A 72,089-nucleotide genomic window follows, 5' to 3' on the forward strand; every position below is an offset into this window, starting at 1 on the left:
TTTTGGAAGTTCATTGCAAATACTTGGCTTGATGTAAAGGTACTACCATCATAGTTTCTCGTTCTTCAACATAATTAATTTGTTGTTTTCATTTTTTATAGGGTAATGTTACATTTAATCATATTTTTCTACCATATTTGTACTATCTTTCTAATAGAGTTAGACCACCAACATAACGTGGGTCACATCTCTTTAGAAAGATAGTACAAATATGGTATGAAAAATGTGATAAGATTCGCATTTTTTTTTTTGTAAGAATACCTATATAAAGCTTTGTAAATGAGGAACTTATGGCAAGTCGATTAGTTTCATGATCTAGAAAATAATTTGGGTGGAGAAATGCTAAGAGGATTATCTAAAAAGTGAAGCTCTCTATAGACTTTCTGCAATTTCATATTTTTAGCACAGTGATTTATAATATTGACATAATGTTAAACTGTGAGGTGATAGAAAGTTTTTAGAGTCACTTTTGAGAGAATTCCCTTAGTATTTGTCATTTGGGATTGAGACAAAATTTTCATTCAATTGATTGTTGTGCATATATTTCAGGTTTCGTAAAGCGATGTATCATGCTCGTGCTCCATTTCATATGACTCTAAAGCGATGTGTCATGCTGCATTTCAAATGGAAAGAGACTCTCAAGATCCTTTAGGTCATTATAACACTTTGTAAACTTTGTTTATGTTTTGGCATACATATCAGTTTCTTATGTATGAAATTCAACTTTGTTTCATTTGTCAATTAAATGATCTAGTTTTTTTTGTTTCAATCATGGATTTTTTTTAATTTTTTTTTTAGATCCCAGAAATTTTCCTGGCGAATTTAATTTCGTCCGCTAATTTTCCTTTAGCGACAAATCGATTTGTCAAGACCTAGACGACAAAATTGAACTGTCGCACGTGATGGCTGACATGCCCAACCCTGATATTCTCCCAAACATCAGGGTAGGCATATGCTGGCTGACACCCGAAGGTGACAAAGCCATATTTGGATGCATGAGAACTAGAAAGAAATAAGACTTATAAATTTAAATATAATTAATATGCAAATGAGGAACGTGTTTAGAGCATACAACTAATCTAGAACACTAAAAAGAAATAATATAAAATTGAATGAACAAAGGAGTGGGTCCTACACCGAGATGACTCGAAGATGCCGATGCGAGAGTGGCTTGACACTGGGATTATGCGCCTCAATTTTAAGTCATGATGGGGTGCAAAACAAACATGAGTGAACCAAGTTGATATGTATAGAGATAGGATCAAGGGACAAACATTTTGACAAATATTTTTACACTCTTTTTAAGCCTTTAGATCACATGACATCCAAGAGCTCTTATTTATTCATTAAATGATATGGATGCTTATGTAGATTTTAACTAACATTAAAGAAAAAATAAAATGAAAAACCATAAAATCTGAAAGGAATTGAAAATAAAATTAAATGGGAAGAAACCCTATGAGCGTGCAAAGAGAAAGAAGTAGAACTCCATCACTTGAAGCTTTGTCGTAATTTGTAATTTGGTTTTTTATTACTCCTTCAGATTTGTCTATATATACTAACTTGCATCGGGATAGGCTATAGATGTTTCCAGACGCCAGGCCAAAGTACGGGATTCTGCAGGTAATGTTGATATTATCATGAAACTAGAAGCTGCTGAAGCCAAGCTTCAGGAGCTGCAGTCTAGCGTTGCAATATTGGGAAAGGAAGCTGGTGCAGCTATGGCTGCTGTTGAAGGTCAACAACAAAGATTGACTCTTCAGCGGCTTCTTGCGATGGTAAAGGATTGCAGAGGTTGCAGACCCATCGGCAAAGAGAAGATGCAATGGAGTTCTACTCCTTTCTTGTTTGCACGCTCATAGGGTTTCTTCTCATTTAATTTTAGTTTTAATTCCTTTCAGATTTTATGGCTTTTCATTTTATTTGCACGCTCATGGGGTTTCTTCCTAGTTAATTTTATTTTTAATTCATTTCAGATTTTATGACTTTTCATTTTATTTTTTCTTTAATGTTAGTTAAAATTCACATAAGCATCCATGTCATTTAATGAATAATAAGAGCCCTTGGATGTCATTTGATCTAAAGGCTTAAAAAGAGTGTAAAAATATTTGTCAAAATGGTTGTCCATTGATCCTATCCCATATATATATATATAATACTGAAACAGTTATCAACATACTATCCCCCAAAGTTTTATGAAAACTCATAGCATAATAGGTGATAGATTTGCCGAAAACCCTAGCATGCCATAAAACCTTTCGTAAGACACATCTCGTATATAATGTGCTAACTAGCGGTACCAGCATCGCCCATATGCACAGAACAGTGCCTACACACGCTTGCCTGAAGGCAATATAAGTATCATCTCCCATACACACAGAACAGTGCCCTACACACGCCCGCCCGAAGGCAATATAAGTATCATCGCCCGAAGGTGGAATGGTGACCACTAGATAATCACAAAACGTTGAATATAATCTTTCCAACAGAAATACATATATCTCAAAAGCATCTGCATAGAATAGTGACCACTAGATAATCACAAAACGTTGAATATAATCTTTCCAACATAAATACATATATCTCACAAGCATCTTCATAGCATATAGTCATCTATTATATATACTACAAAGAACATAAGTTTGATAAAGTATGGTATTCCAAAATATTCTCAGCAAAGCATGATAATCATAAAGTGTAAATCTAATTTACTCATAAAACGTTTCATGAAACGTAACCATTAAATCATGTTTTTCATGTATGCATTCCTACTATTAAAATATACATTTTGGAAGGGGTCCACTCACAGATACTTCACCGCTGAAGAGCCACGCAAACTAGCGAAGATGGAAAAGCCACAAATAATTGCCCCTAAGCACATAAAGGGTCCAATTAATAAAATTCTATTAAAACGATTGAATTTGGGAACAAAAACTCTATTAAAAGTCAACAAAAGTCAACGTTAACGGTCAAAGTCAATGGTCAGCGTTGACTAAGTCAATCGTCAGATCGGGTTAATGGGTCCGGCTGAGGGTTAGTGGGCCGGTTCTATGGCCCAAAGGCCTAGGGTCTAATAAGGTTTTGGGTTTGAGGTTATTGGGCCGGAGGCCCAAGTTAGATGCCCCAATGGCCTGTCTCTCTCTGGGTTTGGGTTCAACAAGCCTGAGCTGGATAGCCCGGCCTAGGGTAAAAGGGTTATGGGTTGGGATTTTAATGGGTTTAGGCTCGGATGCAACGGCTTGAAGACCCAATTCTATACAACCCTAAGGGCTTGGTTCCGAAAGGGTTTAGTGGACTAAGGGTTTAAACATGGGTTGGGCTTGAAGGCCCACCCCAAAGCTCTAGGCTTAATGGGCTTGAGCTCCGGGTGTGGGTCGAAGACCCATTTCTCTTCGGGAACTAAGGTCGAAGCCTCCCGAGCTCTAGTCAACGACGATTGACCAAACTAACCTACGATCTAACACCCAAAATAAAGGTAGAGATGAAAGGGAGTGTTTGTTACTTGAGATTCGCCGTGAAACGGCCAGAGGTGGCCGAACTTGAGCTCGCACACCCACGGCTCACTAGACCTGGGTTGGGTGTCCTCTGGGTGCCCTGGAGCTTCCTGGAGGTGATGGAGAGAGAGAGAGAGAGAGAGAGAGAGAGAGAGAGAAGAGAGGAGGTCCTAGGTTTAAGGGTTGGTGTCTGTGGGGTGTGGGTTCGAAGGTTGGTGTGCGTGTGTGTCGATCAGGGGGAGTGAGAGAGTTCGTCCAAGAGAGGGAGAGAGTGAATGGGTGAACTCAGGGAAGGTGAGGGAGAGAGAGGTGTTGGGCCTGGGGGACCAAAATTCAGGGGTGGGCCCCTTGGCACACCTATTAGGACCCAAAAACAAAACCAACAATAAAAAATCCCACCCAAAGTGAAATTACGAAGTTACCCTTTTTTGATTTGTCAAAACCGGGACGGGTTGTTACAACGACGAAGCTTTTCGTTGACAAAAGCCTACTCTAACGACTAAATACTCGCAATCTAAATCCTTAGGGAGGCACTTTTTGCACAAATCTCGCAATGTAATTTTTTGTCACTGTATATACACCCCGACAAATTCTGAGCGTAGCCAACCAAAATAGTTTGTCGGCGAATTGTTTTTTTTTTTTTTAAATTTTATTTATTTATTTTGAGAAATGCTATGGAGACTCTCTATGGACTGTCTCTCATCTCATGTTTATGACATAAAGTTTTATAATGTTGACACAAAAATTAATATTAAACTGTAAAGTGGTAGAGAGTCTATGGAGAGTTCTACTTAGAGATAGTCTCCTTAACATTTCTCCCTTTTTTTTCCTTTTTTTTTTTGGTAGCAAATTAGACAATAAGAGAGAGTGTTAAATTAATGTCCTAGTTGTTATAAAAAATTAAGGGTAATGCTAGGAGACCAAATTTGAAAACTAAATTGTGTAAACCAAATGATGTACATATTGACAATTGAATTATTACTTAAATGTTGGTTAACATGCTTATTTTCTATTGATGACACATTATTTGGTTTAAAAATTTGATCTCCCTAACATTATCCAAAATTTAATATGTAATATTTGGTTAATATGTTGGGTACTCACCAGTGGGCAACAGTATCCCAATGTAAACGAAAGTTAGGACTCACAATGAGAAAGTTAACCTCTGAGTTCTTAAGCATCGATGTAGGAGAATAATAGATCTCCTCCAATGTAGAAGTGGTTAGGACTTCCCAAAATGGAGCCGATCATTGAGTCAAGAGAGAGCTCCAATATATGTACAGAAGAAGGGTGCTGATGCACAATGCGCAACCTTGTTTATTGGTGTAAAGAGAGAGGAGTTGTACCTCCAATATCAATATCATTTCATTTAACAGAGGGGAATTCTTGGGTGAGACTAGCTCGAGTTAGTTTTTCAGGCGCATATTTTCTTCTTCTCATTCTTGTCAAACTCCAACAGTACATTCGATCTAGCCGGTGTGGCATGGTTACACCCACTACTGTTTTATTTATTTTCTTATTTTGGACTCGGTGGACATTTTTATAATTTCAAGTTGGAAGAAGAAATTTTGTAGTGCTCTATTATGATGAGTACTGGGTGTTTGGAAGAGTTGTTTCGCCCATGGGCAGAGGAGTACTGTGTACGAGTGACACTGGTTGTAGAGAGATTTTACAATGTGTTCGGAATACGGGGCAATACGCCATATGTCATTATGCATATTGTATGTGCTCGTGTTACGGGTACACTGAAATATTCTCGTGGTTGTAGGGTCAAGGATTAGGGGTTTGAAGGATTTAAGGTATACTCATATTATATTATCCTTAATATTATCAAGGAATATCCTTAATCAAGAATGCAAACTAATCAATGGTATCAATGGTATAATTAACAACTCATGCAAAAGCCTTGACAGTACGTTATCAAAGTATATACGCTATAATTAATTTAATTCTTGATTTTTCGATTACAATGCTATAATTGATTTATTACATATAAGAATAGTACAATTTTTTTGTCTTTATTTAAAAATATAAGATTAATCTCTAACGGCTCTATATATCTACACTTACGGCATCATGCCAGCGACATAGGGCACACCGCTAGGCTGAATCCATCTATCACCGAACACGAACCTCCCAGCGGTGAAGTCCGCGGCGTGCTGAGCGGTAAGCTTCTTAATTCCACGCCATGTCGCCCTCTTGGTCTGGTCGGCACCGAGTCCCCTGTTGCCAAACTCACCGAACCAGCAAGATTGGTGATTGTTTGATCCAATCCATTCCATCCACCCTTCTGGAGCGATCACGTCATCGATCTGGGACTGCATGACGATTGCTCTTGCGTAGTTCTTCCATGGCCTGCCCAAGTATGCCTTGTTCAGGTCCTTCTCGTAGCCTGGTTCGCCAGAGATGGTGCAGTTTTGGAGGATGATACCCGAGGGAGAACGTCTGTCCAGTCTACCGTGGGCAGTCACCATGCAGGCCTGGTTCTCGAGTGGCTTCCTGACGATCATCTTGCAGTTTTGGAACACAGCGGCAGCATCACCAAAGATGAAGTCGATGGTTCCACTGATGGTGCAGTCGCGGTAGAATTGCCTGTGAGTTTGGGTGTATAGGGTGTCTTGGTACCCATCCATCTTGCAGTTGTAGAAGATGGACAAGTCTGACTGTACACGTAGAGCCACGGCTTGGTGTCCGACAGCTCCGGCTGTGTTCTCAAATCCAATGTCCTTGGCAATGAAGTAGTCTCCCACAACACCTACATATATAACGTACATACGAACCAGACTCTGAATCTAAACTATTGATAAAAGTAGAATCATGTTTGAATGACCTCGTACAAAATATGGCAATATAGCATGCACGTCAGATTGAATGTCTTAATTTATAGTTTGATAATAACATTATGTCTGATTAGAGAGATAAAAATTTGACTTACCGACTGTGGCAGTCTGCATTGTCTTGGTACCCTCTGCAAAGTTCTTTCTACCGGTAATAATGGTCTTAGTGGGGCCATCTCCTATAAGCATGACATTGGTCATGTGCTTATCAAACAGGACATGCTCCTCATACACTCCCTCCTTAACATAAATCACAAAGACCTTCACTGCGTTGTCCTTGGGGATATCCTTCAAGGCTTCGTTGACAGTCGTGTACTTACCACCCCCTTTTTTGGCCACCACCACATCGGGTTTCAGCGTCTGAGGAGTGGCGGTAGCGAGGTCGAGCCTTCGATTATCAATCCAAGCAGGAATGACCTTAGCCTTCTGGAACTTCTTCGCACCAGTTCCAGCTGTAGCCTCAAGGAGTCTGCGGCCGGATTTGACATTAAGAGCCCCGAACATCGTGGAAACTTGGTCGACCATGGCGAGGCCGTTGTTGGTGAGCTCCTGCGATGTCTTCAAGAACTCCCTCATCTTCTCACCGGCATCACCAGTGGTATTCTCGAACCCATCCAAGCAAGTCTGCTCGTATGTCATGGCAGCGCTGAGCCACACTTTGAGATCCTCCACGTAAAGATCGAGCTTGCTCATGTCGAAGGCCCCAATCCTGTCAAACGAGTCACCTAAGTCATCGATGGCGTACTCCAGGAGCTCCTTGCAGTTTTGGAGTGCATCTCCGGTGCTTGGGTCCTTAGCCAAATCCTTCAACGTGGTGGACTTCTCGATGACGCCGCGGAGCATGTCCATGGTGACTTGGAACCCTACTTTGATCAACTCTTTGGGATCGGTGACGTTACCGGCCGCGCCTGACAGGCTTTCCTCGCATGTCTTCTTATAGTCGGTGGGCTGGCAAATGGCCTGGATCGCCTTTGTGGACGTGGAGGTGTGGCCGTCGGATGACCCTCCGCCGCGGCGTGATACTGTGACCCCAACAGTTACAGCAACTACCATTGCCACCAGAATCAGGGCAGAGGCGCCGATGATGGCGAACTTTTTCTTCTTGTTAGATCCATCTGCTCCGCCCATGTTTGAATTAATATATATAAATAACTAAAAATCTAACTAATATTTTTTTTTTTTTTTTTTTAATATGTAGATTCTGGTGGCGAAAAAGAAACAAGGAAGATTTCTTTTTCAGGTGAGTTGCTGTAGAGCTGTTGGGGTCACTTATTGGGGCACTGAATAATACTACTTTTTGTGTCCCCTGCTTTCCAAAGTGTGGAGTCATGAGGTATTTATAAGGGTAGTAGCTCTGAATGACGGTTGCTTCTGTTAGGGAATGTGAGGTGGAGAGATCATTAGTCTCAAAGGTCGTTCATTTTCTTTTTTATTTTCAAATTTGGGGCGTACAAATGATTGGTAATGCTTAACAATGACTCCTTCAAAAGTGGATTACCAATTGATACATGGCTAAAAAAAGCTAACTTTTGTTAAAAAAAACATATGTTTGGTAAATAGTTTTTTTTTTTTTTTTCATTTTTTCCGTGTGAGCTCCATCACCGGGTCTAAAACTAGATATGCAAACGGGTCGGTTTTATTGGGTTTAGATTGGTTTTAACCCGACTCGTTCAGCTAATGGGTCACCCAAACTCAACCCGTTAAGCTAACGGGTCGTCCAAATTCAACCTGTTAAACTTAACAGGTCACCCTTTTAACCCGTTAACATCCATTAACATTTTTTATTTTTTTATTTTTATTTTATATTTTTTTGCAGAAGTAACTCAAATACAATTCGTACGACAATTTCCCGCTTTTCTGCATATTGTTTCTAAGTAACAGATTAACGGGTAGAAGTTAGAAGTTAGAGCGTAACACTGGTTCGAGAATATTTTGCATATGAATCAATCACATCTTGTAGAAATTATTTAGCAGCGGTTCAATGATGCTTCTCTTTGAACCCTTGGGATCACACTTGCTAAACCATCGAGCTCATATCCCTTGGACCAAGGAGGTGCATGTCATAATAAATTATAATGATCAGACTAAACGTCAACTGCTGCCAACCATATTGTTGATTGTGGTTTCCACCCCTTATGTTTGAGCCCCGTCTTGCTGCAGAGCCAAGATAGGGACCAGTTGAGCACCTACTCCATAACCTATTGGAATCCCACATCGGTGGGTGCAAAAGAAAATAATAGATTTAAATATAATTATCTCACTTTAATTAATATCGAGACTTTTTATAATAAAATCTCACACCTGACGAATTGGGTAGGTGATAAAGTTGGGAATAGTATCGGTGTTGTTAGAGTGGGGTCCCCCAGGCCCGTCGATCTAAAAAAATTCCAACATGGTATCAGAGCCAAGGTTCGGGCCCATGCAAGCCAATGATCTTGTCACCAAGAAGGAAACAAGCCATGACTCTTAACATAGAGCCAACCTTTGAGTTCCATAGAAAACAAGTTTGCACTCTTAACATAGAGCCGACCTCTAAGTTTCAATTGCCGATGTGTGGATCTCCACATGTGAAGGTTACACGTGACAAGGAATGTTGGAATCCCACATCGGTGGGTGCAATAGAAAATAATGGGTTTAAATATGATTACCTCACTCTAACTAATATCGAGGCATTTTATGATAAAAGCTCACACTTGACAAATTGGGCATGTGATAAAGTTGGGGATATTATCGGTGTTTTTAGAGTGGGCCCCCCATGGGCTCGTCGATCCAAAAATCCAACATAACCACTCTCTTCATCCATGTGAATGTACATAATAAAAAATGGATTAGGATTCTCTCCTCTCCTCTTTCCATCCTCTCCTCTCACATTCTCTATTTTGTCTTTCCCTTTCTATAAAAAATTAATATAAGAGAGAGGAGAGAATCCTACTCTATAAAAAAAACCTCCAAACATCAAATAACTCATAAATTTCAATTTTTATATAATTGAAAAGGAAATATGATATAAATGGATGAAAATGAAAAATGGGAGTTCTACCGACTTGAGAATGGCATGGATGCTTTCTCTTGGTGTTCAACAGGTGCTTCCTGGCCATCGGTCGAACTGTGACGCTTCAGCTGCTAGGAGAACACGACTGTGGAACTGTGTGGTACAAAACCACGAAGGATGAGAATGATGGTTGGGGGTCCTGAGCTAGGTTTTTGCAGAACTGCACGGATGTTGTAGTTTGCTCAGAGAAGGACGGGAGGAGAACATATTTGAGAAGGAAATAGGGATTAGTTTTTCTTTAATGAAATTACATAAACATCCTCAATTAACAGGTGTTAATGGGTTCGCGGGTGAACCCAAAATAACCTATAAAATAACGGATGATTAGCGAGTTCATCCATTAATAGCCCGACCTGTTAAGCTTCCACCCAAATATTGACTTTACCGGGTCGGGTTGGGTCAGTTAACTGGTTGGGTCCAAAATGCCACCTCTATCTAAAATTGTTTTTAATTATACTATCTCTCAATTGAATTGAGTTTTGGTTATTTGATGATGGTTTTTATTTTGAAGTTCTTTTGGTTGTTATTTATAGGGGTGTTAGGTTAATGAGTCATACAATAAAGCTTTGTGGGAGAGTAATTGGGCATAGATTGAGCCAAGAAACACGGGTCTCAGATCAATTCGGGTTTATGTCAGGGCGCTCGACTATGAAGGCAATCTATCTCTTATAGAGATCAATGGAGTGATTTAGCGATATGCAAAAGGACTTTCGCGTGGTTGTTCTAGATTTGGAAAAAGCGGATGGTAGGGTCCTAAAAGATATCCTTTAGCGGATTCTAGAGAAGAAATGAGTACGATGTGAGTAACATATACACATGCAATAAATGACATGTATGATGGAGCAAGGATTGCGATAAGAACTCAAAAAGGACAAACTGAAAGCTTTCTCATAACCATAGGATTACACCAAGGCTCACCTTTAAGTCTTACCCTTTTGCGTTGGTAATAGATGAGTTAACGAGCCATATTCAAGATGATATTCCTTGGTGTATACTTTTCGCAGATGATATAGTGTTGATAGACGAGACGTAGCAATCTTTGACGGAAAGTATTGGAATCTAAAGGTTTTCACCTAAGTAGGTCAAAGACAGACTATATGGAGTGCAAGTTCAGTAGAATGGGGGTCCAAATGAGATAGGGTTGAGGATTGGAGACTAGAAAGTACTGAAAAGTGAACACTTTCGTTATCATGTATCTATCTTGCACAAAAAAAAAAAAAAAAGGAATTGGATTTAGATCTCAACCATAAAATACAAGCTTGATGGATGAAGTGGAAGAGTGCATTAGGTGTGTTGTACGATCATCGCATGCCACTAAGCTCAAGGAGAAATTTTATAAGACGATAATAAGACTAGAAATGCTTTATAACACGAAATGTTGGGCAGTCTAATATCAAAGCGTGCAAAAAATGAGTGTAGCAGAGATTAAAATGTTTTGTTGGATGTGTAGACACAAGGGAAAAGACAAGATTAAGAACGAGGATATCTGAGGTCAATTATGAATGGCTGCAATTGAAGATAAGATGAGAGAAAATCAGTTAAAGTGGTTTGGACACGAGCAACCAAGACCTACATATGGTATAGTTACAAAATGCGATTATGAGACAGAGACTCAGCGCAAAAGGGTTAGAGGAAAACCTAGGAAGACTTAGACAAAGACTTTAAGAAAAGATATGGAGTACTTGGAGCTCATGAAAGACTTGGAGCAAAACCGAGCGCGGTGACGTTTTAGGATTCATACGGCTGATCTCACTTAGTGAAATAAAATTTGTTGTTGTTTTGGTTGTTATTTAATGATATATTGTAAAAGTGATGAAGATTTTTGTTGATTGACAATGAGTGTGTTTTAAAGTTTGCTTGAATTGTTGCTGTAGGTTTCGCTTTATGACATCAATACTTGTCCAAAAATAATTTTTTTGCTTTCTTTTTTGGAAGACTACGTGAAAGAGGGTCTCATATACTTGTCACAGGATCTCTATAAAATAGAAAAAGGCCATATCCATCCCCTTTGTAAAAAAAAATTATTTCATAACTCAGATTCGTATGTGAAGACAAACGAATTGGAATGAGATTAAAAGGTGTTCCACAAAATCACAAGACGATATACTCTATGATGTAAATTTGTTTTTTGTTTTATATATGAAAAATTGGTCTTGTAAGATTTTCATATGAAAAAATTGGCGTCCCAAGCTTTTCACATGGGAATTACACGGGCATCATGCCAGGAACATATGGAACCCCACTGGGCTTTACCCACTTATCACCCTCAAACACCCTAGCAGGGGTGAAAGCCGCAGCTTGATCAGGAGTGAGCCTCTTGACAGTTGACCATTTGACCCTTTGGGTCACGTCCGCCCTAGGACCCCTGTTTCCGTACTCACCAAAGAAGCAGTTTTGGTGGTATTCTTCACCAGTCCATTCTGTCCACCCTTCAGGTGCAATGGCTTCGTCAATCGATGACTGCATCACAACTACCCTTGCAAAGTTCTTCCATGGCCTCCCCAAGTATGCCTTGTTCTTATCCTTCACAGCCATGTAATCTGGCTCACCGGTGATGGTGCAGTTTTGGAGGAAAATGCCGGTGATCTCGTTGTGGTCGGTCCTGCCTTGTGCTGTCACCATGCAAGCCTGTGTTTCCCCTGGCTTTCTCACCACCATATTGCAGTTTTGGAACAAAGCCACCCCATCACCGAAGATGAAGTCTACTGTACCAGTGATGGTGCAGTCGCGGTAGAATTGGCGGTAGGTTTGGGTGTAGAGGGTGTCTTGGTATGCGTCCATGTGGCAGTTGAAGAAGATGGAGAAGTCGGATTGCACACGCAGTGCCACGGCTTGGTGCTTTACGTGTCCTGCTGTGTTCTCGAACCCAATTCCCTTGGCAACGAAATAGTTTCCAAGTGCGGCTGCACGAACGAAGTGTAGACGAGGGTGAGAAAATGAGGTAGAGTTAGAATGCATAGTTAATCGTAATTCAACCCCATCCAGTAACCAATATAAACCGACCACTAGGGTTACTAATATGTTCGTAATTTTATCCCACCTCTGTGACGTGTTAATGGCTATTGTCAGATTTTTTCTGTAGTGTAACATCCGTTAATAATTTGGTGAATGAATAGGTTAAGTGTTACGTACCAAAGGTTGCGGTCTTCATGGTTGTGATACCATCCGCGTGGCTCTTGCTTCCGCTGATCCTGGTCATGGTTGGACCGTCACCAATCATCACAACATTGGTCATTTGCTTGTCAACGATGACAGTCTCTTCGTACACTCCCTTCTTAATATAAATCACAAAGGCCTCCTTGCTCTTCTGTGGGACCTCCTTCAAGGCCTCGTTGATGGTCTTGTACTTGCCAGTCCCATCCTTAGCCACAACCACGTTGGGCTTCAAGCTCTCCGGAGTGGCAGTCAAGAGATCCAGATCGCGATCACTCATCCACCCTGGCACTGGCTTATAATTCCTATTTCTCTGCCCGCCTTTCGACGAGGACATGAGGCGACGGTGAGAGTTCAATTTAGGAGAACCGACGAGACGAGAGATTTCCGAGACCATGGCAAGTCCATTGCTGGTGAGTTCTTGCGCTGTCTTCAAAAAGCCCTTCATTTTCTCGCCGGCCTCGCCCTTCGTGTCTTTAAACGCGTCAAGGCAGGTTGCCTGGTGATTGACGGCGGCGCTCAGCCACACCTTGAGATCTGCAAGGTAGTCATCGATCTTGCTAGCATCGAATGGCCCCATCTTATCAACCGCGCCGAGGAGATCTTCAACTGCGGTTTCCAACAATTCCTTGCACACGCCGAGAGCCTGGCTGGTCATTGGATCCTTGGCATGCTCTTTCAAGGTGTTCGAATTCTTGATCACCTCGTTAACTTTGTCCGCCGCCACCTTGAACCCGGCCTTGATCAGGTCCTTTGGGTCGGTGGTGTCACCTGCCTCCTTTTCGAGGCTGCTTTGGCAGGTTTCTTTGTAGGTGGTGGGCTGGCATATGGTCTCGATGGCCTTTTTCTTCGCACCAACCTTGGCAGGCTTCTTGTTGCCCTTTTTGGCCATTTTGACACCCACCGTCACCGCCACTATCATCGCCACCAGAAGTACAACCAATACGGCGATGATGGCTATCTTCTTCTTCTTTGCTTCACTAGCTGCCATCTTGAGTGATGTAAATTAAAGTAATACCAAAAAAGAAAAAAAAAACAGTGCTAGAAACGCCCGTATGATCGAGAAAGAAAAAAAATTAATTGAAGAAGAAAGGTCTTTCTTTTTTTATAATTATTTTTTCTTTTTCTAGTGAGCTACAGAGCGCTGTCGGGGCTTTTCTTGTTCGAGGGAAGCGTTTTCGGTGCCCCTGTGGCTCTGGTTTTGTTTGGAATGGTAGGATGGTGGTGGAATTTATAAGGAACCCTAAACCACAAATATCTGAGTGTCAGTTAATTCTGTTAAAAATGGTAAGGTAGGAGATTACTCAATCTCTGAATCCGGACAACATAGATGCATGGTCGTCAATCATGCTTCCAAGTATGGATATTGTCCAAAATAGGGCACACTTAATAACACTTGGTAATGGCTAATTAGCGCCTAATTATATTGTCCGAGTACGTTATCCACTTTTTCTCTGGTTAATGGTAATATTTAACTCTTTATCTCCTTTAATCGTGGACTGCCATAGAGCTACAAAAATTTACATTTGGCTAGCTAGTTACAGACAAGAATGGGATATGTAATTGGATAACATTAACATGCATGTGTACGCGCTTTCTTCAGACATTTGAGATTTTGATTAGCTTGCATAACTAAGTTTAGCAGATACCCTAGTTTCTTGATATACGTATAATTTATTTGCCAAAGATGAGTAGCGATCTGATATTAGAGTTGTTTATAGTAAATTTGTTTGTCTTTTTATCAAATTGAAGTACATTAAAAGATCTTCTAACAAGACATCTAATGAAATCAAGGTTAAACTTAATAGATTAATTGTTTGATATGTTGCTATTGTTGGAAATTTATGGGAACTGCTAAAAAAAATGCTATAAATAAACTTTGTTAACCATAAGATGAGACGGATTCCTCTTTCCTCTTAGTGTATAGAATGATAATCGCCAATGATGCAAAATAAGAAAAAAAAAAAATGAAGAAAGTCGAGGTTCTATCATAAAACCAATAGACAATGTGAAAAGTAGCCCAATGTGGGATTCATTTTATGTGAAAACTTAACCGCATCCAATCTCTAGAGCTCTCCAATTCTGACGTGATTAGTTGTGCAGAGCAGGTTACGCAAATAGTATCAAGCTGCCAGCATGCATACAAAATTACAAACTTAAGCTGTATTGTCCAACCGCAGGATTACCGAAAGAGCTCTACAACTACCCAAACCTCACCAGTCACCAAGGTATCATTGAGGAATTGTCATCTCGAGGGCGACCAATGAAATACTAGAGAAGCTGCCAAGCCTTACAACTTTAAGGCTTAATAACACTTTCAAGGAGAACACAGAACCTTAAGGCTTACAACTTTAAGGCTTAATAACACTGCCAAGCCTTACAACTTTAAGGCTTAATAACACTGCCAAGCCTTACAACGTTAAGGCTTAATGACACTTCCAGATGGGCTGAGACATTTTACCACCCTCAGGGGATTAACCATTGCATGCATGCCAAGTAGTCTTTAGTAAGATTCAGGAACAAGGAGAGGATTTCTATCAATTCCAACATGTAGCTTCCCTGATCATCGTACGACCGAGCACTGGCGTATATGCAACGAATACTTTGGTATTTCTTTAGTTTCTGAGAGTTGAGGTTAATTTGTTTTGTTCATTTGACATATTTCATCATGTCACAATTTATTTGTTTGTCCTGTTACATTTTATTCAGCATTTGGTGGTTCTCTTGCTTGCTATCCCACTCTGCCTTCTCAAAGCTTTACTCACAGAGGAGGACAAGAGCTCAGTGGAGATTATTTTAGGTACTCCATGTTACATATGTGGGTTTTGATTTTCTGAACAAACGATCCATGGGTGAAAAATGCTTTGCTTTCTGTTTGTGCATGGATTTTTATTTTATTTTTGCACCATTACGTTTTGCACCTATCAGATATCTAGTTTTCTTTGTTCACAAATTAATATAGTTCTTCTAAATTATAATACAGAATGAATGGTTCCACTCCTGATTGTACCGAAGCCCTTTAAGATAAAAATCGAACACCTACCATGTTGTCTATGCGGTAAGATAGGGACAACGTCGGTTTAATTAGTAGTGAAATGCCGACTCTCATTTTGAAATCTTGACACTATAATCATCACCTGAAATTTGAAATGATAATTATAAAGATGGTGAAAAATACTAATATCACTTGGTCTGGGAGAAAGGAAAATGGAATGTACTCCAAATAAATCTTTACGAAGGGGAAATGCAAACAAGACGTGTAGTTTCACAATTGATTTATGAGCTCTTGAGGAAGCAATTTTATGCATCACACTTGGGCAAAAATGGATAGCCAACTGGAACCTGGTTTTTTGTTGTACTCTGTCCCACATCGACCCCAATAAAAACAAAGGGATAATTCATTAACCTTGTTATGTGGGTTTAAGTTCGCCGAGCTAAGTAGCGTTAGCCTGTGACTCACGTGAGGGCATTAGATTGGTGGAACAATGGCTCGACTCACTTGGTAGGGTTGGCCATGTGCATGTTGCTGGCTTGCCCGTTTCAAGTTGGGAGTTGGGTCATGTGACTTGGGCGAAGGCTCGAGTCATTTAACCCCTATAGTGGAGGGCAGCGCGTAAGGCTGGCTTCACAGAGCAACGACAACCTCCCGCTCTCAATGGTGGAAGGATAACGAGCTGGTGCACTGTCAGCCCATCAATGCCTGGTGGGTTGAGATCAATTGAACCACCAATTTTTTTTTTTTTTTTTTCCTGATTGTGTGTAATAATCATCATATTTTTCTTTCAAACCATTCCCATCCTCTTAATCTAACTTTTACCAATAATATCGCTTGTAATCTTAACCATAAAGGTGAAATGAAGCTGTTTTATTAACTGGTAAAAGTAAATTGGTAGGATTTACTGAATAGGAGAAACAGTACTGGTAATTGGACAACATACGACAGAAGAATCAAGATTGAATGGTTTTTCTTTGTATTCAATGTTTTTGGTTTATTTTGTCATCTACAAGATTATTACTCCTGCACATGTAAAAAGGAGTACATTATTGATCCTATATATCAACTATATGTTTGAAACAGTGTCTATTGGGAAAAAGTGCTTTCGGGCGAAGCACACAACTTGCACGCACTCGACTATGAAAGACGAAAAGATCTTGTTTAGTTGAAAGTTTGCTCTGAAAAATTCAGAGTTTGGCTCTCCGTAGTTCTAACTTGGCAATGGTACCCAAGTGGACTTCATCTGGACCATCTGCGATTCTCAACGTTCTTGCTGTGGCCCAAAGATGCGCCAGACAAGTGTCGGAAGACAAGCCAGCGCCACCGTGCACTTGCATTGCCATGTCAAGTACCTTAAGCGCCATGTTTGGGGCTGCCACCTGCTCCAGGTGACACAAAATTAGAAACAAATACACATTGGTTTACATACATGCATTTTGCTTGACAGTTAAAAGAACAGAACAGAACACTACACCAAACCAATGCGCCCCACCCCCCACCCCCCAAGTTCAAATTTTACAGCCCGTACGTACCTTTGCCATTGCTATAGTTCCTCGGGCCTTTTTGTTTCCAAGTCTATCAAGCTGGTCAGCTGCCTCCAGAACCAACAATCTGGCTTTCTCTAGCTCAATTCGACACTGAAACACAGAATGCCGATTAGGAAAGAGTGCCGACATTCTTATAACAAGTGTCTAAGAGATGAATCTAAAAATTCATCTCGGATCACTTCTTAAATCATTTAAATGGCTGGAAAGGCTTGAAGTCTGATTTATCTCAGTTGCATAATTAGTCTCTATTAATAGAAACGAAAGTTTTCTCAGTTACGCTATTAAAGGGTGCAAAATCATCATACCTTTGCAATGTCTGAACGAAATGAGCCTTGTTCAGCAATCAACTTTCCGAACACTTTTCTACTAAGAGCCCTTTGAGCCATTAGCTGCATCCCACGCTCAGCAGCTCCTATCAGTCTCATGCAATGGTGTAACCTTCCTGGGCCTAGTCTACCCTGCAAGAATTTTTAAGTTATCGTTAATAACTAAAGCAATTCAAAGATACTACACAGTGAACCTATGATACGTTCAGTCACAAAACCAATATCTGGCCACCTATTATCTGAAGCTAAGAATCATCTCTTAATTCAAGAAAGGCATCTCAGAAATGAAACTAATTCATGGTTACAAATCAGCATGTGGTGTTACAAATGCCATAAGCCCCAAAAGGACACTGTATCTGATCAAACAGCAATGAAGAACAATACCTGTGCGATTTCAAACCCGCGTCCTTCTCCCAGTAGAATATTTTTTTCTGGGACACGTACATTCTCAAATAATACTTCTGCATGCCCATGAGGTGCATCATCAAAGCCAAAAACCGTAAGTGGTCTCTTTATGTGTACACCTGGAGTTCGAATATCCACTAAGATCATAGATTGCTGCTTATGCATGGAAGCATTGAAGTCGGTTTTTCCCTACATAGTATTCAGATAACCTTCATTAATAAAATTAACAATGAAAACGAATAATTAAATGGCATACAAGAACTAACCATGACTATAAGAACTCTACACCTCGGATCCATAGCCCCACTTGTCCACCATTTCTTTCCATTGATGATGCATGAATCTCCTTGTCTGTACATAAAACTCAGAGCCAAACGAAAATATTAAATATATATCCGGCAGAAACTTAAAGGAAATGGAATATATTACATCCAGTGATTGCAAGTAACTGTGAAGAAGCTTGGATGAAAATGTTGTGATTTGAGATGCATTTCCTGTATAATTTCATAAAAGCTGCTATGTTGATTTCAATGATTTTGAGAAAGAGGACACTGCCATCACCGTAGATGCTGCTTAAACTCACCTTTTAATAGAACACTCAATATTGGTTGCATCAGAGGATGCAACTTGGGGTTCCGTCATTGCAAATCCTGACCGGATTTTCCCCTCAAGCAATGGAACAAGCCATTCAAGTAGCTGCTCCTTGCTGCCATAGCGCAACAATACCTAATGCAAAAGTTAAGTGTAGAACAGATCATTAAATAAATCATGCAAAAAGCCAGACATGTTTCACAAGAGAGTATATAAAGTTTAACCGTTGCACTATTCAAATATGTTCATCTGCATATCATTAAACTAAGCAATCCCGAAAAAGAAAGCACTTATTAATCTTTCCCCAAATCATCCTCTAGACAATGACCTCATTAGGATCAAGAGATGCTTTTCCAGATGGAAAAACGGTGGTAACACTTGTCCGTCACTTGTAAGCAGTTGGTAATCTAAAAGCTTTCATACCTCCATATTTCCCGTGTCAGGTGCACCACAATTGAACACTTGCGGAGCCCAAACTGAACGACCCATGATCTCACAAAGATATCCATATTCAAGGTTTGTAAGACCTGCGCCCAATAAGCGATTGGAGGAATTCTCTGATAGAAGATGATTGCTTCCATCAAAAATTAATTTTCTGGCCCTGGCAGCACTATCAAACTTCACAAGTACAAAGGTAGAAACCAATTATGTCCATTGGAAAGATAATTATTCTGCATTATACAATAAACTAGTTGCCAAACTTGGAAAAGTGAACAGCAAACACGTACAGGTATAAATAAGTTCCAGAGACCTTCTTTCTTTGCTAGCTCCTTTAACCTCTCCTCCCCTGGATGAACCGTCCAACGTGAGCTAGACTCAGCAAGTTTGTAGAATTCTTGTTCCATGGGATAAATGTGATCTTCCATGAACTTTATCAACCTGTTTCTCAATTCCATAACCCTTTTACTAGGGACAAACCTCCCTCCCCCTTTTGAAAATCCTTGATCATCACTCTCTTGTCCAAATCTTTTCAAGTAGTCTTGAGCAACGAAAGCACCTTAGGCCACAATTTGGTATGTCAATACTTTTGCAAGTCATTATGTTTGAAAACTGATAAAAAAATTGATCCATATACAGAAAACATATATTTCAAGCAATGTTTTAAAAGGCTCGCCTCAGGGCGCGCCTAGGCACCCTGTGAGGCTGGGCTTGAGGGTTGCCGCCTCTGTTTTGAGGGAGTGGGCGGAAGGCGCCGGAGCCGCCTAGGCGCACCTCAAGGGATTTTTTTTTTTTTTTTTTTTTAACTCTCAAACCCAAATTTTGGGTAGGCTTTTAACTGCCTCATACCTCTTCCTTGCACTATCGTCTCTCTACCTTTTATTCTGATTTTAATTTTTTTTATATAATGGATGTGTGTGCTGTCTGCGTGCTTTGTTATATGTGTGCTCATTGTACTTTTCATCCTCTATTATATATATATATATATAATATAATATATGTATATACATGTGTATATGTATTTATAATATATGTGTGTGCTCAGGGTGATTATTGATTAATAATTTTTTTTTTTAATATAATATATGTGTATGCTTAGTGTAGGCTTCGCCTCACGCCTAGGTTGGGCTATCCCTCGGACGCCTCGCCCACACCTCACACTTTTAATACATTGATTTCAAGGAACACAAAATTGTTAGATGGCATAGCTACCTGATGAAGGATTTTTGGGAAGCACAGATTCTCGTCCAATAAATTTCCATGCATAGTCTATCATAAAATTTGCTCCGTCCCCAGCATACTGGGCACTCTCTCCTCCAGAAGCATTACCCTGCATTGGAATGCACCTATCACTTAACTCCTTTTTTTCAACATCCCTTGACAAAAGTGTTTTGCACTGAACTAAAAATTCAATGTCAAACAATTGCTTTAGAAGTTACCATAATCCATCTACTATATATCCCTGCAAAAATTGATGCCCCGCGAAATAAAGAAAAGGCAACATAGAACTTCCACTCAGCAAAAGGCCATGGCTTTCCCTGCATTGCCACATTTCCATTGTAAGTCTCACTACATAGAATTAATTAAAAACAGAAAATAAACTACCCAAAGAACAATCTATTGCGCAAGTATCAGCATTAACACCTATCTATATTATTCTTAACGCCTTTGACAACCACTTATGCATGCTATAATTCTCATAAATACATAAATTACCAAAAACAAAGAAAATGTAAGTTAGCTAGAGTACGAAAAAGAGCACATGCGTTACTGTCTTCCATGCTATTGTACTGTTTACTTACCGATGAAGAACAGTATTCTGCTACATACTCTGCCTGAGAAGGAATCCCTTCTGGAACCCCAGTATGTTCCAAACCTTCACCAACTTCAGCCACAATGTCCACGATGTAAGGCTGCAAAGGATTGAAAGTAGTAATTAAATCATTAAAAAGGAAAATGCCCATGATAATACAATTATTCTACTATCCGCAAGCCAAAGGGTTAAGTTTGAAAATTGGTCAAGTACCAAACAGCTATGAGCAACATCACACATTTGATTTCCAAGAGTAGATAATTCCCAGTCGAGAATGCCAATCACTCGATCCTGCACAGTAAGAGTTAATTAGAGAGAGTTTGTCTTTTGTCACTGGACATAACTTTTGATGATTGAAATGCATCATCCTCAAAAGATTTAGAGTCTAGAAAAGAAGTAGATTGATAAGGAAATGGTCTCTATATTTGACTTCAAGAACACAAACAAGCATGTGTATTTGTATCTCCATGTAAGCACACAAATGAATAAGGCTCTCGAAGTACCAAACCTCAATAGGATGAAACACGAGATTATCAATGCGAAAGTCCCCATGAACTAAGCCCGCTGCTGCCCCAGAAGAATCTTCAAGAGGAATATTCTGCTGTAACCAATCAATCAGCTCAAACATCTTCGGATTTCTCTTGGGCTTGCCCTCACCAGTTGAGGCAATATATTGCTTTGCCCACCTCTCTACCTAAGAAAAGCGTAGGATTCGTAATCCCCTCCAAGTTATAGGAAAACTAATATTGATATACAGCTCCTTTAAGCATATATTAGGTTTCAATACAACTATACAAGCATATAAAGTAAATCTTCGCATTCGATTCAGAAAAAAACATTTATGCACCTGCCGTTTACAATAGTTGTTACGATGCCCATATTTTCCTAGACCAATAGCATCAACATCAGCAGAATGTAGGGATGCTAAAGCTCTTGCAGTTGCTTGGTAAAGTAGCCTCCTCCTCTCAGGTTCTACACCCTGATCAAAAGCAAATTTAACAAATTATAATCAAATAATCAAATTTAAATAGGGCAAAACAAAAAAATGAACCGCCACTAAATCTATAACACCAATTTAATACAAACATTAAGATAACTTGACAGAGTAAATTGGTACCGGAAGCTCGGCGTCGAGAAAAATGCGCCCTTCCAGAAACTCCATGATGTAAAAGGGGGTTCCGATAACACTTGAATCGGTACACAAACAATAAACTTTAGGAACAGGAACCCGTGTATGAGTACCCAATGCCTGAAGAACCTGTAATTCGAAACAGAAAGGATTAAAAAATGAACCCTTTTTCAGCCAACAGCAAATCATCTAACATAAATTCTTTAATTTTGATTACTAAGGAACATCAGTCACACAAAAAAAACTACGTTTCCTACAATTTCTATCTAGCCAACCAAACAGAGCAGATAGGATTGTTGAGTCAGAAAATAACAGGGAGAGAAGAGGAAAGCTGACCTGGAACTCTCTCTCGACGGCATGAGCAGACTGGAGCAGCTTCCCCGGCGGCTTCTTCCTCAAAACGTAGCGTTTCAGAGACGCCCCCGATCCTGCCTCTATCTTATAAGTCGGATTCGACTGTCCATGCCCGAACTATCATTTCGTAATTCACAATCCGAAATCAAAATCCAGAAAATGCATGCACGCAATACATATATACACCTATATATATAGAGAGAGGGAGAGAGAGAGAACCTTAGAGACGGTGAAATTGGAGGAAGAGGGGGGAAAGCCATGAACGTTGGCGGAGGCGTAGGATAGCAAGGCGTTGAGGTCGAAATCGAGAGGCGTACGGCCATGATCCATTTCGAACAAAGTTCAAACCCTTCGAATTAAATGGTGTCGTTTCAGTCTTCTTTTTCTTCGTCTGCTCTGGCTCTGGCCGCTGTCACTTGCCTCGCAAAATTCAACGATGATTACATCAGAGGACCAGGAAAATTTACACTCTCCAGTACAGAATTAAGGTACTCGCCCCTGGTTTTCAGGGATTTATGCACGTGGCCGTTTTACGAGGTGCGTTGAATTTAGTGGGCGCGTGGCACTATGGACGAAACGCGAGGGAGAAAAGGATATACCGAAATAAGGAAGAAAGGACAGAAATGGCAATGCATTGGATCTCTTGGGAGAAAATGAAAAAGAAGGAAGAAGATGGGAGGGCTTGGGTTTAAGGACGTATTGTCTTTTAACATAGCTTATTTAGCGAAGATTGGGCGGCGAATATTGCATAATTCTAGTACCTTGTTAGGACAAATTCTTTAAGCAAAATATTTTCTGGATCGGTTGTTTATGGAGGCCAAGTTGGGTAGAAGGTCCTCGTGGGGGTGGAAGGGCATCGTTCAGGGGAGGAGGGTACTAGAGGGAGGTATGACATGGCGGGTTGGCGATGGTAGGTGTATTCGAGTTAGTCATGACCCTTGGCTTCCACGGCCTCACACTTATAGAGTTCGATCGAAACATAATGAGATGCCTGTGATGGTGAGGGAGTTGATTGATTCAAAGGTGGGGGCTTGGAAGGTAGACTTGATTCGACGGTGTTTTGAGGAGGAGGAGGGCAATCTTATTCTTGGTTTACCAATAACTTCAACGGGGTGTAAAGATAGAGTCATATGGCACTATTCTAGAAATGGGGATTATGCCATTCGTACGGGGGTATGGAGTTGCCATGGAGATGTAGAAAAATGGGGAACTTGGTAGGAAAGGGACAAGGGGTAGTAGTCGACAAGACGAGGTTGACTGTTGTTGACAGGATGTTTGGAGGTTGGTAGTGCCAAATAAAATGAAGTTTTTTATTTCGCGCTGCTTCAACAAATCCTTAGCAGTGCAGGTTAATGTTCTCCGACGATGGATGCGAGTGGACAGTTCATGTGTTATGTGTGAAGCAGCGGAGGAGACAGAGCAACATTTGTTTTTTGAATGCGAGTTTAGCCGTGTGTTATGGTACTGCTGCTCTTTGCAGCTAGACATGAAGTCTATCTCGAGGCAAGATTTTCGTGAGTCTTGGCAAGGGTTATGTGCTTGATTTCGTGACGAAGATAGACAAGAGGAGCTTTTACAGGAGTGTGTTTTTGTTATGTGGAGAATTTGGAAGAGTCGAAATGAGATGGTGTTTAAAGGAGTGTTGACTAATCCCATGAAGGGGATTAATTTGGTGAGGCGAGCATGCCATAATTCTAAAAAGCAAGTTGTTGTCCGTTGTGAGGATGGGGATGGAGCTATCTTTGTTAGACAATCAGTTCAATGGAGGTGGCCAAATTATGGTGTGCTTAAGATTAACTATGACGGTGCATGATGTGGGAAGACACTCAAAGGAGGATATAGGTGGGTTATGAGGGACTTTGTTGGATTGCAGCAAGCGGAAGGTGGGGAAGGAGGCCTATTTTTCAATAATGCGGCAATGGCAGAAGCAGTTGCGATTCGTGCGGCACTAAATGGTATGTATTGAGATGGGTTGTGATGAAGTGGAGATTGAGTCTAACTCTTAGGTGATAATTAGTATGCTTAATGGGGAGTATGCGGTAGATGCTACTTTGGAGTGTTTTATCCATGATATTGGTCATTTGGCGTCTCAATTAGGAGGGGTGAGGTTTGTGTTTGTCAAGCAAAATGGAAATGCTGCTGCTTGTGCTATAACCTCATATGTTGCCTTGCATGGAGGTGCTTTCTGTTGGGATGCTCTTGGTCCGGAGTTTTTATTTAATATTCTTACTGAAGATGTAAACGTTTCTATTAGAATTTAACAAAAGTTATCATTTGACCAAAAAAAGGATATACCGATTTGGGTACACTACGTCAAAAAGGGACATTTTACCGGTAGGGTGGGCTCTACTGTTATAATGATTTGATGTATTATCACATTATACGTCATATTTTGAATATTGACGTCTATTTATGTGATCAACTCCCAACTATAGCGTTAATTCCTTAAATGTTAAGTTAGTCACCGACGAAGTTCGAATTCACACCATCATGCAAGGGCATAATATTTTTTCACCACTGTGATAAAAAGGTTACTTACGATCAACTCCCGACTTAACACTTCTAAATAAAAATTTAAAAAAAAAAAAAAAACAAAAAAAAAGACAAAAAAATATCAACCCTACCGCAGCACAGCCCACCGGCGGCAACCCAAAAATCCAGTTTTCACTATGAGACCCTCAAAAGAAGAATTTACGTAACGAAAAACCCCAGTGTTCAATTCAAGTCCTCGATGTGAGTGACCAAATCTTGACAGAAATTTGGGGACTTGTGCCGTGTTCCATTGGCTGATACCATTGGGATTGAGAAGTGTAGAGCGTTTGCTATTCGCAAATTCCCCTTCTTCCAAACTTGTAAGGTGTTACTAATTTTTTTTTGAATTATGGACGGATAAAATTATGAACTTATTATCCTTTGCTTCAATCTCAGAGGATCCAATATTATGAAAACAGTCTGGATGAAAAATGAAAACTAAAGTATGCTTTTCCAAAAAAAAAAAAAAAACGTGAAACCTTTGCTAATTCCACGATTCCATGACCCTCACACACCAAATAAGAGAATGCAGTGCAACTCAACAAGGACAACCTCGTTGGCCCAAAAAAACCTAAACAAGGACAACCTCAAAATCCCATGATCCCACCAGGTCTTATATTAAAAGACATTAAAATCAGTTCGAAGTCATTGTCAACTCGTTATCTCCCTTTTTATTGTCAACCTCTTATCTCCCTTTTTAAACAACAATAAATCAGCATGGAAGTCGACCCTTTAAGACCTGATTTGGTATTGAGGTGATTCTGAAAAAAGCTGCTGTCAAAAAAAGCTGGGAGCTGTTTTTGTGTTTGGTAAACACTCAGCTTCAGCTTTTTTTTCACAGTTTTGGATGAAAAAAAGCCAAAAACAAGAAGCTGCAAAACTCAGCTTATTGAAAAACCGGCTTTTTTTCACATCTGTTTTACATAAAAGTTTACCAAACACTCTAATACTGCTTTTTTTTTTTCAAAAGCACTTTTACAAAAAAGTTTACCAAACACTCTGCTGCTTTATTTTACAGCTGCTTATTCTCACAGCACAGCAGAAGCAGCTTTTTTTCAAAGCACAGCAATACCAAACCAGCCCTAAGTATTGGTCAAGGCCAACACTTAATTATAAAAATTTAGAAGGGTAATTGGCTAAAATGAAAGTTTAGGGGATGGCGATTATAGAAGTATGAGGGTAATAAGCTAAAATTAATGTTCATGAAAAAATTGACAGCTCATTATAAGTTCGTGAGAATTCGACAAATACCTAAAAAATAAATAAAAAGAGCGTGGGGTGGTCGATGGTGGGGTTGGGTCATAGGAGCCTGCCAAGGTTAGGGTGTTAGCTGATAGAATTTTTCTTTTAAATTTTTAATTCTTCATGTTTCGTTTTTGCATTTTTCATTGTTTGTTTTAATTCTTAATTTTATTTAGAACTAAAAGTGTTAAGTTGTTAAGATAAAGAGAGAAGGAGAGAAAGGGTAGGAAGGAGAAGAAAGAGGTAGAGAAAAGGATGAAAAAGAAAAAGGAGCAGTACAAATAAGGAGATAGAGAATTATTTTTTAATTATAATTATAGAAGGGTAAAATTATAAATGTAAAAGTAATTAAGAAAACGATCATGATATTTCTGCTATATAGATAAGTTTTGTCCCTCCCTCTAAAATAAATAAATAACTTAACTTAACCTCTCTCCAAATTTAGTCTAATAATTTGGATGTATGTGTAATTTGATCCTTAAAAATAAACAGGAATTTTCAATATTTTTAATCAACAGATTGTTAATCAGAAGGATGTTTCTATTGTCCTTCTAGGCCGTTTGAGACTATTTTTATACGTTTGTTCATGAACACCTTTTAGAGTGATTTTTCTAGAAGTGCTTTCCAGAAAAGCATGGATCCAAAAAGCACTTGCATAATCTAGAAGCATTTTATGTTTTTCGCTATATATAATATGAAGCGCTTTTCATTAACCAACACATGATTCAAAGTCGCAGTCTCACAAGATAAACACCTAATGTTGATTAAACGAACATTGATTGGAATGTGTCAAACTACAGGAAGGAGTGAACTTTCAGAAGTCCATGACCCAGAGATTCAGTACCAAAATATCAACTTATTAAAGGTAGACCACGACGTTCGGATTTCTTTTACCACACATTACAAAGGTCCAAGGGAAATTACAACATCTTAAACCAAACGAGAAGAAATAACAAGGTCCTGTCCATAGCAGTTAGACAGGATCGGCAACACCAGAAACAAATGCATACTGAAGCGATAACAAGCAGACAGACAGCTTCATTGGCACATATTACAGTTCAATGCTGCTCTTCAACGGCCAGCGGAATGGACTTCACCTGAAAGATGATCAAAATGCGGTCAGCAGCATATCAAGGAAAGAGATGTCTACCATTTCAATTCAATCAACTCTCTTTAACCATATAAGAGTCGAATCTGCAAGGTGCAGTAATTAATCAATTCATAAGTTTTTTTTCAGTTATACTATTAAATAAAACTAATTCATGAGTTATACGGAATCCACGGAATGCCAGTGCCATTTTGTGCATGAAGTAATACTAGGAAGGATATTATCAGATTACTAACCAGATTTCGGTACTTGAGAATGTAAAACATCTCCAGATATCGCCTTGTCTCTCGCCTCTCAAGCTTAGACACATGCTTCCAGAAGCCATAAACCCCAGCTAATGTGAGCAGCCTCTCTGAATATATCTTCCAAGTGTACCTACAGAATTGAGCTTGAGATTAATTACACTGAGGTTGACAAAGATTGTCTTTTCAAAAGTCTGCCAAAAACATATGAAACCTTTCATAAATTCGTTTAAGTCCCGCTTGAGATATCTTTTCCCAGTGGCCAGGATCCTTCTGGCACTGATCAAAGAAGTCAATCAGAAGTTCAGCCACTTGATCAGGGTTATACGGATCAACATGGAACCCAGAGGAACCGTGCTCAATGATCTCAGCAGGGCCACCATGACAAGTTGCAAAAGTAGGAAGGCCACAGGTCATGGCTTCCACGACGGTGAGGCCAAAAGCTTCATAGAAAGCAGGCTGAAAAGGATAAGAAGATGGGTTAAAAAAAATGGAATTTTAATACTAGAATAAACCATCATATATCTACTTCACATACCTGCACAAAGACGCCTTTTGTGTCTGCAATGTAGCGGTAGAGCTCACCATTACGAGCACGGTTCATCTGTGCTGCTATCCATCGGAACTGACCACTCAAGTTGTATTTCTTAATGAGGTCATGCATTTTTTCAACCTCTGCAATTTCTTCTCTATCCCTAGAGTTCTTGACATCCAAGTAACCACCAACCACAACAAGGTTTACAATTTCTCGTAGCTTGGCGCTCTTAGCATAGCACTCAACAAGTCCAGTTAAATTTTTCACTCTATCAAGTCTTGCCATGGAAAAGACAATAGGCTTTGATCTATCACTCAACAGCCCACTGCATCACCATCAAAAGAGTATCAGACGATTGAGTGATGAAAATGAAGTACATGTAAGTTGCAACCCTGATATCTATAAAATCTCAATGCCACTCAAAAGAGGCTTAAATTGTTTTTCAGAAGTTCTTTACTTAACATTAGAAGATACTCACATATGCTCATCGTTCTGCTCAGCACCATATAAGAGTTCTTCAATTGACCCATGTAGAGAAGTAAGCCTTTTCTCCTTGTCAGAACAAGGAAAGTATATACACATATCTGCTCCTGGGGAGACGATATTAAACTTGGGATCAAAAACATCAATTCCGTGAACAACTCGATACAGCCCAGGAAGAGTGAAGGCAGTGTGGCTCTCATACTGTCCAACGTTATTCTTGCTGAGATAATGAACAAGAATATTAATGTTTAGTGCAAGAAACAAAAGTGACTAGAATCCAGGGAGAAGAATAATGGGCCACGTGCTGCAACTTCATTGTGACAGATAAGCCTTTGAACTTGTTAACCATAAATGAAACTTACATCGTATGACTACATTTCAAGTGATAAACCAGGTCGTAGATTAAAAAGAACTAGACGAACAATATAGTCAATTCATGTTTCCAAAGAACTAGACGAACAATCAAACCTTCCAGCAATCTCTTGGTATGTACTGGTGATTATGAAATCTGCATTGTTCATTGCAATGAGATCGGCTGTGAATTGACTTGAAAAATGGTACTTATCCTCATGCTTCTTCCAAAATATATCAGAATCTGGGTACTTTGTTTTCTCCAGTGCATGAGCAATGTTGCACTACATGGAGCATTCAGTTTTGACAAGTTAACTCCAATATATGCACACTGTTATTCCACCAATCTTTGTCCTGCATCTGAAATAATGAATAAAAAACTAAAATTCACCTGTGTGATTCCCAGTTTATAAGATAACAGAGTTGCAACAAGATTTCCATCACTATAGTTTCCAATGATTAGATCTGGAACACCTTGCAACTCAGCGGCAATTTCATTCGAGGCATCCTAGAAATCGCACAATACGAGAAAAAGAGTATGTTATATAACCCGTAAGTAGTTATTAAGAACCCAACAGTGTGCATCATAAAAGTGAAGTACTCGAGCAGTGAAAAAGGGGACAGAAAAAGGAATAAGGGGAGATTAAACAAGAGCACACCCAAAAAGAAAAAGAAACCAAGTTATATACTTTTGACTGCTTACCTCTGCAAAGGTCTCCAAGTAAGGCCACACATCAAACCTTGAAATCCATTTCCGCAGTATCCCATTCTCAGTCCTGAAAGGTACCCGCAAGATATGTGTGTATTCTGTACCACTGACTCTTTCCAATCTTTGGTTGCATGTTGTCCCTTTTGCATCCGGTATCAGTCGGGTAACCTACAATCATGAAGTAAAAGGACAGGACACCGTATAAAATATACACAACACCTTATGTCAACTAATATAGCATGAACTTTCGGTTAAGCAAACGTACAATCAGAATTTTTGGAATAACATCCAATCCTTGATTTTGTATTCTAAGAAGCATCTCACTCTCCAGGGCACGCACTTGATCCAGTATATAAACGACCTGCCATCAGTAATAAAAGATAAAACATTTTCATGGGTTTAGGACAAGAAGATTCGTAAACTATTGGACCTATTGATATTCTAGCAGACATATATAAAGATGTAGGAAAGGAGGAACCAAAACAAACAAATAGTCAGAAGTAAACAATACCTGCCCTCCAGTGTCAGGCAAACCCAAGACGTTAGCTTGGCCAAAGTAACCGTGTGGCGACACTATGACAACATTGAACACCATAGGGATCCTCCCAAGAAAATTTTCCAGGGTAGAGGGATCTGGAGCCTGAAGAATTTCCAAGAGAAGATGCACCATCTCTGACACCCGTTCTGCTGTGTCACCCCACCCTCTCTCAAATCCCATTCCTTGTAAGCTGCACACAGTGTAAAGAAGATTAAAGGTACCATCTAAAGCAATCATATTATCCCTCTAAGGAGTGGAGATCAAAGTGTTGAATTAGATCATTCGCTCACTCAAATTCAAATTCAGAATATGGTGTAGCTGGCGGGAACTTAGAAAGATATTCCTCTGCCTTTGCTAAAGCAGACTGAAGTCTGGGTATGCTCTGAATCCGATCGTTTAGCATCATTGCCTACACAAAATTTTACAACTAATATCATTCAGTCCAAAGGTACGAGTATTTCACAACCTTATTGTCATATTACTTCAAATATGGCTTTAGCTCTGACACTAAATCTGAATGCAAGAGAAAACATGCACGACCAGTAAAACAAACCAAGGGGCCAAAAGAATTAGCATGATGACTGAAAAAGTGGAATGTTCATTCATGCAAAGCCCATAGCAAACTCAGACTTACATGTCCATCATGTTTGTGTGTACGAAGAAAATCGAGAAGAGGCTCCAAACTTTCTTTGTTACGGAACATAACTGAAGACAAGTGGCGGTTAAGGAATTGAACCCCATTTCCAATTGATGACGAGCGGGTTGGTCGAGGGAATGATGCATTAAATGGCTCCAGATCAAGTTCAAGCACATACTTATCGTTGCACCTGGGACAATGATTTCATTTCAAGACTGCATTAATGTATAATTGAACTGAAAGAAGAAATAAAAACTGTCTAGTTCTCCAGATAAGTAAGTTGAAAGACTCGGCATAAATTACAAAATTCAGTAACAAGGATTAAGACAGGAGATCCCTTACTCTCCGTCCATAAGCTCTTCCTTGAACCGAAGGTATTCAGCAACACTCAAATGATCCACACTGAGTTCATACTCATTAACTCGAACATACTCCCAAACACCAGGCCTTGGACGAAGGGCAAAAGCCACGAAAGGAGCCAGAACAATTGCTTCCTAGATAACAAGCAAAGACCAAACTCAGAAAACCAGAACAGCAAATGCAACTTTCACTAGCCATGCAGAATGAAGATTTCAGCTTTCTTGGTCCCAAATAATGAAAAATTGTAACTTCAAATTGCAACATTTATTTGTCAATTTCTCAGCAAACAAACAGATACTAGAGCAACATCCTAAAAGGGGAAAAAAATGTTGGTATTTGACAGTTTACTAACTCAATACCAAAATATGTGGGTGATAAGTTTACAAACTCTATCACACCTCTTTCACTTTGCACTCTCAAATAAAATTGGACAAAGAAAGAAATAGAGAAAGGAGGGAAGCAACAAGCTTTGGCAAAACACTTGGACTTTGATATATGAAAAAGGTTTACAAACTATTGGAATAAGAAAGCTTACAAGCTTCTTCACAATTGGAAGTGGGATTTGGATGGGATGATCTACAATGCTTGAGAACTTGGGTATTTATAGCAAACCAAATGATTAAACTAAGATTATTTATTACCACACAAAACACATTAAATGCACCTAATAATTTTTATTCAACCATACCTAACATTGCCTAACTTTCCATGCCTAACTTTGACATTGATTTTCAACAATAGCTAGTAGCACCCTTTTTTTTATTTGAATTTCCAACACACCTCCTCAAATCAAAACGCCTTCATTCCTAGCATTTCACGCAGTAGCCGGAATGTTTCAATTGGCAATGGCTTTGTGAAGATGTCTGCCACTTGTTCCTTGGTGTGACAGTAGACAAGTTCAATTGTCTTTTGCTTCACATGGTCCCTTAGAAAATGGAACCTGGTATCAATGTGCTTGCTCCTTCCATGTTGAACAGGATTCTTTGCAAGTTTGATTGCAGACACGTTATCTACGTGAATCACAGTCGATTCCACTTGTGGATGACACACTGACTTCAACAGATTTCTTAACCAAATTGCCTCACACACGGTTGAGGCTACAGCAACATACTCGGCTTCACATGATGACAAAGCAACAATTGATTGCTTCTTTGAAGTCCATGAGAAAGCTGTTGATCCTAGAAAAAACACATAGCCAGTTGTGCTTTTCCTTTCATCTTGGTCACCTCCCCAATCACTATCTGAATAACCAAATAATTTTGCATCTTCACCAAAATTATAAAATAGACCATAGTTTAGAGTACCTCTTATGTACCTCAAAATTCTCTTGGCGGCCAGCCAATGAGACTCCCTTGGTGTTTCCATGTATCGACTCACGAGTCCAACACCATAAACTATATCAGGTCTTGTGATTGTAAGGTACCTTAGGCTTCCAACGAGGCTTTTGTACACTGTTGAGTTTACAAACTCACCCTCTCCTCCTTTGGACAGCTTCAATCCAGTTGCGACTGGGGTATTGACAGTGTTGCACTTGTCCATATTGAACTTCTTCAATATGTCTCTCATGTACCTTTGTTGAGAGATGTAGATACCATCACTTTCTTGCTTCACTTCTATGCCAAGAAAGTATGACATTAATCCATTGTCAGTCATCTCGAATTCACTGAACATGGATTGCTTGAACTCATGGAACATTGCCTCATTGTTTCCTGTAAACAATAAATCATCTACATAGAGACAAATAATTAAGAACTCCCCTTTTTCACCATTCTTCATGTAAACTGAATGCTCGTATGGACATTTCTGAAATCCATTTTGGTGAAGGTAGTTGTCGATCCTTGAGTTCCAAGCTCGTGGTGCTTGCTTGAGGCCGTACAAAGCCTTCTTCAAACGATACACCTTATCTTCTTCTCCTTGTACTTGGAAGCCTTCCGGTTGTTCCACGTACACTTCTTCCTCAAGTACTCCATTAAGGAAGGCTGACTTGACATCTAGTTGATAAATTTTCCATTTATGATGTGCGGCAAGAGAGATTAGCAATCTTACCGTGTCAAGTCTCGCAACTGGAGCATAGACTTCATCATAGTCCACTCCATACTTCTGTTTGTAGCCCTTTGCTACAAGCCTTGATTTGTATCGATCCACACTCCCATCTGCAGTGCGTTTGATCTTGTAAACCCACTTGACACCAATAGCCTTCTGATTTGGTGGGAGCTTTGTCAGCTCCCAAGTGTCATTCTTCTCGATGGCATGGATCTCTTCTTCCATGGCTTTCTTCCAACAATCTTCTTCCACAGCTTCATTGAATGAGAAAGGCTCGTGGTCTGCATACAAGCAGAAAAGGTTGGTTTCTTCTTCTTCTTCTTGTCCATAAATCTCTGTGAGACTCCTTAACCTCACTGGAGTTGAGGAGCTGCTTTCCTCACTAGATGTAGGACCACTCCTTGCAATTCTGTGCACTGGAGTTGTTGTGATTGTTTGAGCAGGCTGTTGCTCAATCGGTGGTACAACTTCTGGTTCTTCAAAATTAGTGGAGACGATCTTCTCTTTACTGACTTCTTTGTTGTTCCACGTCCATGTCTCTTCCTCACTGAAGATGACATCTCTACTAACCACTAGTTTGCCAGTTAGTGGGTTGTAGAGCTTGTATGCCTTGGACTCTTCACTATAGCCCACAAACACACACTTCTCACCTCTATCATCAAGTTTCCTCCTCTTGGCTTCTGGAACTTGAGCATATGCAACACACCCAAAAATTCTTAGGTGTGTAACATTCGGCTTGTATCCACTCCAAGCCTCTTGTGGTGTCATCCTCTTGACACTCTTTGTTGGACATCGATTCAACAAATAAATCGAACAAGCTACAGCTTCTGCCCATAACTCTTTTGGCAAATTCTTCTCCTTAAGCATGGACCTTGTCATGTCAAGGATGGTTCGATTCTTTCTTTCGGCTATCCCATTTTGCTGTGGGGTATAGGCAGCAGTAAGTTGATGCCTAATTCCTTGCTCCTTGCAGTATGCTTGGAAAGCATTGGAGGTGTACTCTCCACCTCTATCTGATCTCACAGCCACAAGCTTGTGGTTACTTTCTGCCTCTGTGAGTGCCTTGAACTCCTTGAAAATTTTTAGGGCAGCTGACTTCTCCTTGAGAAAATAGACCCAAGTCTTTCTACTGAAATCATCAATGAAGGTAATAAAATACCTATTACCTCCATAAGACATGGGATCCAATGGACCACATATATCTGTGTGCACCAACTGCAGTGGTGCCTTTGCTCTCCATGTATCACCAACAGGGAACGATAGTCGTGCTTGCTTGCCAAGCACACAACCTTCACATACTTGGCGTGTGGCTTCAATCTGGGGTAGACCACGAACCATTCCTCCACTTGACAGCAACTTTAGGCCATTGAAATTAAGATGGCCAAATCGAAGATGCCATTTCCATGACTCATCTTCCATTACACCGATGTTGCAGCTTCCAATCTTTGTGTTCAAATTCAACGGAAACATCCGGTTCTTTGACATTCGAACACGTGCAATAAGTTTTCTCCTTGCATTCCTGAGAGTGAGAAGCATGTTCTCCATATGTATAATGTACCCTTTCTGGAGCAGTTGACCAATGCTCAGAATGTTGCTCTTCATACCTGGTATGTAGTAGGTATCGGAGATGTATTCTTCTCTTCCATCCTTCTGGATGATCTTGATCTTCCCTTTGCTTTCAACTGGCAACTTTGAGGAGTCACCAAGACTTACAGATCCATAGGCCCCTTTTTTGAGTTCGGCAAAAAACTCCTTCTTTCCACACATGTGATTGCTTGCACCAGAGTCCAAATACCAAACATCTTGTTGGCTACTGGAATCATGGTGTGCTAGTAAGACTGTAAGTTCTTCATCAGTATTTCCACTTGATTCTGCCATGTTGACATGCTCACCATTTTTATGTGAACATTCATTTGCATAATGTCCATATTGCTTACAGTTGTGGCACTGGATATGCGCCTTTCCTCGAGTAGATCTCCACTCCTGAGACTGACCTTGATTTTGTGCATAGCCTCGACCTCTTCCTCGGGCTCGTCCTCGGCTACGGTTGGATGAGCTCCCACGACGTGAGTTCCACTGCCCACGACCTTTATTTGGTTTGTCAATATTCAACTTTGACTCCAAAGCTTGCTCTAGCGTTGTGGGGCTTGCATTCTTCTGAATGCGTTGCTCGTGAACTAGGAGGGATCCTAGTAGCTCTTCTGCGCTCATCACCTCCAAATCCTTGGATTCCTCAATGGCAGTCACCACATGCTCAAACTTAGATGTGAGTGACCGGAGTATCTTCTCCACAACTCGTACTTCATCGAGTCTCTCGCCATTTCTCCTCATCTGATTTACTATCACAATGAGCCTTGAGTGATAGTCGGAGATGCTCTCCCCTTCATTCATATGAGCAGTTTCAAAATCTGCTCGAAGTGATTGTAACCTCACTTTCTTGACTCGATCTACTCCTTTGTAGATTGTACTGAGTGTATCCCATACTTGCTTGCTCGTTGTTGCTTCTGCAACCTTCTCGAACGTTGAATCTTCCAAACCCTGGTATAGAAGATACAGCGCCTTTTGGTCCTTCTTTCGTAAGTCCTTGAGAATGTTCCTTTGATCCGCAGTATATACGGCTTCTTGCTCGGCAGTGGGTACAACATACCCACTACTGACAACTTCCCATAGCTCCTGTGATCCAAACAATGCTTTGAATTGGATGCACCATCTTTCATAATTTTCTTTCTTCAATGTGGGAACTTGGAGTTGCACTAAGTTGGACGCCATAACTGCTGCACCTGCCAGAATGGTATTCTGGCTCTGATACCAATTGTTGGTATTTGACAGTTTACTAACTCAATACCAAAATATGTGGGTGATAAGTTTACAAACTCTATCACACCTCTTTCACTTTGCACTCTCAAATAAAATTGGACAAAGAAAGAAATAGAGAAAGGAGGGAAGCAACAAGCTTTGGCAAAACACTTGGACTTTGATATATGAAAAAGGTTTACAAACTATTGGAATAAGAAAGCTTACAAGCTTCTTCACAATTGGAAGTGGGATTTGGATGGGATGATCTACAATGCTTGAGAACTTGGGTATTTATAGCAAACCAAATGATTAAACTAAGATTATTTATTACCACACAAAACACATTAAATGCACCTAATAATTTTTATTCAACCATACCTAACATTGCCTAACTTTGACATTGATTTTCAACAATAGCTAGTAGCACCCTTTTTTTTATTTGAATTTCCAACAAAAAAACAGTAGCAATAATTGTAGGAAATTGACCTGAGCAGACTGTAAGACTTTGCTGAAGGAGCTATCTTTGAGCTTCTGCATGCCTTCATCCTCCATGATCACGCTTTCGAGCTCGTTTATCATTTGATGGGGTTGCAGAATCCCATTTCCTCGAGCAACATACCTTCCAACACAACAAAACCTCAACTTTCTCAAAACCCCACTCAATTCCAACCCAAAGAACCCTCCATTTGAAATGCAATGTGAGTGTGAGAAAGATGTACCTGGAGAGAAGAGAAACGAGCTCATTGCGGTGAGCAGCGAGGGTTTCCTGAATGGTGTTGCGCATGGCTGAGGCTGGAGGCTCCGGTGAGACAAAAGCGGTTGACCGCGGAGCAAATCAGAAAAGGGAGAGATGTGAAAGCGAAGGTGAGGAGGAGAGTAGGGGCGCAGAGCAAATATAAATAGGGAAAGAGGAAAGCGAGAGGGGAGGAAGGGAACAAAAACGGTCATTGTTTTGCTGTGATCAGAGAGAGAAGAGTGACAGGATGATAAATGTGAAGGGGCACCTGGCGGGGTTTCAGCGGCTGCATGCATGCCTCTGGAGGAGTCCTGACGCTTCCTCCCTCGCGATTTGAAATCATAACGGAAGTTTTTGGCGTCGAGGCGGAGATCTCTATGGCTGTGAACTGGGCTGCATTTGGGCCTTATGAAATTACGGGCTCTAAGGTAATTTTTGGGTTTGTCGGGTACAAAAAAACCACCCGAATCATTTGACCGGGAATAAAAACAACATTTATATGCCTTGTGTAAAATTACCACAATTAAAATTAAAAGCTTACCGATATTTGGTGAGGGGCATTTGAGACAATTACCTACGTGTATTGATATCATATTTTTTTTGGTAACGAAGAACTAAAAAGTTTTATGTAGTCCAAAATTCAAAAAAGGAACTGCTATTGGTACTCCATAAATCTCATTTTGCATTCTAAATTTTCTATAATTAGAAGGAAAAATACACTTATGAGGAGTGTATAATAAGATTTTTGTAGTACTAATTACAGTTTTCCATAAAAATATGTTGTTCATGTCGGCATATACTCCGAGTAGTATGTAAAATTTGAGAAGCACAATTGTACTTTTCGATGTTTGAAAACATAAATCAAAATAATATGAAGGATTATTGGATCAAACTATAACTAGAATACCTAAACTAGCTACTTCCAATATATGGTTATGCTTATGCGATATACAGCCTTATTGTATACGATCGAATAAGTTATTTTAAATATAATATGGTTATGCTTATGCGAAAACTAAAATGAACCTTCAAGTTAGTTCAATTAACACTATAACTAAAACAAGCTTTCATGATCTCTTACCAACATCATTGATCAATGTGTAATTTATGAGACGCATAGAGGACTATAATCTACAGAGAGAAGAATATGATGGCATACAGCCTTGTGAATTTGAGCTATAACATGAATCATGAGTTCTACTTTTTTAGAATGGATTGGAACTCTTTTTATTTATTTATTAATGATGTGATAAGGGTCACTAGGACTTGAATTGTTTGTAATAACTCTTTTAACTAGTTTTGAGGCGCTTCACCACCCTGTGTTACCAAAATAAAAATGAAACCACTAATTTTTGCTCTATGTAAAGCTTTTTTTATATATGTCTATCCCCGACCATAATAGATAGATGAAGCAACACCTTGTATATATTTTAAAATTTAGTGCATGGCTCTTCTCTTTCAATATGAATGAGGATGCTCTCCGGATCCTATTTGTGAGGATCTCGGGGATCCTCTAATCACATCTGTTTATCGTATATCATGCGATCAGAAATCATTATAAATCTTTTTATTTAAAGTTAAATATAAACAATATCTAACAAAAATTGATTGTACGATATACAATGAACATATGTGATTGAAGGATTCTTGGAATCCTCACAAAGAGAATCCGGAGAGGATCCTCATTCTTTCAATAATCCACTTGCATGATTGAAACAGGACAAATCATGGGAGCTATTTTTTTGTTTTCAATTTTCTTTAGTTTATATTTTTAAAAAACTAACCTTTAATTAATCGTAAGAACTTTTAAGAAACTCTTACTTTATTAGAAAATGAAAACTAATGAAAAAGATTTGAAAATTTTGAGTTTTAACGCAAATGACAAAATAAAGGGTAAAGTGAATAGTATCATGATTGACTTTTTAGTGTAAAAATGTGGTTTTTCGTTAAAGTGAATAGTACCGGAAGCTTTTTGTTAAAGTTCTATATTAGAAACCTAATTAAACAGGTTGAGAGTATATACATCGATCATGCATATCCATAGCAGATATACAGAAGCAGCAACAAACATCTGATAGCTTCTTTGTAATGCATGAGTTATCACCATGCTGCTCATTCACCTGGAGCATGTTTGACGCCAAATAAAATGCAACCAACTCCTAGATTATATGGAATCTACAGGGATGCAAGTGTGCCACTTTGAGCATGTTTGATACTGGGAAGGATAAGACTACTAAACAGATTCCGGAACCTAAAAAGAAGACTACGAGTTTGAGGCCTAAACCGAACCAATCCGGTTAAACAGCGATACTAGTTGACGCCTTATACTATATATGGTGTGGGACCTCACTATATATGGTGTGGAGAGAATGAGCATGTATGCGAGTCCTCCTCCTTTTATGGACCAGTAAAGGGTGAAATCTTTGTGCGACTTGTTGCTATATAATGAGGAGCCTTAATTTCTACTAATAACATTAATATCCCTATTTGTTTGTCCCTAATTTCTAAGTTCTCTCATAAACATCTACTTTTTCTAATCCTTCTCCTAGTGAAAGTCATTCACTGTTTGTTTCTGATATTCCAAAGACGTGAAGAACTACCCAGAAAAAGGCAGGAGGTTATTTCAAATCCAGTAAATAAGGATGATAAGCATGACAAGAAACCAGTAAGTTCTTGTTCAATTCCAAAGGACACGGATAAATACAAAATTGAAGTTCCAGATCAAGATTGTTCCGCGTTCTTACGTAGTACAAGGCCGCACAGATACATGGAAACCACTATTTCTAATTAAGAAGCACGGCACTTATTTCAAATCCATTTTTACCTTTTGCAGCATCATTTGAATAAAATAAAGGGAAAAAGTGAGATGCTAGTATAAAACATTAGTAATTAAGCTCTTCCAATAAAGTTGGGCACAGGGGAAGTAGCAGCTAGTTTATTTACATGTACGGTTATGGATAAAACTAGAACAAAAACCCTAGCAGACTGCGTATGTATTTTCTAATTTTAATGCATGTGTCTTCCTCGTTTAATAAAGAAGTCAATTTCTGGATTAGTGAGTAATGAAAACCAAGTTTTAACATCCATGTAACCACAAACCAAAACAAGGTTTACCACTTCTTTAATTGAGCAGTCAACAAGTCCAGTTAGATTTTTCAGTTTATTAGGTGACACCGTATCACCACGTCACTCGTGCTACTGCAGATTTTTCAGTTTATTAGGTGACACCGTATCACCACGTCACTCATGCTACTGCCATTGAAATCTGTCATCTGTTCTATATTTTTACAATCGGATTTAAAACCGAGTTTAACGTTTTCTAGGAATATAAAATTAAACATAAAAAAGTCTGGAAATTTTAAATTCAATTCGGAAAACATTTTGATGTCCTTGAAAATTTTAAAGATTGAAGAATAGGAGGCATATCGATCATTCGCAAATAAAATCTTATAAAAATTCAAAGACTTGCATGTATGATGACAAGGAGAGTTGCATACCACAAAACCATTATCACACAGAATTGCAGGAAGGAGAAGAAACAGAAAGGGAGCGACGGCAGCAATGGAAGGCCGTTGGGTTGAAGGCTGGGGTCGACTATGGTGGGAGATTGTCGGACTGCCATTAGGAAGAGAAATTTTTTATTGTAACGGGAATACGAGTGGTACATCATATGATTTTATGCAAATGGTGGAAAATTTTATTTTTTAAGGTAATAACTTTTTAACACACATGTCATACCATTTGTGTAATGACACGTGATGTACCGATATACCACCTTGTGTGTCGGTAACTCTGAAAAATCTCTCCACCGGGTGGGCGGGGGTTCTTTTGCTTTGTTTTTTTTTTATATTTTGTTTTTAAGGTATAAAATTGGTTAAAGTCCAGCTGTACAAATAAGGAAATATACAATGAATAGATGACAGATTTTCAATGGAAGTACCATCAGCAGACGTAGTATCACCTAATAATATCTCCAACTATAGCCTTGCCATCGAAATGACAATAGGCCTTAATATAGCATTCACTCAACGAAATAAAATCCAACGAAACTCGAAATTTAAATGAAGTAGTTTAGTTTGATCATGCTAATAGTTTGAGGGACTAACGAACAAATATTGACCATATTCATGACATGTTGAGAGTATTAAACTCAAATAGAAGAATTGAGGAACCTTATAAGTTTTTATAAGATTATTTGTTTTCTTCCAAAGGTAAGAGTTTTTATAAGGAGTTGAGTTACTTTATATTATAAATTGATTTTATAGTGAACTTTTTTTATTTTCTTCACGACCTACCCTATTTGGGTTGCGGTCATAGGAAAATAAAGGGAAAATAAAGATGATTGGTGTATTGGAAAGAATATGGACCTGGCATAGTTGTGTATTTTTTTTGGGAACTAATGATATTATCTACAATAAGGGAGTGGAAGTGGGCTTAGCATCACAATGAGCTAGCAATAATGTGGTTCAAATTCTCCTTGGGTGAGAATCGAACCTAAGACCTCACACTTACAAGTGAAGAGGAATGTCACTAAACCGTAGTACTAAGTGGTGACATAGTCGTGTATTTGATTGCATAGACTTACTGAATTGCTAATATTTGGTTGACTAGTCATGCATAATTAGGATAATAAAAAAGAAGGGTAATGATAGAGAGACTAAATTAGGATTATTAATTAATTGTTAATAAACGTACTAATTATTATTAATAACACGTCATTTATTTTTCAAATTTTGTCTTTCTAACATCACTCAGAAAGAAGATAAGATCATTTCTACTAAAAAATAATAAAAATAAATAAATAAATAAATAAAACCGTGATAAGTGATCACCCATTTATCACTCACATTTATCACTCACAGGCCCAAATATTAATCAAGCCTGATGATTAACAAACTTACTTTTTATATAAATGTTTAAAGAGAGAGTAAACACCAAACTGCCGGCAAAAACACGACATCTTCATTTCAAGCACATATCCGAAACATAAAAGGGGACATACAGATAAGAAAGAAAAACGGTATAGCACATTGCACATCAATGGTCAATTGGAGGAAATAGAACAGGGCGGATTGCAAGATTCATTTGGTGAAAAAAAAAATGATAACTCACTAAATTTAGGGCATATTATTGAAGCAAAAAATGAATGTAAACTTTAAATTTTTCTCTAGTTACTTAGTACCATGGTTTAGTGATATTTTTTTCACTTGTAAGTGAAACGTTTTAGGTTCAATTTTCGTCAAAAGTGAATTTGAACCACATTATTGTTAGTATATTGTGAGGCTTAACTCACTCCCCCACCCCTTAATGTAAATAACATCGTTTGTTCAAAAAAAAAAAAAAAAAAAAAACTTTTATTCAAGTTTGAAGGTAGAAGATGTGTCATGAAGAAAACATGCATTTCCAATGTTACATCACAACCCGGGACCAATAACTCAACAAGTATACCTGCACATGAGTCGGAACCACTTAAAATGGTATGTACGACAGGACTGGGTGTAAATAAATACGCTCAAGTTCTACGATCACGTGAAGACTGTACGAATGATCGCGGGTCACCTACGAGTTGGAGCCACCTATAGTGGTCTGTACGACAAGACTGTGCACCTAACTTGGATCCAAGGTGAGCGTATGGTGCGGGAGGTGAACATCACGTGAAGGACTGTGCCCTGACCACGGGCGGAAGCACTAACACCAGGGTGCAAGTTATGAGCTATAGATTCATCTCAGCATAATCATGCAACTCACATCAACAATCTATAAACTCACTTAGAACTTACCTGAGTGTCCGCACGTCAAACATAAATATGTGCAACTACTAAGTGCATATTCTAAATATAAAACATTTGGCATGGCATATATGTGGATTTTGCTATTTCGAACGTGGTTTTCGATATATGTATATACTCTATTTTCTGGGGAAACTATATAGGTTTTACAGCGAGGGGTTACTACCTTTGATAAATGAAATGGTATTTGAAAAGCTTTGTTTTTGTCCACTCACGTTTTCTGTTTTTTGCCCCTCCAGGTTCTAGTAGCAAAGTTTCCATATCGACGAGGATTCGTGACATATCCCCGTATGGGTGGCTTCCTAAGATGGTATAAGCCTTATCTTACCTTACTGTACTTTACTTATGCTCTGTAATCATGTGTGAAGTGAGTTCGTTCCCGCTCACCAGCGCACTCTAGTATTTAGGCACTATTAGGTTTAAATTTATTCACACTTTTCCTCATCATCACACTTTATGGCTTCGTCACCTTCCAGGTGTCGGCCAACACAGCTCGATTCGGAGTTCTAGTGGACATTCCATGTTGGGGTGTGTCATCCAATCCTAGCAAGGTGGAAGGGGTAAATGCGTGCACTGTTGTACAAACGCCTCGTATGGATCTTGTTTTCAATGGACTCCGATAACCAAACCATAAAAAACACAAAAAACACTAAGAAAAAAGAAAAGAAAATACATACACAGAAGTACAAAGAATAATAGCAGTTCAACCAAACTTGCTTATGTCACTCAGACAATAATTTACTGGATATTTCACTATTTGTCATGGAAACTATATATTGGTTTACAAGTCCGTTACTCTCAACTCTACGTCTAATTATTAACTATGAAAATCAAGCTAAGCATTGATCAAGAATCAGAGAAAATGAAGAAAATGAAGCAAGAAACTTAGAGAAAAAGAAGAGCCTTGGACAAGCTTTTCATTTCAAATTGAGCTATTACAAGAATATCCAAAATAAAGGAATACAACAAATTTCTTAATGACCAAGAAACCCCTCATCCAGTCTAACTAAACTTTCCAAATCTAATCCAAATAACTAATCTTTAAAGCCAAATCTTTGTGTTTTAGCTGACATAGCATATAAAGATGTAATGCTGCCACGTGGCTACACTTATCATTAATATATCTCAGTTCTCGCATTTTTTGAAGTGTCTCCCTTTATGCTACTAGTTTGAAGCCTAACCAGTTGAAGTTTGGCCCTTGGGAATACTCATAAATGAATGAAACCATGCTTTATTTGATTTAGTTCACATACGGTGAAAGAGTGCTTTTTGGCTTACCATCCTTGGTTTGGTGGTAATGCTCATTACACATATTTATTATTATTAGATAAATTTAATTTTTAAGATTTATATCTATTTCTTACACAAATCTCAAAATTTAAACTCATTTAACAGTGATAATAAGGTGATGAGCATTATCATTACTTGAGGACAGTAAACCCAGCTAATCAGTGAGAATCTGATTCACATGGGTCCGGTAACTGACTGATTGCCACCCTTTGATTAAGCTTTAAGAAATTGGAATTTTGAGATATTAATTAAAAACTTGAGGATGGATCGATGATGCTGATAAATGATATTCGAAAGAAGTAGAAACCGTACAGATTTTTCTTCATATTTTAGCTTTATTCCTTTCTTTATGACCCAACAGAGACTTGGAACAACCTGCATATTTGTGCGTTAGATTGGGTAGAGACCAACTCAATTATTAAATTGTTGGCTTATTAATCACACATGAACCATCAGACGAAGTAATTAAATATATACAAAAAAAAGACCAAAGAAGATGCGTGGCACCAATTATAAAGGATCTTAATTAATATAGAGAATTGTTATTAGCACTTCAAAAATCTCATTACACACTCTAAACTTTCTATATTTAGAAAGAAAAATACACTTATGAGAAGTGTAGAATGAGATTTTTAGAGTGACAATAACACTTCCCTTAATATATTTAGTTATACCTTCTAGACCCAAATAAAGGAGAAAAAAAGTTCTAAATTCTAAGCATGTTTGGTACTCTACTTGAATCCAACTTTTTAAATTCAAAAACAATTTTCAAGTTTTAGGCTTTGAAAACTTGCTTGGTAGGACTATTTTAAAAAACTGCTCAAGACTAATTAAAAAATATAGTCTATTATCTAAAAACACAAAAAGTGAGTTTTTAGAGTTTTTAAACATAAACTCACTTATTTCTTTTCTCTCCCTCCTCCCCTCTCATTCCAAATCTATCTCTCTCTTTTCTTATTTCTCTCTCCTCATTCTCTTTTTTTTTCCCCCTTTTTTGTTTCTCTTCCAATCCACTATCTTCATTCTCCCGATTCTTTCTCTCATTTCTCTTCCTCTCTATCTCCTCCGATCCTTTCACTTCTTTTTTTTTTCCTCCAATCATCTCTTACTTTCTTTCCTCCTCTCTCCTCTTTCTCTCTTAACCCCCTCTTTTTAAATCTCCTTGTCCAATTTAAATTGTAAGATTCAAAAATTTTAAATCACATACCAAACAAATTTTTAAGTCTTTAGAAAAAATTGTTTTCAAGAAAAATTCTTAAGAAATGTTTTGAGAAATTATTAAAATTTTCAAATAGGATACCAAACACGCCCTCTCCTTTTGGCATACTTCTTTCCTAATGATCTTATATTAATTTGTTGCACTGAGGCATAAAAATCATGTTATTCCTAACTTACCCCCTCCCTAATTAATGGCAGCTAGATGCTCCAGAAGCTCCCTTAATTTGAACATCGCTAAACTCTGTTCGTGGAGAGAATGATAAACAATGTCTGGCTACAACTTGGTTTGTGGAATTGATAAACATTGTTTGGCACCTAGCGTATAACGCATGTTAAAATTACATAGCACGTCTGTTAAAAATTACCCATGAAAAATACAATTCGAGAAATTTATGCATTAATTATAATTTGTTTATATGACATAATTAGTTTCCTTGAGGTTCAAGGCCGAAACGATAGAGGAAGACCTAAGAAAATTTTGAAAGAGACTCTAAGAAAAGACTTAAGAGTACTTGGATCTAACGAAGGACATGACACGGAACCGAGCGCAATGACGTTCTAGAATTTATATAGCCGACCCCATTAACTGGGAAAATGTTTTGTTGTTGTTGTTGTCGTCGTCTTGGCAACGGCAAATCAATGGGACACTTTACAAATGTGAAGAACCTTACCTCCAATCCCTGAATTGAGCTAATCAAATACCAATTAAACTCTAACAACCTCAATTAAGCCGAAGAACATGAAAAGGATGTACTACCAAAGCCAATGGGATTATCATATAACTCTCAGACTCCGTGGATGGTTATTTGAAGGTTCTAGATTTCAGTTGGGAAGAAAATTGTTAAACAAAACAATCAAAATTTTAAGCCAACATTAAAAGCCAATAACGTATACAATTTTGAAATAATATACGGGGCAGGCAAAACAAACCCATTAGAAAATCTTAGTGCAACACATACAACTTTCATATGAAATTTAGACTGTATAATCCACTTACATATGAAATACAATAATCTTCTAAAAGCATTCAATCAAGTGAAAATGAACATAAAAGCATTCAATCATCTGATTATTTTCTCGGGGTGTGATATCCACTCATCTCATTTTACTTCTCACACACTTTTTTAATTTTCAGCCGTCAAATCGGATGAATTGAAAAAGATCAACGGACATAAATTATCAAGAGGTGTGTGATAAGTAAAATAGGGTGTGAATAGCACACCCTATTTTCTCATCCAACTTGCTTAGCAACCAAACAGGAAATTGAATAGGTTGTCAACCAAGGTTAGAAAATGGAGTCATATTTTTTATTGCGCACCAACAGAAAAGGGTAAGCATTGTGTCTTCGGCACGTTGTGCTCAGTTTTACCAAACACGGGTCAAATAACAAAGAAACCAATTACCAATGAACAGGCTCTAATTCTGAACATTCAACAATCTCACTATCTTCACCAAGAAAGCAGTCTCCGACCGGCTTCCACATGAATCTTTGTTCATTACACCAACTTTCAGATCCACCATAACCTCAACCTTTGTACAAAGAAAGCTAAATAACAAACAAATCAAACTCTCTGCCAAAACCAGAGTAGAAATCTCAAAATTTGTCACTCTACCTACCAAAACCACCCCAACTACTCAGATTACCAAATCCCAGTTCACAAATCTCACCCTAACAACATATTCACCATTACCCACTTCCCCAAATCACAAAGATCACGCACTCTACCAAAATCAAAACCCTAAGATCTCACCAACAAAAAACAACCCACCAATTAAAAAAATCACAGATTTGGAACCATTCCATCCCGAACTAAATCACAGATTTGCAATCAATTAAAAAAACATTGAGAGAGAGAGAGAGATGTGAAGGGACCTTCGAAATTGAGGAAAGGGTGAGAAATTCCGACGGAGGTTGGAGCGGAGGAAGAGCAGATGGGTGGGTAGTGGCTGCTGTCTTCCTTCGTCTTTGTCTTCGTCTAATGGAGTGGGAGAAAAGAGTGAGATGGACTGAGAGAGAGGGCGAGATGAGCGAGAGGGACGAGAGAGACCGATCGAGTGGCTGCTGGACTCTTTTCTTCAATTGCACCCCCATTTTGTCCAATTTTTTTTTTTTTTTTTTTTTTTGAAAAGCGCTTATTTTCTTCAATTGCACCGTCAAAATTTTAACAATTTGCGCAATGCATGTATACATTATGACGTCGTGCAAAGACTTTTTGCGCAACGATTTGCACTAGTTATATATATATTTTAAATTTTATAAAATTTACTGAAAATGTAACTTTACTCTCTTCAAATTCAATTTTTTTTTTTTTTTACATAAAACCCATAAAAATATTTTTTTTCAAGCAAAAACCTAATCCGAACTACAATAATAAATTTAAAGCTGCTTAATAAATATACATACCATTCAATTTTTTTAAATCTTATACGTACAAAATAACTAAATTTAAAGCTACTTAATAAATATGTGAGTGTGTGTGTGTGTATATATATATATCATTTTGATGGGATACGCAATATACAAAACTAGTTTCAATGATCCAACCGTCAAACTTGTTTGTATAAATTTCGAGATCGCATGCGCAAAAAAAATCTCAAAAAATAAACATTTAGAGATCAAGTAATGGAATAAAACTTTTCGATGGTTATAAACAAAAATTCACGATTTAATGGTTATTTTAACTCCGATTTTGATAATTTTTTACAGCTACACTCATTGACCATATATGAATACAATGAATGAATTCGATCTTCAATTTAAAATATTTACATTATTGGATACCACAAAAGCTTATGTTATACTTAATGAAAGTATAAATAAACTCCCAAGTGTTAATAAATCTATTGTTTTGATGAGATACGCATTCTACGAAACTAGTTTCAACGATCCAACCGTCAAACTTGTTTGTATAAACTTCGACATCGCATGGTAAAAAGATCTCAAAAAACAAACATTTAGAGATCAAGTAATGGAATAAAACTTTTCGACGGTTATAAACAAAAATTCACGATTTAATGGTTATTTTAACTTCGATTTTGATGATTTTTTACAGCTACACTCCTTGACCATATATGAATACAAATGAATGAATTCGATCTTCAATTTAAAATATTTACATTATTGGATACCACAAAAGCTTAGGTTATACTTAATGAAAGTATAAATAAACTCCAAGTGTCAGTAAATCTATTGTTTTGATGAGATACACATTCTACGAAACTAGTTTCGACGATCCAACCGTCAAATTTGTTTCTATATACTTCAAGATAGCATACGCAAAAAATTGCAAAAAACAAACATTCAGAGATCAAGTAACAGGACAAAACATTTCGACGGTTATAAACGAAAAATCACGATTTAACGGTTATTTTAACTCCGATTTTGGTGAATTTTTTTACAGTTATACTCCTTCACCCTATATGAATACAATGAATGAATTCGATCTTCAATTTAAAATATTTACACTAGTGGATACCACAAAATCTTATGTTATACTTAATGAAAGTATAAATAAACTCCAAATGTTAATGAATCTATTGTTTTGATGGGATACACATTTTACAAAACTAGTTTCAACGATCGAACCGTCAAACTTGTTTGTATATATTTCGAGATCGCATACACCAAAAATCGCAACAAACAAACCTTTAGAGATCAAGTAACGGGACAATACTTTTTGACAGTTATAAACGAAAAATCATGATTTAATGGTAGTTTTAATTTTGATTTTGATGATTTTTTACAGCTACACTCCTTGATCCTATATGAATACAATGAACTAATTTGATCGTCGATTTAAAATATTTACAGAAGTGAACCACAAAAACCTTTGTGCGACGCACTTTGTTTGTCATGCAAATAGTCTTTGTGTAACGCATAGGTGGTGCGTTGCTCAAAGTGTGTTTGCACAACGACCCAATTGTGACGTCGCGCAAGTTATAATTTTTTTAAAAAAAATATTATAAAATTTACTGAAAATGTTACTTTACTCCTTTGAAATTCATTTTTTTTACATAAAACATAATAATATATTTTTCTAACAGAAACCCGATCCGAACTACAATAATAAATTTAAACCTACTTAATAAATTTATATACCATTCAATTTCTTAAGTGTTATAACAAAATAAATAAATTTAAAGCTACTTACTAAATTTATATATCATTGAATTTAATGTTATAAACGAAAATTCACGATTTAACAGTAGCTTTAACTCCGATTTTGATGATTTTTTAAAGCTACACTCCTTGATCCTATATGAATACAATGAATGAATTCGATCTTCAATTAAAAATATTTACACTAGTGGATACCACAAAATCTTATGTTATACTTAATGAAAAATATAAATAAACTCTAAGTGTTAGTGAATCTATCGTTTTAATGGGATATGCATCCAACAAAATCAATTTCAACGATCCAACTGCAAAACTTGTTTGCATATGCTTCAAGTTCGCACACGCCAAAAATCACAAAAAACAAACATTTAGAGATCAAGTAATGGGACAAAACTTTTTTACGGTTATAAACGAAAATGCACGATTTAACGGTTATTTTAACTTCGATTTTGATGATTTTTTACAGCTATACTCCTTGATCTTATATGAATACAATGAACTAATTCGATCGTCAATTTAAAATATTTTACACAAGTGGATACCAAGAAATCTTATGTTAGACATAATGAAAGTATAAATAAACTCTAAGTGTTAGTGAATCTATCGTTTTGATGGGATACACATTCTACAAAATCAGCTTCAACGATCCAACCGTCAAACTTGTTTGTATATGCTTCGAGATAGCATACACCAAAAATCACAAAAAACAAACATTCAGAGATCAAGTAATGGGACAAAACTTTTCAAAGGTTATAAACAAAAAATCACGGTTTAACGGTTATTTTAACTCCGATTTTGATGATTTTTTAGAGCTAGACTCCTTGATCCTATATGAATACAATGAACTAATTCAATCGTCAATTTAAAATATTTACACAAGTGGATACCACAAAATCTTATGTTATACCACAAAGTTGTTGACTTTGAGCAACGAAGGTGTGCATTCGTTGTGCAAAATAGCTTTGCGTGATGAAGGTGCATCTATGTCGCGCAAAGCTATTTTGCGCAACGACTGCACACCTTCATCGCGCAAAGGACGTTTGCATGACATGGCCTGTGCATCGCACAAGATTTTGGTGTCAAACCAAGACTTTTACCCTTTTTTTCCTAACATTACGCGATGAAGGTATGTGCTTTTGAACTTCTTTTTCTACTTTTAATTTCTTTTTACAAATGCAATGTTCTCTGATAAACATAACTATCTATTTCTAGGCCACCCCTTAAGATTAACTAATTTATAAAAAAATCAACCAAATTAGAAATCATTTAACTGTTTGATCCCTAAACTCTAACTTCTAGTTTCAATGTTTAACTATAAAACATGATTCATTCATTGATTTTATAACCATTAGATAACTCTTCTTTTTTTTCTTTCTTTTTTTAAGATTTAGTTCATTTTTACAGAGATGACCTTAAAGGATGACCAAAAAATAAATGGTTCGGATCACGTTGCAACATTGGAGAATGAAAATGCAAAATGAAAGTCTAAAAGAAATTTATTTCAATCTATGACAATATCCAATAAGAGTGTCATTTTGCTAACTCATGTGACACTTTTATTCTACGTACTTTAAAGTTTGTCGCTCTAACCCACTCTTCAAGCACAACAACAACCAAGCCTTGTCACTAAGTAAAGTTGGCTGTATAAATCCTAGAGCGCTATTGTGTTTAGTTTTGCGCTATGTCTTCCGTTATCTCCAAGTACTCCATATCTTTTCTTAAAATCTTTTTCCAAGTCTTCCTCTACCCCTTTTGCCTTAAGCCTCAGTCTCATAATCACCTCTTCTAACCAGAGCATCTGTAGGTCTTGGGTTCACGTGTCCAAACCAATTTAACTAATTTTCTCTCATCTTATCTTCAATTACGGCAACTCTTCAAATTTATTTTTTCACCTTAAAATAATACTATCCTAAGTTTATCATATCTTGTAAGGCCCAAATTTTTATTTTTCAACTCTCTACTAAACAATACTTTTGATGAAAATTTATCTTCAGTTTGCTAATTCAGTTGCTACTTTTGTTGGAGATAAAGTTGTTCTACATAACATAACAAATCTAACTTTGCTAACCATTACTACCCTTGGATTCTTGGAGATGCTCACTCATTTAATTTGTTGGGGTAGAATTCCCTAACATAATGAAGGGTCTTTCCTTTGAAAATCTTTGAGCACCCTTGTTATATATGGATTTTGTTGATGCACAAAATCAGTGAGACTTTGGAACAACGTAACGTATTAAGTTTGTGACCTTCGCAAAGATTGCTTGGGTCACCTAGTGAGGATAATATGTAAAGAGATAGAGATAGGGAAGCAAACACAAGATGTACGTAGTTCACCCTAAGTTGGGCTACGTCCACGAGAGTAGAGGAGTTCTCATTACTAATGAAGAGTTTACACAATACATAGGTTCAAGCATAATCATCAATAGTGAGTTCTAATGATGAGTTTAAGTATAATAATGGCATTAGGGATTAATGGTAGGAGAATAGTCTCTTTTTATAATTGAGGAGAGTCTCCGGCTTCCGTCCATGGTCGATGTGGACTTTAGGAGCTTTATTCTAATGTTGACATGTGTCGTATTGTGATTGGCCTCCTGGTTGGAGAGAAACTCTTGTGCTTTAGCATGGGTGCCTCACCACGAATCCTTTAGTGGGTCCCTAAGGGTATAAAGTTCACCCTTGTTCGATAGTTTCAAAATTGATAAAGTATAGTTCACCCTTGTTCGATAGTTTCAAAATTGATAAAGTATAGTACAAATAGATTTGCTTTGGTAAAGTTGTGATATTTATCATTTAATTATGGATGGAAATTAAGGAATTCTAAATATGTTTCAACAATGCTTCATATTTTGATAAGCTTATATTTATATATATTTTACATCAAATTCACTTGTCTTTTCTTTGTTAGTTCCTTATATTTTTGAGCTATTAACTTTCTTTTTGTGTTTTGGGATTTGTCAAGCAAAGAAAAAAAAATAGCACAAGTGGAATTTTAAGTAACAAATTCGTCAAAACTGCCTGTGTAGATCAGCTAACTTTGGAAGCAAGTTTCGGATAGCTCAGAATGAATTAGAGAATGAGCCTTATATGCTTGGAAAGCTATGGATGTCTATTTTCTGGAACATTTTGCGGATTGTTAATATCATTTTTCTAAAAGAAGTTATGGCCGTTTTAACACTAAAAGGTTCTCAAGAGGCTGAGCAGTTTGTAACTGACAAGAAAGCATTGAAAGCAATAAATCCAATAACTCTAGTAGCCAAAACTGATGCAGCCAAGAACAATTCAACTGACACCTATTCAAATATCAGAGGAAATGGAAAATTAAATGGGAGTAATGGGCATAAAGGCTACCTATAAAGAGTTACAATTGTTTTACCATTTCCTCTCACTTATTGTCATCACTAAATGGCTATTAGTGGGGTGAGTTATGGAGAAGAAACTGGGGCAGCAAGCAAGAAGAAAAAGGATGTAGGTTGCAGTAGCAAAGGGGAGGGGGGGGGAAAAGATAGAAAAAAAAGGAAGGAAAGCAAGGAAAAAAAAAAGACAAGGCAGTTGCATTGGGGATGGAAGAAAAGGAAAGAGGAAATCTTGGCATTCTCTTCTTTCGGTTTTTTCTTCTCAAACCCATGTCTTTCTTTTGGTTTTATTTAAGGATTATGTGCACCTAAATTTTTAGTAGTTAGGGGCTGTTTTGAAGCCTCAAATATGATTGCAAGTTTGTTATGACATTTCGTTTGAATTACTTTTATGAATGGATGAAAATTGGTTCACTACTTGTCTCATTGATGAATTCTTTATGTGTTTTCTACAGATGCATACTTAGTAAGCATATCAAGGATGCTAATGCTATGAATATGTGTGTGTCTGCCCTTGTTGAATGAGGACCTACATATGTTCTAGAGTAGTACTTGTTAATTGTGATTAACATGTGAACCAATTTCTAGGATAAGTAAGACAACCCTAGTACTTACGATGCCTTGTGATGACTCAAACTCTTTTCATTCTTAATGATTTCTACTTGTTAAATCTATGAACATGTCATTCTAGATTGCATGTTAGGGACTAAGTTAAGTTGAAAACGCCATTCTCTTAACATACGACATAAGAAAGAGTAATAGGTTGAGTTCTAACATTGAGCCAACTTGAGCATCTTCATCCGGAAATGAAAGGAATTTGAATAAACATAACATGTTTGCATGATTATTTGGTGGTGGATAACACTTCCCCTAACTCGTTTTTCTTAATTTGCGAACTACTTAAAATATGTTTTTGTCCTGTTTTTGTTCGATTTAATTTAAATAGCAAATCAACTCCAAAAATCCCAAACATTCATGTGAGTGTAGCTCTGTGTGTCTAGTATCTGCATATAAAATTTCGTAGACTTTAAATAAGTGTAAGTTGGTCTAATAATTATTTTTTGGTGGCTGATCAGTAGGAACAACAACCCAGTTTTTGTGACATTTTAAGTAGTTAGATAAAACAATCTTCAGTGGAAAAGACCCTTATTTTCATATGCTACAATTGACAAATCTTAGTCTTAATAAGGAAAATCAATAGGACATTTGTGTGCTACTTTGTGGTGTACTTTTAATCCTATCATATTTCCGTAAATCGGAACTACTTTTGGAAAATGTGTACCAATACCCAAGGAAAACGATATAAAGTGGTAAACCATATATAGATTCCTTTCAATCTCTTCAAGAAGATAAAGATAATATCTTCACCTCCCAAGTTCCACCATTTGATCGTTAGTCCTATTTTTCATTTATTAATGTGTTTTGGACCGACCTACCATGAAACTCTTAATTAGCACCAAAGAACCTACCATGCATCAATAGCGCCGTCTGTACTCTATAAGGCACTTTTCTAATTTGCAACATTAGTTATTTAATTACATGGATTTCCAACTTAAGCAAGCCCCCAAATCAAAGATTTATTCCAAATGTCTTTAATTCAAATGACTCACCAAAAGTGGGAAGCCTTTTTGGAAAGAATCAAAGAAAAGATTTTTGAATCGCGTTATCCAAATATTATCCATTCTAAGATATTAAGGCCCTCCATGAAGGGATCACCTTTTTAACTCCTATTCCTATATAATGGGGCTTGGGCGCTAACCTTTTAACCAGCAACAAAGGCAAACCAATTTACTTGAATACCCTATTTGTGCGTCTATATTTTTCTTTTGTTCTTGTAAACGTAACAATTTTATCATGGCAACACAGGAAGAGCTAGCGCGGCTGGGAGTGAAGGCTTTTGCTATGATAGACAAGTACTATGGCCGGTCGGCCGGAAGGAGTCATACGAGGCCTCCGTTTATTCAAGATCATCATCAACCAGCTCATCAGTATCATCATCAACAGGCTCGTGGAGGGAAACAACCTCCTTTTATAACAGATCAACCTGTTCTAAATAGCAAAGATGCAGCCCTCTTATTTGGGGGGATAGAGATAAGAGAATATCCCAAGAATCACGGCTAATAGCCTAGCTAATACATACTTAATTAGTTTGGTATAAGTAATTAGTAGTAGCTAGCTAATTAAATAAAGCTCTATGTGTATTAAGCTATAGAGCTTAATTTATCTACGCTTAACGATGTATATATTCCACTTGTAATATGTAGATATAAAGTTATGTGCTCCCTTATGCGTAGTACTTTCTCTTGTTATATATAAAATCAAAATCTTCTAGACTTTAGAGGCAGTGGGCAAAATGTACTGTTTGTTTCACATTCCTTTTTCCTTTACTCTTTTTCACAATGGTGTTTTCCAATGGTGATGTGCTGCATTCCTGGCAACACTTCATTTCTATGAATGTGGTGAGGACCTTGGCCTCTTGCATGTGCATTTTGGATTGACCACATCTCTTATGAAAATGAGATTCATATAATTATATGATCAAGTTCTTATGTACAAGTGAGAATATCCATTTATTGTTAATAGATTCTATTTTTGAAAGTAATCTAGTGATGTAGGAAAATTGGTTGAGACAAGAGTAAGTTCAAAAACAACAAAATCCACCATGATCTTTGAGCTTCGATTGAGCTCACAATACACCATGTCAAAAGAGAACGAAAAGACTCGTTTGTTACATCAAAACGACATTTTAAGTTTTGAGGGTCTTTTTGGAGTTTAGTTGTTTTTTATATTTTGTTCCAAATTTGATTTCTTAGCGACGCTAGCGTTTGAGGTAGGCAACTTTAAATTTGATTTTAGTTTTTTTTTTCCTGAAAACATAACGATCATTGTCTAAAAAAGATACTGATTTGAAGTACAACAACAACAACAATCAACCTTACGAATCCCATAACATCATTGCATTCGGTTTTGTGCCAAGCCTTTCGTTAGCTCCAAGTACTCCATATTTTTTTGACAGTCTCATTTAAAGTCTTCCTAGGTCTTCCTCGACTTCTTTTACCCGGCTCATAGTCGTATCTTCTAACTGAATCATCTGTAGGTCTTCGGTTCACGTGTTCAGACCATTTTAACTGATTTTTTCTTATCTTATCTTCAATTGCGATCACTCATTCTTTACCTCGGATATCCTTATTCTTAATCTTATCATTTCTCATGTGTCCACACATCCAACGAAGCATTCTTATCTCCATGACACTCATTTTTTGGGCGATTTTTAACCGCCTGACATTCCGTGCCATAAAGCATCGCTGGGCTTATTGTCGTCCTATAAAATTTTTCCTTGAGCTTTAGTGGCATATGACGCTCGCACAACACATCGGTACACTCTTCCGTGTCATCCATCCAGCTTGGATTTATGGTTAAGATCTCATCTAATTCTCAGTTATTTTGCTAGATAGATCCAAGATAACGAAAATGTTCACTCTTTAATACTTTCTGATCTTCAATTCTCATCCCTATCTGTTTGGACCCCAATTTTCACGAACTTGCACTTCATATACTCTTTCTTTGACCTACTTAGGCAAAGACCTTTAGCTTTCAACACTTCCTGCCAAAGGTTAAACTTCACATTTACTTCCTTCTACGTTTCATATATCACCACTATATTATCTGTGAAAAGCATACACCAAGGGATATCATGATACGCCCCAACCCTAATATCCCCACATACCAAGGTAGGCACGTGTTGGCCGACACTCGAGGGTGAGGAAACTATTTTAAACATGTATATAACTAAACTATATGTAATTAGAATGATTATACCAAATCAGGAACGTACTCAGAGCATATAACTAACTAAGAATAATATGAAAGAATGACTATAAAAAGATACGAACAAGGAAATGATACCTACACCAAGAAGACTCAAGGATAACTAAGCCGAAGTACCTTGACACCGGAATCATGTTCCTTGATCCTAACTCTAATTTTATTGCCTGAGAACCACTTGAACTAGCAAGGATGACATCGCTTCCCGCCAACGGGCCTAAACACAATTAGGGACCTTTTAGTAAAACTCTACTAAAACGTTAGAATTTGGGAAAACGGATGGTGGATTTGGATTTGGCACATCGAGAAACCTAAGGAGGGATCTCGGGTTTTCCCCCACGCGCCGCTGCATATGGCGGCCGGCCGCCCCGACTCGCTAGAAAATAGAACAACTCCAAAAATTCCCAAATTTTACATGAATAAAGATCTCAATGAAAGGAACAATTTTCATACCTCGGCCAAAGTCCATTTTGCCCGGAAAACACTTGAATTTGCCCACGAGCCTCTGGAACCCTTGATTTGGGTGTGTTTTCATTCGACCTCCATACTCGCTCCGACGCCTCAACCAATGCATGAGCTTTGTTCTTAGGGTTGAGGGGAGTCTATTGGTGGTGGTAATTGGTTGAGTTAGCATCACGATCGCCAGATTTCTGCAGTGGCACCCCGGGAACCGACGGGTTCTGTTCTTCACGAATTCAAAGCTAATCTCAATAAAATTTGGTTGGAAATGGAAGAGGGGAAGATGAGGGTTAGTTTACAGGTGGTGGCAAGGTTTGGATAGTAGGAAAACCGATGAAAAAACATCGGAAAGGTGGCGGTACGGCTCGGGTCCGATGAGGGAATGTGGGTTAGCTCGTTTCTTTCTTTTTCTTCCTCCCTCATTTCCCCTCCTTCCCTCTTTCTGATTGGTCCATTCCATTTCTCTTTCTCTCCCTATTGGCCCAACCTCCCTCATTTTTCCTCCTTTTATCCCCTTCTCTTCCATCCATCTCTTTCATTCTCTCTTCCACTCATCATCACAATCGTCCACATGGCTCAATCAGATTGCTCCCAAAAATATGGAGCCTTCTAGAGTGAAGGTTAAATTTACTAAAATGCCCCCAACTTTAAATGTTAATATTTCCTTCGTTATAACTCCAAATTACGTTATGTTTGCTCCTATGTGTTCGTAGTGACGAGTACTACAAGAATATTCTAAGGGAACAGATCTTACGTGACACGCTAAAACGGTCAACAAAAATCGACGTATTTGCCTCGAAGGGCATTTTTGTAAATTCATGTTTTAAATTTATAAAAACCATAATTTTTGGGGACAGGTCGTTACATATCATCTTGAATACGTCCCATTAACGTGTCAGTTACTAATGCAAAAAGGTAAGGACTTAAAGATAAGCCTTGGTGTGCCCTATGGTTATGGGAAAGTTTTCAGTTTGTCATTCATGAGTTCTTATTGCAGTTCTTACTCCATTATATATATCCCCTATTGCTTGGATATATGCTACTCGTACTCTTTTCTTCTTTAAAATTGTCCAAATAATTTCTCTTGGGACCATATCATTCGTTTTTTTTCCAAATCTATAAAAACCACGTGCAAATCTTTTTTCATATCTCTATTTCATTCCATCGCTCTTTATATGAGATAGATTGCCTCCATTGTCGAGCACCCTGACATGAACCCGAATTGATTCTCTGAGACTTGTGTCTCTTGTCTCAATCTATGCTCAATTACCCTCTCTTAGAGCTTCATTGTATGGCTTATTAACTTAATATCCCTATAGTTCATACAATATTATACATCATCCTTATTCTTGTAGATAGCCACCAAAGTGCTCACATAGTTATAAATCAGGAAAAAAAAATTAACAACTAGAAATCCCAAAATAGAGAAAAATGAAAGGGAATGTATACCTTAAAATTATTGAACTCTACTTTATATCTTCCTTCCCGAATTTAGATTCAAGAGGGAGTTTTCTAAATCATCATGTATTAGTGGTAGAAGTGGACTTGTGTATATACACACACACACGCGCGCGCGCGCGCGCGCGCACACACACACACACCAAATTATGCAAGGAAATTACACTTACCCTAAGTTTGGACGAAATTACAACCTCGTACAACGTCTTTAAAACATTTCAATTTCATACATTTACTATCATTTCATTTCAATATCATACATTCCGTTAAAAAATCTATTAACTTAACCGTTAAATGATGACGTGGCATATATGAATCCACATTTGTGCTTATGTGGCTAAAAAAAATAAAATAAAAAATTAATTAATTAAAAAAACAGTGAACCCCACCACCCACCTATTCGCACCTTGAAACCTTCCCCTCCATCCGTCCCCTCCCTCCACCACCAAAACCTCATCTTCCCCCTCTGTCCATCCCCCTCCCTTCACCACCAAAACCACATCTGCACCCTAATTCCTTCATCTTCCATCTATCCCCCTTGCCTTCACAACCAAAACCACATCCGCACCCTCGTCATCTAATCCAAAACACTCAAAACCACACCCGATTCTCTGCAATTTAATCTTCTCTCTCTACGATTCAAGCTCGTAAAAATCCTAATTTCAACTTCCCCAACTCGAAGCTTTCCACTCTCTCTGTGATTCAAGCTCGTAAAAACCCGAATCTTCTCTCTTTGCAATTCAAGCTTGTAAAAACCCAAATTGCAGTAAACCCTCATCTGTTCTCGTATGGAGCAACTAGGGGAGCTCGGTCATCAGGCTCAAGTGCTCCATATTGCTCAAGGCAGTGAGAGGCCTGTGAGTGGATTGGAGCCTCATTGCAATGAGGTTCATGGGTTGAGTTGAACTCGAGTGCTAACGGGTTTAAAGGGTGGTCTAGTTTGGATAATGGAAAAGAGTCACTGGATTTGCAGAGCAAGAGCTGGAATAGCTGGGATAGCTAGGACGTCGATGGTGTCGGCGTTGGCGTCGGAGGTGGGATGTGGCAGAAGTTGGTGTGAGTGGCCGTGGTTGGCTAATGGGAAAGAGGGAGCATTGTGTTTTTTATATTTATAATCTGTTTTTTTATTTAGGTGGTGGGGACCACTGTGTTTTTTAATTATTAATTAATTGTTTTTAGCCACATAAGCATAAATGTGAATTCATATGTGGCACGTCATCACTTAATGGTTAAGTTAACATATTTTCTAACGGAATGTATAATATTGAAATAAAATGATAATAAATATATGAAATTGAAATATTTTAAAAATTTTGTATGAGGTTGTAATTTCAACCAAACTTAAAAAGATAAAATGTAATTTACCCTAGGAATTAATACCTTCCCTTTTTCCCCAAGGAACGTCCTTCTACCTTTTTCTTTCCCCAAGGAACGTCCTTCTACCTTTTCTAACAGCGGTGCTTGTGTTATTGGCTTTGAACCCCATTAACAAGAAGCCCCATCTCCCATTAGGTTAATTATAGGCCATATTAATAAAAGTACAACCAAAATATGAAACGGGATAGATGCCAAAAGGATATGCCATTTTTTTAAGGAAATGGAATTGATCGATCACTTTTACAAACTTTATATCTTCAAAAATGGCAAGCTAGAGGCAAATGATTCCTCCACTACTCGTAATGTAAGGCAAATATGATCAAGAATATCTTACCAAGAAGATATAAGCGCAGACCTTGTCTTTTGGAAGATAAACAAGAATAATTTGGTTACGTAAGATTTGCCATCGTAGGCATGCATACATACCAAACTTATTTCTTCTGATACATTAAATTTCTTTCTTCGGTACTAGATACAACTTTTTTTTTGTCCACTAGATAGTCCATGTTAACTTGGTTAATTTTGCTACCTTCTTCAGTCTAGAGTAAACCTTTTAATGTGACGTGATGATCACGTAATACCATCAATTAACTCATATTATAACGTACTAGTACATTATGTAGCTTTTCAATCTAGAGTAGATTTTTTGAGAAGTTAAAAACTTAAATCCAAGAAAAAGAAAACCAAATTGTTCGGGCAGGAAATCTCGATGGTGGGCGTTCCTGGCTCGAGCACACAGCTCCCCGATAAGTCACTTTGGTTGGTTGTCGGGCTCCTGCTTGTTGGGATGCTACAAGAGGAGGACACAGTTAGTTCTGAAAGGTGCCTTTGTGGGGCCTTAGGTGTAGGCCTTGAGGCTCACAATCAAAACTAACTGAGTGCAAAGGTGTGCCACTGCCATCTCAATATGGCATATGTAGAACAAGTGTGTTTAAGTTGATTACTTGTGCCCTGAGTTATTCTAACTTCTTGTTATCAAATGATTGTCGTAGATGGGTTAAGTCTACATTAAGTTCTTTTTTATGCCTTGAGATCAAGGAATTTCATTTATCTTGTATGCTTAGAGGGTGGAAGTCCAGATCTAATTAAGTCATCTATTTAGTTCACTTTTAATCCTCTTATGACAGTAAAAACCACTAAGGAAACCAGATATGAGAACTGATGGAGCTTTGAATCATTAAGAGACTGGAAATGACTTGAATATATATTGGGGAATACATTATAACACTAGATCTATTAATTGAAAGACGATGCAAAGAGAGTCGGGTAAGATTTCACCTTATCAGGCAAGGTTAAATGTCTTGCGGTCTCTTCTCTTTGCAGTTACAAAAAGGGTTGAGTACTAAAGAGGGACGAATGGTAAACAAATTTACACAAGAGAATCGATACTACAACATTTAGAAAAGGTAGCACAGTTTGTACATAGATGAAAAGATGTCTTTCTAAGGCTAAAGGGTGTAGAATCTGGACAAAGCGCAGCTTTCTGGGTATTTACTTGACTGAGAGGCAAGTTGCAGATTTGTTTGTTTGATTGGTTGAGTGTCCTTATCTCTAGGCCCTCTTCCTCCTTTTATGGTCGAATTAGCTTGACTGTGTTGTTTCTTCTCTTGCCCGAAAGTAACTGAAGCGTAGTGAGTCATCACCCTTTTTACATGTTCTGCCATTCAGAAAGTGTTTTTGGGTCGAGAGTAGGTGGATTTCCATCGGTTGTCACTTCTCTTGTGAGCCATCGGTTGACACTTCTCTTGTGAGCACCTATCCTTTGCATTTAATGGGGAGCCGTTATATTGTCTTGAAATAGGCATCTGGGTTTGGAGCCAGGCCTTGAACATAGTTTCCTTTGTTGAGTTCTTTTGGGCTTTCTTCCCTTTAAGCTCAAAGTTAAATATTAACCCAAACACAAATTATTCAATTATTTTGAAATTAAGATCCCCGCAGAAACGATAAAAGTTTAATATAATCCCATAAGATTGATCCAAAACCTGTTGTGTTATACCAATCGATACCAATATATATCAGTGTTTTGTTTCAAAGCGGCAGCTATCTCTATTAACTTATTGGTTATTATCCGTACAGTCGGTGCAAGGATATAGTGTCCCAGAAGGGTTCCGAGTATCATGAGAGGTTCATGCGCTTGAATCCAGTAAATAATCTAATGCATATATAGTTCCAAAACTATCAAAAATTATGGAGGGGAAAAAAATTCTAACCTGTGTATGTTATTATATAACATTATGTATTCTGTGGTAGATATAAAATAGTGTAACTCTTGGCCAAACCTTATCAGAATATTGCTTATCAAGACCCGAATTCATCCTTCATCGATTTAATTTGATTTAGGAACTATACAAAGAAAAACCTCATTATCGACAACGTGTATTAGTCAGAGTAGGAAATAGAAAATGAAAACTAATAGTGTTGTTGTTTGTACTATCTTTCCTACAAATGTTCTAATTAAAAATGTGATTATCAAACGGAGATTCGGAGCAAAAGGAGTAGAGGAAGACTTGGAAAAGCTTAAAAAAAGCATGGAGCACTTAGAGCTACCATAAAACATGAATCAAAACTCAGCGCAGTGACGTTGATCTAGGATATATTCATATAGAGAGCCCCACTTACTGGAATAAAACTTTGTTGTTGTTTGTACCATCTTTACTAGTTACATTGATTAACCCTCTAATCGGTTCTACATACATATATAGGTGAAATCAACCTCTTTTAGATGGTAGAAATAGCATACAATAATCAGGATCTAATGACTAACAACTCTACAGTACAAGATACCTTAAAGCATGATTAAATTATTGTTTTTCCTTAGAAGAGGTATAGTGTTAGAAGTACCTAAATTTTGTTAGACGTACCATCTTTACTAACCCCATCACACTCTCCAAAACCCATCAACTATTCGATATGTTAATATTACTTGACACCGATATCGTGCCCCTTTTTTCAGAATACAAAAGCACAGTGGCATGGTGAAGTTTCCATGAAGGGAGGAGTAAAAACGCAAGGAATGCGAGAAAACAAGCAGAACAGGCTTCAATCCCTTTATTTACGCCTTTACCTTTGAACTTTGAGGCTACACAAAGCTCTCTGGTCGAAAGCCTGCATGGGTCTTGAAAGTGAGTCTTTTATTACCATAAAAAGTTATATATGTGAAAGCTAACGAAGTAGTATCTTGCTATATTTTGTTGAATAATTTCAAGAACTAGTACAAGTAAACGTTTTAACATAATTTCTGGGTCATAGTAGAAAGGATTTTAGGCTAGATTCGTTTCAATAATATTCTCCTACTAGAAAAGGAAGGCTAATGGAGAATCGCAAGAACCTGATCAGAAAGCCCACTTGTGAAGCTTTATAGGACTCCTATATAATGCGGCTTGGCTCTTAATTTTTTCGGTAAGACAAGCACAAAGCAAACCAAGCTAGATAGCTCCCCTGAATTAACTCATTGTAATTAAGTTAGCAATGGCTGTTTATGAACGCTTTGTTGTTCACCAGAAGGTAGCCACCCCGATTGCATCCGAACACCACACCATCATAGAGGACTGCCACGTCGTGCTTTACAACAATAGCAAGAACGTGGCAGCTGACGAGAATTACGGTAGCTGGCCGCAGAAGATGATCACCACTACTACTAGGCCTCCTCTTCCTCCTCCTTTTCATCAAGGACAACATTTTTATTACAACGAAGCTCATCACGATCAGCAGAGTCGGACTCTTATGCAAAGGCCTGTTAATAATGTTCATAGAAAAAAGGGCACTGCTATTCTCACTAGCACCGAGGCGGCCGAGCTCTACGGCGGAGTGGCGATTACTGAATTTGGTACCAGGAAGCATGGTCGACCTAATTAGCTTCATCAGTTGTATATCTTCGTGCAGAAGGCAAGGAAATCGTGAATCTATCAAGCTCCTAGCTAGTGATATTATATATATGTATCGCCGCTTGCATATATGTATATGCATCTTCTTTTCGTTTTACTTTATTTTATTTCCAAAAGGCAGGACTTCCGGGGCCATCCAATAAGGATTGACCCTGAGAAAGTCGCCGGTGATTAATGTATACCACCGAGTTGTCCCTCAGAATCTGATCATCGTGCTTATCAGCTTGTAATGATATTATTAGTTGGATATAAAATAGTTGTGTAATTTACTCTACATTTCTCTCTCCCGTTTGTACTTTGACTTGTGAATGAAAATGTGTAATTCCAAACGAGTGTCGGTCCAACGCAGAATGAGACGTAACGCCAAAATTACAACGGGTCTCTTTTTATTAAGAGTAATGCTATTCCTTTTTTTTTTTTTAAATTTTTTTTTATTTTTAATTGAAATCATTGTCCTAGGTGCAACGATAAGTATTACGCAGAATGAGACGTAACGCCAAAATTACACCCTCGCTGCTTACCACAATTAAAATTAAAAAAATTATCGATATTTGGTGAGGGGCATTTGAAACAATTAACAACGTGTATTGATATCTTATTTTTTTGGAAATGAAGAGCCTAAAAAGTTTTATAGTCCGAAAATTTAAAAAGGAAATTGCTATTGGCATTTTACAAATCTTATATTGCATTCCAAATTTTTAATAATTAGAAAGAAAAATACACTTATGAGGAGTGTAGAATGAGATTTTTGAAAAGCTAATAACATTTTTCCATAAAAATATGTTGATTCATATCGGCATATACTCTGAGTAGTCTGTAAAATTTGAGAAGCACGATTGTACTTTTCGATTTTTGAAAACATAAATTAAAATAATATGAAAGATTATTTGATCAAACTATAACTAGAATACCTGAACTAGCTACTTCCAATATATGGTTATGCTTATGCGATATACAGTCTTATTGTATACGATCGAATTATTTATTTTAAATATAATATGGTTATGCTTATGCGAAAACTAAAATGAACCTCCAAGTTAGTTCAATTAACACTATGACTAAAGCAAGCTTTCATGATTTCTTACCAACATCATTGATCGGTGTATAATTTATAAGACGTGTAGAGGACTATAATCTACAAAGAGAAGAATATGGTGGCATACAACCTTGTGAATTTGAGCTGTAACATGAATCATGAGTGCTATTTTTTAGAATGAATTGGAACTCATTTTTTTTAATGATGTGATGAGGGTCACTAGGACTTGAATTGTTTGTAATAACTCTTTTAACTAGTTTGGAGGTGCTTCACCACCCTGTGTTACCAAAATAAAAATGAAAACACTAATTTTTGCTCTATGAGTCTATGTAAAGCTTTTTTTATATATGTCTATCCCCGACCATAATAGATAAATGAAGTAATACCTCGTATTGTATGATGACAAGGAGAGTTGCATACCACAAAACCATTGTCACACAGAATTGCAGGAAGGAGAAGAAACAGAAAGGGAGCGACGACAGCAACGGAAGGCCGCTGGGTTGAAGGCTGGGGTCGACTATACTGGGAGATTGTCGGACTGCCACAGGGTGGGCGGGGGTTCTTTTGCTTTGTTTTTTTTTTTCTTTTCATTTTTTTATTTTGTTTTTAAGGTATAAAATTGGTTCAAGTCCAGCTGTACAAATAAGGAAATGTACAATGAACAGATGACAGATTTTCAATGGAAGTACCATGAGCTGACGTAGCCTTAGTTTGGTACTGAGATGATTCTGAAAAAAGTTGGAAGCTGTTTTTGTGTTTGGTAAACATTCAACTTCAGTTTTTTTTCACAGTTTTGGGTGAAAAAAGCCAAAAACAAGAAGCTGCAAAACTCAGCTTTGAAAAATCGATTTTTTTTCACATCTGTTTTACATAAAAGTTTACCAAACACTATACTATTGCTTTTTTTTCTTTTCAAAAGCACTCTGCTACTTTATTTCACAGCTGCTTATTCTCACAGCACAGCCAAAACAGTTTTTTTTCAAAGTACAGTAATACCAAACTAGTCCGTAGTATCACCTAATAATTTCTCCAACCATAGCCTTGTCATCGAAAAGACAACATGCTTTAATATAGCAATCACTCAACGAAATAAAGTCCAACGAAACTCCAAATTTAGATGAAGTAGTTCGAGAGACTAACTAACAAATCTTGACCATATTCATGACATGTTGAGAGTTAAATCTCTAACAGAAGAATTGAGGAACCTTGTAAGTTTTTATAAGGATTTTTTTTTTCTTGCAAAGATAAAAGTTTTTATAAGGAGTTGGGTTACTCTATATTGTAAATTGATTTTATAGTGAACTTTTTTAATTTTCTTCACAACCCACCCTATTTGGATTGCGGTCATAGGAAAACAAACGGAAAATAAAGATGATTGGTGTGTTGGAAAGAATATGGGCTAGCGATAATGTGATTCAAATTATCCTTCGGTGAGAATCGAACCTAAGACCTCCTACTTACAAATGAAGAGAAATACCACTAGACTGTAGTATTAAGTGACGGCATAGACTGATTGAATTGCTAATATTTGGTTGACTAGTCATGCATAATTAGGATAATAAAAAAAATGGGTAATGCTAGGAAGACTAAATTATGATTATTACTTAATGGTTGATAAATGTACTTATTATTATTGGTGACACATCATTTATTTTTTAAATTATGTCTCCCTTACATTATCCAAAAAGAAGATAAGATCCTTTCTATTGTAAAAAAACCTTGATAAGTCTTTCACCCATTTATCACTCACAGGCCCAAATATTAATCAAACCTGATGATTAACAAACTTACTTTTTATATAAATGTTTAAAGATACAGTAAATACTAAAATGCCGGCAAAAACACGACATCTTCATTTCAAGCACAAATCCGCAACATAAAAGGGGACATACAGATAAGAAAGAAAAACAGTACAGCACATTGCACATCAATTGCCAATTGAAGGAAATAGACCAGGGCAGATTGCAAGATTCATTTAATGAAAAACAGTATAACTCACTAAATTAATTTAAGGCATATTATTGAAGCAAAAAATGAATGTAAACTTAAAACTTTTGTCTAGCCATTTAGTGCTATGGTTTAGTGATATTTTTCTTCACTTGTAAATGAAACATCTTAGATTTGATTCTCGTCAAAAGTGAATTTGAACCATATTATTGCTAGCCCACTCTCCCATCGCTTAGTGTAAATAGCATCGTTTGTTAAAAAAAAAAAAAAAAAAAAAAAGCTTTTGTTCAAGTTTGAAGGTAGAAGATGCGTCACGAAGAAAACATGCATTTCCAATCCTAGCACGGTGGAAGGGGTAAATGCGTGCAGTGTTGTACAAACGCCTCGTATGGATCTTGTTTTCAATGGACTCCAATAACCAAACCATAAGAAACACAAAAAACACTAAGAAAAAAAAAAAAGAAGAAGAAAATACATACATAGAAACACAAAGAATAATAGCAGTTCGGCCTAACTTGCCTACGTCATGCATGCAATAATTTACTGGATATTTCACTATTTGTCAAGAACACCGTATTGGTGTACAAGAAATTTCCATTTACTCTCAACTCTACGTCTAATTATTAACTATGAAAATCAAGCTAAGCATTGATCAAGAATCAGAGAAAATGAAGAAAATGAAGCAAGAAACTTAGAGAAAAAGAAGAGCCACGGACAAGCTTTTCATTTCAAAATGAGCTATTACAAGAATATCCAAAACAAAGGAATACAGCAACTTTCTTAATGACCAAGAAACCCCTCATCCAATCTAACTAAACCTTTCCGAATCTTATCCAAATAACTAATCTTTAAAGCCAATTCTATGTATTTAGCTGACATAGCATATACACATGTAATGCTGCCATGTGCTGCCATGTGGGCACAGTTATCTTTAATCTCTCTCTCTCAGTTCTTGCACTTTTTAAAGTGCCTCCCCTTATGCTACTAGTTTGAAGTCTAACTAGTTGGAGTTTGGCCGTTGGGAATCTCATAAATGAATGAAATCATGCTTTATTTGATTTAGTTCACATAAGTTGAAGGAGTGCTGTTTTGCTTACCACCCTTGATTGGTGGTAGTGCTCACCACATATATTTATTATTATTGGATAAGTTTAAAATTTTAGATTTGTATCTATCCATTACACAGATCTTAAAATTGAAACTCATTCAACGGTGATAATATGGTGACAAGCATTACCATCACTTAAAGACGGTGAGCAAAAATATTCCCACATTGAAGGGATAGTGTGCTGCTAAAAAAATCATTGTTGATTGGTGTTTGAGAAGAATTTGTACCTGTGCCTAGCATTCGGTTGAACGAAGACTAACTGAACTGCTTAAAATATTGAACTCCCTTTATATTTCTTTGTCAAGGATAAGAATAAATGCAAATAGCTACAGTTGACACGGAATGATCGATTACGAAAATCAGATTTTATGTTCACAGTTCGATACAACATATATCGAGTTGGGTGTAATCGATTATGAAAATCAATTCATAAACCCAGCTAATCAGTGAGAATCGGATTCACATGGGTCCGGTAACTGACTGATTGCCACACTTTGCTTTAGCTTTAAGAAATTATGTTTTATATTAACTGATTTAATTAGTCCAGATATTTGAGGGGAATTTTGAGATATTAATTAAAAACTTGAGGATGGATCGATGATGCTAATAAATCATATTCGAAAGAGGTAGAAACTTCGCAGATTTTTCTTCATATTTTAGCTTTATTCCTTTCTTTTTGACCCAACAGAGACTTGGAACAACCTGCATATTTGTGCATTAGATTGGGTAGAGACCAACTCAATTATTAAATTGTTGGCTTATTAATCACACATGAACTATCAGACGAAGCAATTAAATATCTTTCCTCGATAATATATACAAAAAAAAAAAAATATACCAAAGAAGATGCGTGGCACCAATTATAAGGACCTTAATTAATATATTTAGTTATATTTGGGTTCTTCTAGACCCAAATAAAGGAGGAAAAAAGTTCTAAATTCTAATTCTCCTTTTGGCATACTTCTTTCCTGATGATCTTATATTAATTTGTTACACTGAGGCATCAAAATCATATTATTCCTAACTTCCCCCCCCCCCCCCCCCTCCCTAATTAATGGCAGCTAGATGCAGAAGAACAAAGCATATGTAGAGTGTACTGTGTAGTACCACTACACTGAATAGGTCCAGAAGCTCCCTTAATTTGAACTTCGCTAAAACTCTGTTTGTGGAGAGAATGGTAAATACTGTCTGGCTACAACTTGGTTTGTGGAATTTACAAACATTGTTTCGCACCTAGCATATAACGCATGTTAAAATTACATAGTACGTATGTTAAAAATTACTCATGAAAAATACAATTTGAGAAATTTATGCATTAACTATAATTTGTTTACAAGACATAATTAGTTTCCTTACATATAAGAAATCAAGTATTCTTTTAAGAGTAATGCTACACTTACCATTTATTTGTATCATCTCTTTAATAAAGGTAAAGTCTACCACCAACACATATGAGTCTATTAAAAAGATGATACAAATGATGAAAAAAGTAATAGTTTTGTTCTTTTAAACTGAATTATCTTAAAGATGAATGTGCATGCATGTCCTATATATATATATATATATGTGTGTGTGTGTGTGTGTGTGTGTGTGTGTGTGTGTATGTATGTATATGTATACATATGTATATATATACACACACATATACATATATTTATACATATGTACACATATACATACATACACACACATATACATATATATACATATGTATACACATACATACATACATACATACATACATACATACATATATATATATATATCATTTTGTGGACCTTTAAGGGTGGAGTATAGAAGATCTTATGTATAAATTCCAAAATCATAATCGTTTAATTTTGTAATCTTCATGTAAAGAAGTCTCTCTCTACCGTTTAATTGATAACATGCATACTAGCAATTGTACAAATGCTATGCATGTGTCTATGAAACTTTTGAAAATAAAATCTACAAAAAGAGAGAAAATATAAAATGGTCGCTAAAGCTTTTTGGTGACATTTAAACGATTTTTTGTCTATGAAGAAATTGTTCATGTCTTTAACGACTGTTTTTGAGTAACTATTTCGTCACTAAAAGTTTAAAATGTGGAAAAGAGAGGGAGGTGGGAGGAAAATGGGGGTAAGTGACATAGGTACGTAACAGTGAGGGAGAGAAAAAAACAGTAAAGTTATTTTGTATTGGGAATTATTATTGGCATTCCAAATTTCTCATTCTACACTCCAAACTTTCTATATTTAGAAAGAAAAATACACTTGTGAAGAGTATAGAATGAGATTTTTGGAGTGCCAATAACACTTTCCTTTGTATTTAGTTTATTATATTGCCATAACTTTTATTTTGGTTTTTTTTTTTTTTTTTTTTTTTTTTGTTTGTTAATAGGTTAGTTAATTTGGTCTTTTTACCCTTTTTAAATGACATAAGATTTCATTAATCGATAGTGTAGATAAGCTTCAGTATGTATGTATTGAGTGAGTCCTCCTATATAAATGGGGCTTGCCCCAACTATTTATGTAGAATCCAAGTTAAGCAAAACTTGGACTAGTTCATTTGGAATTTCTTGCTAACATGGGAAGCCAAATTTCTTCTCTTCATCCTGATACAACTTTTCCAACCGGTGATCATGATTACCAAGGATACCCACGACAGGCGAGTCAAGTTTCTTCTCTTCATCCTAATACACCTCTTTCTACCGGTGATCATGATTACCAAGGATACCCCCGACGGGCGACTGCAGCCAACATGGAGAATCATGGACCTCCACAGAACCTTCAGAGGCCTAACTATAACAAGCCCATCAATTCTGATGAGGCAGCGAGAATCTATGGTGGGATATACATCAAAGAAGTACATGGTACTCGTACTTCTACCGGTAAATCGATCAATACTAGGCGTTATTATTGACTGGTTAGCCCGTTAAATGTCATGCTTCAACAAATTATGCCCTAGTTCATCGTTTCTATATGTACCTCCACATCGTGTGTGTCTTGAAGTTTTATATCGTCTATATATATCGTTTGTATATATGTAGAAGTTTCATATAGCACTCGTGCATGTCTCTTTCTTTATATATATACAGAAGCTCTATATGTATCGTTTGTATCTTGAAGTTTTATATAGCACTCGTGCATGTCTCTCTCTTTTTATTTTCATTGATTTGACTTGCGAAGAATGCATGCACGATTAATTGTGAAATTGATTAATTTGAACTAAATAACGCACATGCATGGCTTGATTAAATTTGTTAAACTCAATGCTTGATGTTAGTTTAATATAAGACTATTCTTATACCTAGAACTCCTTGATGTTAGTTTAGTATAAGTCTATAAGACTATTCTTATACCTAGACTATTCTTATATCTTCTCTCAAGTGAGTGAGAGAAAGCGAAAAAAAAAAAAAACAATTTATTAGGACTTAGCGCAAAAGAAAGCCAACTTCTGAGCTCTATGTGTGGGTATAGGAGAATATATAATAGGTCTCCTCCAATATAGAAATGGTCAAGAGTTTCCAAGAAGTCCGCCACTCAAGAGAGATCTCCAAGGCGTGGAGAATATAGAAGCTGTTATAGGCTTGTAACTAAACTTGAACTCTTCTTCTCTTCTTAGTCAAATTTCCAACAAACGTAAGAATTGAAGATGGGAATTATAATTTGCAATTAGGCGGTGTCTTCACTCTTCAGTACCACATTAGATAATTTCTCTGTAAAAAAAAAAATATATAAATATAAATATAAATATATATATATATATATATATATATATATATATCTACCTAAACATTTACCATACCATATAGATGATGGCCATCATATATATATTTTTATTTATTTTAATTCTCTTTTACTTTATCTAATTCAAAGATTATAAATAAACAAAGGTGTGCATAAAAAGAAAATATATGTAGAATTAATTTCCCCTAATTAAATTAAGAATGCCACCTACAACTTGAGTTGAAATGAATTGTGTTCCTCCCATGAAGGAATATGCTTATCCCTTTACTTATAATTAACATATCTTCATTGTACGAATATCATAATCAGAACTATTCAGTCTTGTTATCATCATCTAAAAATCATATCTAGGGAAAATCATTTAATTTGAAGATTGTTTAGTCATCCATACATGTCAAACCAATCAACAATTTCGGTAATAAGTAGCATCCTTATGATGAATAGTCCATTCGTTTGATGAAAATGAATGGCTAAGCAGTTTCCAAATTGCATTATTTTTTTTGCATATATGATATTTTTATGAATGGTTTTGATTATGATATTTGTACAATATATATACGTTAATCATAAGTGGATGGACAAATAGGTTCCCCATGGGGAATTCAAGCATTATTCTTATGTGTTAATTAAAGCCAATATTTTTCCTTTTAATTTGGTGGTGGTGGGTGGTTTAATTTTAAGGAAAACTAATGAAAAGGGCTTGAAAACTTTGAGTTTTAACGATAAGGACAAAATAAAGGATAAAGTGAATAGTACCTGTAACATCCCACATCGCTTAGGGAAGTGGATCCTGTAAGCCTTATATATATATTCCCATCTTTACCTAGCACGAGGCCTTTTGGGAGCTCACTGGCTTCGGGTTCCATTGGAACTTCGAAGTTAAGCAAGTTTGCGCGAGAGCAATCCCATGATGGATGACCTACTGGGAGGTTCTCATGTGAGGTCCCAGAAACAAAACTGTGAAGGCGTGGTAGGGGCCCGAAGCGGACAATATCGTGCTATGGTGGAGTCGAGCCCGGGTTGTGATGGGGGCCCGGAGCGGGATGTGATA

General features: G+C 37.4%; 4 protein-coding genes, 1 long non-coding RNA gene and 1 other non-coding gene across 6 annotated transcripts; 1 reads left to right on the plus strand and 5 right to left on the minus strand.

Annotated features, from left to right (window-relative positions):
• Positions 1–5,434: 5,434 nt before the first annotated feature.
• On the minus strand, positions 5,435–7,646 carry LOC137737876 (putative pectinesterase/pectinesterase inhibitor 21). Its single transcript, XM_068477449.2, has 2 exons — positions 6,430–7,646; positions 5,435–6,249 (listed from the first exon to the last, which is right to left on the minus strand). Exons 1-2 carry the CDS (start codon positions 7,457–7,459, stop codon positions 5,561–5,563), a joined length of 1,719 nt encoding a protein of 572 aa, XP_068333550.2. The 5' UTR covers positions 7,460–7,646; the 3' UTR covers positions 5,435–5,560.
• Positions 7,647–11,494: 3,848 nt separating this feature from the next.
• LOC137737954 (putative pectinesterase/pectinesterase inhibitor 28) lies at positions 11,495–13,743 on the minus strand. Its single transcript, XM_068477543.2, has 2 exons — positions 12,516–13,743; positions 11,495–12,286 (listed from the first exon to the last, which is right to left on the minus strand). Exons 1-2 carry the CDS (start codon positions 13,525–13,527, stop codon positions 11,589–11,591), a joined length of 1,710 nt encoding a protein of 569 aa, XP_068333644.2. The 5' UTR covers positions 13,528–13,743; the 3' UTR covers positions 11,495–11,588.
• Positions 13,744–15,964: 2,221 nt separating this feature from the next.
• LOC148691932 (signal recognition particle RNA) lies at positions 15,965–16,270 on the plus strand. Its single transcript, XR_015955399.1, has one exon.
• A 214-nt stretch (positions 16,271–16,484) lies between these two features.
• LOC137737689 (putative acyl-CoA dehydrogenase IBR3) lies at positions 16,485–22,604 on the minus strand. The gene is made up of 17 exons (XM_068477235.2): positions 22,354–22,604; positions 22,117–22,251; positions 21,769–21,909; positions 21,499–21,630; positions 21,160–21,345; positions 20,865–20,942; positions 20,641–20,751; positions 20,278–20,376; positions 20,051–20,168; positions 19,129–19,397; positions 18,824–19,018; positions 18,393–18,535; positions 18,076–18,160; positions 17,789–17,998; positions 17,384–17,536; positions 17,064–17,168; positions 16,485–16,910 (listed from the first exon to the last, which is right to left on the minus strand). Exons 1-17 carry the CDS (start codon positions 22,462–22,464, stop codon positions 16,719–16,721), a joined length of 2,463 nt encoding a protein of 820 aa, XP_068333336.2. The 5' UTR covers positions 22,465–22,604; the 3' UTR covers positions 16,485–16,718.
• A 4,140-nt stretch (positions 22,605–26,744) lies between these two features.
• LOC137737647 (sucrose synthase 2) lies at positions 26,745–36,789 on the minus strand. Its single transcript, XM_068477187.2, has 15 exons — positions 36,430–36,789; positions 36,197–36,329; positions 30,854–31,005; positions 30,509–30,701; positions 30,165–30,283; positions 29,848–30,064; positions 29,602–29,697; positions 29,331–29,504; positions 29,019–29,135; positions 28,745–28,911; positions 28,272–28,496; positions 27,797–28,118; positions 27,473–27,717; positions 27,253–27,391; positions 26,745–27,005 (listed from the first exon to the last, which is right to left on the minus strand). Exons 1-15 carry the CDS (start codon positions 36,492–36,494, stop codon positions 26,967–26,969), a joined length of 2,403 nt encoding a protein of 800 aa, XP_068333288.2. The 5' UTR covers positions 36,495–36,789; the 3' UTR covers positions 26,745–26,966.
• Positions 36,790–43,120: 6,331 nt separating this feature from the next.
• LOC148691933 (uncharacterized) lies at positions 43,121–46,912 on the minus strand. Its single transcript, XR_015954681.1, has 2 exons — positions 46,617–46,912; positions 43,121–43,900 (listed from the first exon to the last, which is right to left on the minus strand). It is a non-coding gene; the product is annotated as an uncharacterized LOC148691933 (long non-coding RNA).
• Between the last annotated feature and the right edge of the window lie 25,177 nt (positions 46,913–72,089).

This window comes from Pyrus communis, chromosome 13 (genome assembly GCF_041283825.1).
Source record: "Pyrus communis isolate YQ-2024b chromosome 13, ASM4128382v1, whole genome shotgun sequence".
NCBI classification, from domain to species: domain Eukaryota; kingdom Viridiplantae; phylum Streptophyta; class Magnoliopsida; order Rosales; family Rosaceae; genus Pyrus; species Pyrus communis.

What these genes read in the sequence shown, in the direction of transcription:
- LOC137737876 (XM_068477449.2), bottom strand. Translation starts at nt 7,459, where the DNA reads ATGGGCGGAGCAGATGGATCTAACAAGAAGAAAAAGTTCGCCATCATC. An exon ending in AATGCAGACTGCCACAGTCG is followed by an intron (nt 6,250 to 6,429) that starts GTAAGTCAAATT and finishes TTATATATGTAG; the next exon opens with GTGTTGTGGGAGACTACTTC.
- LOC137737954 (XM_068477543.2), bottom strand. Translation starts at nt 13,527, where the DNA reads ATGGCAGCTAGTGAAGCAAAGAAGAAGAAGATAGCCATCATCGCCGTA. An exon ending in CATGAAGACCGCAACCTTTG is followed by an intron (nt 12,287 to 12,515) that starts GTACGTAACACT and finishes TCGTTCGTGCAG; the next exon opens with CCGCACTTGGAAACTATTTC.
- LOC137737689 (XM_068477235.2), bottom strand. Translation starts at nt 22,464, where the DNA reads ATGGATCATGGCCGTACGCCTCTCGATTTCGACCTCAACGCCTTGCTA. An exon ending in TTCTCGACGCCGAGCTTCCG is followed by an intron (nt 21,631 to 21,768) that starts GTACCAATTTAC and finishes GCTTTTGATCAG; the next exon opens with GGTGTAGAACCTGAGAGGAG. An exon ending in TCGTGTTTCATCCTATTGAG is followed by an intron (nt 20,943 to 21,159) that starts GTTTGGTACTTC and finishes CTTACTGTGCAG; the next exon opens with GATCGAGTGATTGGCATTCT.
- LOC137737647 (XM_068477187.2), bottom strand. Translation starts at nt 36,494, where the DNA reads ATGCGCAACACCATTCAGGAAACCCTCGCTGCTCACCGCAATGAGCTC. An exon ending in GAAGAGCTTATGGACGGAGA is followed by an intron (nt 30,702 to 30,853) that starts GTAAGGGATCTC and finishes TCATTGTCCCAG; the next exon opens with GTGCAACGATAAGTATGTGC. An exon ending in CAAAAGGCGTCTTTGTGCAG is followed by an intron (nt 27,718 to 27,796) that starts GTATGTGAAGTA and finishes TATCCTTTTCAG; the next exon opens with CCTGCTTTCTATGAAGCTTT.